This window comes from Lactuca serriola, chromosome 7, assembly GCF_051521515.1.
Source record: "Lactuca serriola cultivar US96UC23 chromosome 7, Lser_US96UC23_V15, whole genome shotgun sequence".
Classification (NCBI taxonomy): Eukaryota; Viridiplantae; Streptophyta; class Magnoliopsida; order Asterales; family Asteraceae; genus Lactuca; species Lactuca serriola.
The window spans coordinates 38,541,221-38,606,917 of record NC_136414.1 but is presented as its reverse complement, the minus strand read 5'-3'; the positions used below and the strand labels follow the sequence as shown (position 1 = coordinate 38,606,917).

At 34.9% G+C, this 65,697-nt stretch overlaps 3 protein-coding genes across 4 annotated transcripts in view; 2 read left to right on the top strand and 1 right to left on the bottom strand.

Annotated features, from left to right (window-relative positions):
• Positions 1-11,846: 11,846 nt before the first annotated feature.
• Positions 11,847-15,602, top strand: LOC145062480 (Remorin family protein). 2 transcript variants are annotated; one of them, XM_079010080.1, is made up of 6 exons: positions 11,847-12,049; positions 12,513-12,681; positions 13,194-13,766; positions 14,549-14,981; positions 15,072-15,153; positions 15,249-15,602. In XM_079010080.1, exons 1-6 carry the CDS (start codon positions 12,020-12,022, stop codon positions 15,453-15,455), a joined length of 1,494 nt encoding a protein of 497 aa, XP_078866206.1. In that variant the 5' UTR covers positions 11,847-12,019; the 3' UTR covers positions 15,456-15,602. The 2 variants fall into 2 exon arrangements, with proteins under 2 accessions (XP_078866206.1, XP_078866207.1); XM_079010081.1 differs by lacking the exon at positions 11,847-12,049 and adding an exon at positions 12,267-12,403.
• Positions 15,603-18,761: 3,159 nt separating this feature from the next.
• On the bottom strand, positions 18,762-24,328 carry ARF6 (auxin response factor 6). Its single transcript, XM_079010405.1, has 13 exons — positions 23,443-24,328; positions 22,939-23,051; positions 22,748-22,846; positions 22,220-22,276; positions 21,968-22,123; positions 21,804-21,888; positions 21,538-21,628; positions 21,228-21,392; positions 21,023-21,145; positions 20,715-20,938; positions 19,700-20,616; positions 19,403-19,593; positions 18,762-19,283 (listed from the first exon to the last, which is right to left on the bottom strand). Exons 1-13 carry the CDS (start codon positions 23,483-23,485, stop codon positions 19,112-19,114), a joined length of 2,436 nt encoding a protein of 811 aa, XP_078866531.1. The 5' UTR covers positions 23,486-24,328; the 3' UTR covers positions 18,762-19,111.
• A 40,160-nt stretch (positions 24,329-64,488) lies between these two features.
• MNS3 (alpha-mannosidase 3) overlaps positions 64,489-65,697 on the top strand; it is a 3,566-nt gene continuing 2,357 nt past the window's right edge. The window contains exons 1-2 of the mRNA XM_079010085.1: positions 64,489-64,743; positions 65,495-65,697. The exon at positions 65,495-65,697 is cut by the window's right edge and continues 756 nt beyond it. Of these exons, the coding sequence (XP_078866211.1) occupies positions 64,663-64,743; positions 65,495-65,697 (284 nt within the window). The 5' untranslated portion in view covers positions 64,489-64,662. The remainder of the gene's footprint in view (positions 64,744-65,494) is intronic.

The window sequence follows — 65,697 nt, the reverse complement described above, 5'->3', positions numbered from 1 at the left end:
TAAGAAAGTATAGTATAAAAAAGAAAATAAACAAAAGAGAAGCAAAATAAAATTTCAAACCATTCAAGTACATGGAAAAAAAATGCATGTTTTAAATCTTTATTTTTTTTTTCAAATATTGTCCAATCTTGGCAAACCGACAGTCGGTATTTATGTGGCAAATATTGCCAAGTCATATTGTCAATTTATTTTGTATTTTTTTTTGTACAATGAATTTTATTAAAACTAACCAAAAACTATCAACTTAAATAATATATCATTTGTTTTAGGGTAAATTACACCATTCATCTCTCGTGCATATGTCGAAAAACGCGTTTAGTCTTTATTTTCAAAAATTAACTCGAATCGTCTATCGTTTGGTTAAAAGTTGCACACCTCATCCCTCCATATATAAAAAGACGATTTTGCCCTTAATTATTTTTTAATTTTTATTTATTATTTTCAAATTAAAAAAGAAAAGAAAATAAATATACACCGACCCACCGTTCCCCATCCTTTTCCCCGATTTCCTTCGTTCTGTCTCACTCACTCTCGACAACCACCTAAACAACTCCATCTCGTCCTCTTTTTTTTCCGGCGACACCAAACACATCTACTCTTTCTCTTAATTTCTTTTCGATCGCCTGAGAATAACATCAAAATCTGGTGACTCGGTTACTCAACATGTTCGATTTTTCGGTGAAGTAACTAGGCTACCATCGCAACCCACCAAGCTTTGGTTGTGATGCAATGACTGGATGAGGAAGGTGTGGAGATCGGGACGAGAGAAGATTGATTTGAGAAAATCCAGGGTTTTGTCACTGTTGGCAGACCAGAAGCCACCGATGAGGCCATCAGTTTACACCTTAAGCCCTCGTTGGAGTCGTCACCGCTGCCAGAAACCTGCAGCTCCTCCAGCACCACCACATATCAGTGTCAGCATCAACTGCTCTGGCACAACCACCTGTCACCGCAAGCACATTCCCCTTCCCTTTCCCCAATTTTCTTCTACTCTCCTCTCCTTCTTCTCACCTATTACCGACAACCATCCAAAACCCCAAACCGGTGAACCAAAATCAGACCCCAAACCACCATCGTGTATCTTCATTCTCCCCATCCGTCTTAAGAATACCAACAACCATCGAGGCTACCAATTTCAATATATCACGAGCTCACGACATCTCACTGTAAACGAAATCAGGTCCAAGACGAATCCATCGAAATAAAATCAAACCTAACATGAAAACTCAAAATCAAAATCCAAACCTTCATGAGTTTCAATTTCTGGATTTGAGAAGGACAAAGAAGGAGGGAACTATCATTTTCATCGACTTTGTCTCTTCATCGGAGGTGGTTGTGGTATTTTGCAGTGTAACTGAGAGAGATAGAGATTATAGGGAGTTGTTTTTTTAAGTTATAAATAATAATAAATAATATTAGATTAATTTTAAAAATGAATATCCAAGGGCACTATAGTCATTTCAAATGGGGCGTGGACTACATTTGCAACAGAAACACATTTAAGGGACGAAACGTGTATGATTTAAGCAATCGAGAGACGGTCCGAATTAATTTTTGAAAATAGAGACTAAACGTGCTTTTCGGCATATGCACGAGAACGATTTATGTAATTTACCCTTTGTTTTAACGAACACACCGACAAAATCCACTACGGCCGCAATATGTTTAAAGAAACATTGTTTTTGTGGTTGAATTAAGAAAAAACTCTCTAGATTATATATATTAATTATCAAAAACGGTTTGTGAGACAAAACTATTGTTTATTTCTTTTGTTATTTTAAGAGAAAAATATTTAAATTAACAAATTACTGTCATGCGTAATATAATATAACATGTAAAATAAATATTTATTTGAAAATAAAGATTTTGTCTCTGACTATAACAGATTCTCATATTTATTTATCTTTTATATTTATCTTTTTTCATTGATATGATCTAACATTTTCCATTCTTAATAATTTTAAAGTTAATTTATTGATATTTTTTATTTATGGTTTAAACCTATTATAATTTTTTTAAAGTTACATGTTTGGTTTCTTACATAATTTTTTTTATAGTTTTCATTTTTCTTAATTAATTCCCTTCTGATATATTTTCAAGTCTTAATTTCGTCTCTCTCTTCCATACATAATTTTTTTGTTCGAAATTTTATTTTTGTACTTTTATGGTCCATTTAATATGATCTAATCGAAGTTATATAGATTGTGATATTTGTAAATCACATTTGTATAGGAATTGCAAATGAATTAACCCCACATTAAACTTACGTTTTGGTCCATTAAACAATTTCTTTTTATGGTTTTGTTTTTATTAATTGCAAACGCATTTTTCGCCACAAACATGTGAGGTGACTTAAATAATTGTTTATTTAAACTAAAAAAGTGGCAAGCTACATTACTTTCTAAAATTTTTGGCGCATATATATATATATATATATATATATATATATATATATATATATATATATATGTGTGTGTGTGTGTGAAATATAAATGAGAGAATTTTGTCTATATAATTTTAAAATTTAATAATCATGCTTATATCCTTGTAAAACATCAAATTACATGTATACTTTTATAAACCTAAACTTACATATATACAAAAAAAAATTAATATAATGATAATTAATCTATCAAACATTTAAAAACAATATTCTAATAAATTACTAAAACACGCATTTGTAATTGTTCTCATAATCGATATTCTTATTCACAAACATATTCTTTGTCGCTTCATATTCTACATACTCAATTAGCAAAACTTGGTAATTACATATTCCTAATCGATTGTAACGGCAAAACATGGTGATTGCATAATTGAAGTGCATATTTGATTAGTAAAACCTAGTAATTTCATACTCCAAATTGATTAGCAAATACATTATCCGGTCGTGAATAGCCAAATTGTGAATAAACCAAATTGTGAATAAGCAGATCGATTATGTTGTAAATGTGTATTTAGTAATTTAATTATAATCTAATTTTTTTAATTAGTAAATGAATTAATTATCATTAAATTAAGTATTTTGGTATATATGTGAGTTTATAGTTTTATAAAGGAATACATGTAATTTGAAGTTTTACAAAGATAGAAAAATAATTATGAAAGTTTATATGGATATAAATGAAGTTCTTTTTATAAATTATGTCCGAATATCATCGTGAACATAAATACAAAATCAGATTTACCTAATAGATTTGGTATATGAAGCCTAGAAAAATTGAAATAGGTTTTATAATATTTTCAATCTTTATCAAGTTTTTGTTTTGCACAAGCTTACTAATCACATGCTATACAATGCAAACAATTGGGAACATATACGAAGTATAAGGAGAAAAGATGATAAAAAATATTAATCTATTGGTCATCAAAACCAAAAATATCAACTATAAACTCATATAAAAAAAAAATCCTAAATCAACTTTTTCACCAACATATGTAATTAAATATAAAATAAAACATATGATATGATATACAATTATACATTCACAAAAACAAAAGAAACAAGAAAGCGAAAGAAATACAAACAAAAGGAGACAAAATCATTCTTACTTTGGGAAGATTCATATAAAGGTTGAGGGACCTTTTCTCATGAACAAAATAGCTATGATCATTCTGCATGATTAATTAGCATTTATGAAATTCCTCGTAAGTAAAATTTCGTACCAATTTTTACCCCTAGCCCATGAATATCGATCTATAGATATCCGTGAACCTTGTACGTTTATAATTTTGTATTTTAACTACCTTATTAAATTTATATTGGATAGAAAATATATGATATAATAGAAAGTGTATATAAAATTGTAAATGAACTGTTTATAAAAATAAAACAATTAAATATAATAAAAAGTCAATGAAACTCAAATAAGATTAATATAGAAAATTTATTTTCTGGTTAATAATATTTTAATTTAAGAGCTTACATAAGATTAATATAAATTAGTTTCTTTTATTTTACTGTAAGATATAACATAAAATAATATTTGTTTAATAGTGAATACTTTACTATGAAACAAATTGATACAAAGTGGAATCTCAAACATTTATACTTTTATGTGACTCGCCACTTTAAAAATAAAATAAATAAATAAATAAATAAAAGCGATTTCCTTCGATAATGACCGATTATAATAATACATCAAACAAAACAAACAAATATTTTATTTTTCATTCCAATTAAACACATCATTATCTTTCTTTACTGTTTGATGATTTTAGTATTCCAAATCGTTTTAATGTAATGAAATTTGTAAATTTGTCAATGTGGTTTACATTTAGATTTTTTACAAGTTGGAAGGTGAACATTTTTCTAAGACTAATTTGTTTTCGGTACGATCAAAATAGTGGGGTTAAACCGTTAAAGGGGTCACCCCCTTGCAAGTTCCAAATATAGGCAATCCATTTATTTTCCATATCCGCGATCATTAACAATTACATTTGAGTGAGAACTAAGAAGATCCATAGAAAAATGCAATTTACCTACAAAAATCATCTATGAAAAAAATGTCGGAGGTAATCACTTACAAAATAGCTACAAATCAACCACAAATTTTTTTTTCTTATATTACCTACAAAATAGCTATGAATTAGCGACCAAGATATTTTCTATATGTAATCCATTAGTAATTACCTACACATTACTTACATAATATAATTTTTTACTTTAGATTAATAATCCGTATGTATTCTATAGGAAATTACCTACAGAGTAGCAGCAAAAATTTGGAGAAACCATTTTTTTATTACAATTTAATAATCCGTAGGTATTTCATAGAAAATTACATATAGATTTCCTAGGAGATTTTTTAATTTTCGTAGGTTGTGGGAAATTGGTTTTTATTTCCCTCTCCTTTATTAATGTTAGTTACATTTTATTATTATTACTTATTAATTATTGATTCTTTTAATATTTTATTATTATTGTTATTTATTATTATTGTTATTAGTAGTAGTAGTGTGAGTGTTCCATAAGCAATTGTTTTTATTTCCTTTTATTTTTTTTATTATTATTACTATACCTAATTAGTATTATTTATTATTTATTTTAGACAAATTTTCATAATTAGTCCATATGGTTTGTAAATATCTCACCTTGAGGACTTTCAAGGAAAACGTTACACCAATGGTCCCTGTGGTCTGCAAAATTACAAGAAAGATCATCCTGCCGTTAAATATAACTTTTCAATTGATAGATTTTAATGAAAAATACTATTTTACAATTCTACCAAATTTGCAATATACTATAAACCTCAAGTACCATTTGTGTAATTTGGTAAATTTGAAATTTTGTGTGTGTGAGTATTTCAATGGATAACTTTTTTTTAATCTTTTTGACAATTTGTTTTCTATTTTATTTTATAATTCTCATGGTTTTTTTCAATTTTTTTATTTTGATTCAAGTAATAAACTTAAATTCGATAAATCATGTCGAAACCGTTTTTTCTTTATTTTTTCTTATTTGTGAATTGAAGTGTTAATGTTTTTTTTTTTTTAATTTTATGCCATTACAGTTAATGTTTTTTTTACTTGGATGTTTCATAGTTAATATAGTTAACAAATTTATGTTTGCATTTATCATTATCATTATTTCACCTTTTGTAAAAAAACTAAAATAAAAACAATAGAAGAATAACAAACAACTAAATTTAAAAAAAAAAAAATAGAAAACAGAAGGTGAAATAATGATAATGATAAATACAAATATAAAGTTGGTTACAATATTAACTACGAAGCATCCAAGTAAAAAACATTACCCATAATGACATATTTTTTTTAAAAAAAAAAACATTAACACTTAAATTTACAAATAAGAAAAATTAAAGAAAAAACAGGTTCAACATGGTTTATCGAATTTAAGTTTACTACTTGAATCAAAATAAATAAAACATTAAAAAATAAAAAATGATAAATAACTAATAATAAAAAAATAAAAAATAAAAAAATGTCAAAAACATAAAACTAAAAAAAAAGTTATATATACAAAATTATAAATTTACAAAATTACACAAAGGGTCCACGATGTTTGTAGTATATTGCAATTTTAGTACAAGGGTAACATAATCTTTTTCATTAAAATCTAATAGTTGAAAAGTTAGACTTAAAGACAGTATGACCTTTCATGTAATTGTTCAATGTTTTTATATTTTTTCACTTACATTTTATATTATTCATTTGACATTTTTAGTATATTGTTTAATGTTGTTTACATTTTGTTCGTTTATATTTTTTTGGATAATTTTTTCTAGGTTTTTTACGTGTTGTTTGAATACATATTTTTTTCTTGACATTTTGTTTGTTTATATTTTTTAAAATTTTTTTTGTAAAAATGTAAAAAAAAAAGTTCGTTAAATGTGAATAATATTAACATAGAGTAAGTATAAAATTAGTTTTTTAATAGCCTTAATAGATAGGGCTAACGAAAATTCGAAAATGTGTTTCAAGTTATTTAATGGTTAAATGGAAACTATATAACTCGAAAACGAACAAAATTTGTAAAAATAAAAAAATAAACTCGAAAACAATTACAAATGTGTTTGAATTATAGGAATTCTGATTAGCATTTGTCATTCAGAAGATAATATAAAAAAAATTTAAAACTAAAAAAATTAAACTCAAAACCATTGACACTTGTTTCGAATTCTTGTTAGTATATACAATAACCTTGTTAAAATAAATAGTTTTATACCTAGTATTTGTTAATCGTATTCATATTTAACCAACTTTATAAAAAATATTTATAAATTGCTTTACAAAATATGAAAAAAAATTTAAACGTTATATATATATATATATATATATAAAAGAAAAAAACAAAAATATAAAAGTAAGGGTAAAATGGTTCTTTTAATGGACTAAGGTTGTGTAGTGTAATTTCTATAAACCACAATGATGCATCTTGTCAGATTTTCAAAGGTTGGGCTTAAAGTATGAATCTGACCAAACAACAATGACCAAAACTATAATTTACTTGTATGTATATGTGTACGAGTGTATGTATGTATATGTATATGTGTATGTACATGTATGTATGTGATTATATATATATATATATATATATATATATATATATATACACATGCATACATGTGTGTGTATGTGTATGTATATGTATTTGTACTTGTATATATATATATATATATATATATATATATATATGTGTGTGTGTGTGTGTGTGTGTACAAAAAAAATATTAAACTTTAAATAAGTAATGAGTTTTGATGGTGCACATGGATTTATGTATGTTTATATTATGTGTAACTTGGTGAAAACAAAGTAATCAATGTATACTAATGTTGTGAAGAAATGAAGCGAGAAATACGATCATAAAATGAAAAATACAAAAACTTCTAACATTATGGGGGTGGGGGAAGCTTCTTCATCCAATTTAGAGAATTTCTCGAACTTGAATATATAAAAATAAGATGGGATTTCCTGAATTTAGGGTTTTAAATTTAAATACTATGAGCTTATGGAACGAAATCATAGTTGAGAGGAGTGAAATCACATATGGTGTGCCTCACATGCGATTTTGATGGCTATTTTGAAAAGTGGTTAATTTTTTGCTAAAACTTAAAACATCATTAAGAAAAATGGAAAATTTTGAATTTTTCTCTAATATATACAAGGATGTCTAACAAACTTTTTAAAATAAGGGCTAAGAAATCAAATTAATGTAACTATTAAATACCGAAAAAAAATTTCATTCACTCCCCTTATGTTGGATCATAGAGATCATGAATGCCTAACTTTTCAAGTAAGAAACGAACATGTTATGTTCCTATGGATTAGTGACCATATTCGCCACATGAATATTAGTTTCAATACATAGTGGTTGGATTTGTATGCTACTCGCTCAAGGGAGATATAACAACCCATTTTAGTGTGTTTAGTTAGATCATGGAAAACCGAATTAATGGCATTATGACAGACATCTTGGTGAACGTAGTAAACTGGAGTAATTCCAATAGAAGTTGCTTCAAGATCATGAAGTATTCAATGTATACACAAGGATTCGTTGGTTGTACTCGTAATAACTTTGTATTTGAAGAAAGGATAAAAGACCGACAACTTCTTTGTTTTCAATGACATTGGTGCACCTCCTGAAGGGATCATATATTGTGATCTTCAATGTGAAAGCACGCCCCAAGTAATCAACATCACAATATGTGACAGGATCTAAACCACCATCTTTTAGGAAGAATATTGTAATGACCTGAAATGTTTGAGTATTTGGCTATACTATTTACGGGGTGTAGAACTGAATTTTTGTTTGAATTTCAAAATAGGTATTTAGTCTGAGAATGAAAAGTTACTTTGTAAATAGGAGGAACTCTACACATTCGGGTAACCGGTAATCCGTATGGAATGTGGAACGTCAAGTATAGATCGACAATATTGATTTATACAAGTAGACTTCCCTCCAACGGTTGCTAGCTACTACTATCATCTGATGGGTCGAATTTTAGACGTTGAAGTTTCTATAGTACTTACTCCACGATGTTGGAAAAGCAATGATGTGGAATTTCAGCACGCACCTTTATAGTGTCGGTGCAGAGGCGTCGTGTTGCAGTTCAGTTATGAGCTCATTATAGACCCCATATTTGTTTCATTACCGTATAGAATTGAAATAAGATTTATATCAAGTTGTGTTCACTTATATTAGTTGAAAGAGACTGTATGTAATGGGATAGTTTGTGACTCAAATTGATAAGTGTTATTACCAAAAATTAAGTTATATAACACTTAATTAATAACATGATACAACTAGTCAAGGTTTATAAACTTATAAACAAATAAGCTATTTTCATAAACCTTTAGTTGTTGTACGAAAGCATTTTTGGTGAAACTAATTCTCTTATACAAAAAAAGTGTAAGACGCTACTTAAGAGTTATTGTGACACAAAAATACAATGTTTATGTAGGAGGATTTTTCCCTACTTAATAGGTGTCGGTTCCCAAATGAAGTAAGATAACACTTAATAAATACCATGGCACATGTATGTAAAGTTTATAAACTCAGAACTTATGAATTATACATTAAATGGTACAACCGCTTGAACAAAATTACAAGAGTAAAGTTGGTTATTTTATACTTTTAGAAGGTGTGATATGCCTTTATTTTATATAACTTGATATTCAAAATCTTTATATAAAATGCATTTAGGTCATAGAAACGGTAAAATTTGAAATAAGTTTGAATTACTTATATATCCGTCAAATTTTCTACTTTGGATTTGAACAAGAAATATTTCTACATGAGTCCAAAAACATTTTTATAACTCATATGTTTTATACTTTCGATAGAAAAGTACGAATTTGCAAAACCTGGCCAACCAAATAAAGTTTTATATAACACCTTTTGTAACACCATGTTTTGAGTCGTTTCTGAATTCAGGGTCGTGACCCGAAGATCAATTGTTATAAGGCTCCGAGCCTTGGGGAAAGAGCGGTTTAGACCCATTTGGATGTGGGTAATGTAGATTTTGTGATCCAAGAGTTCGGTTTGTGCTTTGGAGCACAAGGGTATATTGGTAAAGTAATGGTTCAGAAATTTTATTGAATTTAAGGATTTTAGTTCGATGTGTTTTAAGTCAAAAGTAAATAGATAGGGTTGTAAAGCTTCTCAACAACTTTATGTGGATATAAGTATCGTTGAAAACGGAGTTCGAACGAAGAAGTTATGCCCGTTTGAAGTTATGAGGATTTTGGGTTAAGCCGGGAATGCTAGGCGTACAAGGAATGTACGTTGGGCGTTCATGGCTGGGTGATCGCGAAGGTTCCTTTAGGAACGTTGGGTATTCCTGACCCAAACTCAAACCCTATTGTGGGGTCTTGGACCCTATTTAAAAATCATAACTCATTTCCCAACCTCCTTACCGTCATCCTCCACCCTCTTAAGTTGTTTCCTCGAAACCCTAGCCTCATATGGAAGATTGTTGAGCTTTTGAGTGATTTTGGTGGGTTTTTGGTGCATTTGGAAGAAGAAGAACTCATTGGATAAGAGTTGGATTTCTTAGAGCTTCTAGATCCTATCTTAGTTTTCCTTGATCTATCTTCTGAATGTAAAAAGTCTCAAACTTGATGGTTCATTTTTTAGATCTTGCTTGTGAGTGGGTTTTTGTGCTTTTTGGTCCCATGAGTTGATTCTTGAGAGTATATGCTACTCCATAAGTTTTGGGGTGCTTATTTTGATGTTTTAAAGGTCCTTGTTCATAAAGTTTGTATCTTGATTGTTGTGGACCAACCATGCATGGGTTGTTAATTTCTTGGTCAAGCTAGTAGACTAGATTTGGGTTTTGGGTTTCTTGGAGTTATGCAAAGGCATCAAATTGATGACTTTATTGATTAAGACACACATTAGAATTAGATTTGAGCCTTGGGTGTAAAGTCTTAAAGTATTAAACACTTTTAAGAAAGTCCTTGGTCATTTTGTTATATTAAGAAGCCTTAGGTTTGGTGTTGGCCTCTATTAAGTCATGCTAGATCATAAAGTCAGGAACTTCATGACTCTAGACATTCATTAGGCTTGAACTTGAGGATTTGATCTTTTGGTCTTAAAGAAATAAGACCTAATATATATATATATATATATATATATATATATATATATATATATATATAGGGAAAAGTGAATATATGGCTGTCATGTATATAACATTGGATATAGAACTTTTAATACTACGTCGTTTCGGCTCTAAACTACGCAGTTTTAATACAAACCGTAAACTTAACCAAAAAAAATTGTTTCCTAGTTTCGTTATAACCACATCATTTCCTAATTTTCCTTTTAGAAAAAAACTAGTTTCCTAATACTTCATTCTTCCTTGGCGTTTATTTTGTCCACGTAAATGGATAATTTCATAAAAGGTTTTACAAACACAAATAAAAATATTAATCTAAAACGAAAAAATAGAGTCTTCAATTGATGTTGGGTTATGGTCGTACATACGAAAATACATTATATTTTTAAAAATGATAAAGATCAGATTAATTGTGATATGAATTTGAGTTTTGAATGTGTGTATTGTATTTTATCGAATTAATTGTAGTTTTGAATATGTGTATTTTATATTATTTTTAACATTTGTTGTTTGTTTTACATCACTGAAACATAAGAAAACACAAGATGGAAATGTAATTTAATTTATTTGATTTAAAGCTATACAATTTTGGTAGTTTAGATTTATTTTTGATGGTTCTATACCTAATATTGGGTACATAACAGCCATATATATATATATATATATATATATATATATATATATATATATATATATATATATATATATATATATATATATATTATGCATAGTATTATGTATGTTTTAATTTGTCAGTAATCTCGAAATCGATTTGTAATCTTCAATCACTTGAAATTATTACTATTTCGGTATCAATTCTATCACTGTTCGAAGCTTTTTGTCATTGTAAATAAAGAATTTGTGTGATGTTGTAGGAATAAAAATAATTATTGTAGGACCACAATCCAAAAAACCTCTTTCCAACTAAAACAGATAAGAGGATAAGACGGGGAATTATGTCTCATGCTAACATTGTTTGTAATAGTTTACACTTCATTTAAAAAACGAAAAATTTGTAAATCTAACATTAATATATCCTTCAAGCACTAAAAGTTGATAAAACAAATTAAAATATTTTAACATAAAACATAGAACTTAACTTCCGATATATTTAGTAAAAACTTAAAATTTTATTTGTTGAACTTTTTCAATAATAATAATAATAATAATAATAATAATAAATCTTGTTTCTTTATTATTGTAGAAAGAGCATTGAAAAAATGGGTCAATAAAAGATGGGCGACGTCACAAGAGTTTAATTATTGGTGATTCGTGTCAGCCTTTTCGACTAAAAAACGAACACTCGTCTCCTCTCCACCACCGGCTCCAAGTTTCAGAATCCCTGTTGCTGCTGTGCTGTTTCTCTTCCAATTTTCTGTTTCTCTCTCTCTCTCTCTCTCTCTCTCTGTAGGTTACTGTTGATTATAGAGGATCTAATGGAGTACGAGAGGATTCACAAGCTTCAGGTAAAACTTCTCCTGTTCTTCTCGCTAATTTACTATGCTGCAAATGTAGTCAATGAAATCAGTAGCAGCTCCCTCTGTTCATTTTGACCTACACGCAACCTCCGTACCAACAGACTGATTGAGTCAAGAAAGATATCTTCATTCAATCGTCATTATTTTGGTGCGAAATATCGTACTTGTTTAGTTTTATATTCCAATGCGTTTCTGGTTTCTGTTCATCACTCGGATTCCTCTTTCGAATCTTCTGTTTTTTGTGGAATCAGTTCGTCTTCCCGTTTAATCCACATTTGTGGGGGTCCTTTTTTGTTGTAAGGTTTTCGTAAATTAGTCTATAAAATTTGTCAGTTTCTTCAGGTATTGATCAATAACGAGAGCTAAATTAATGTGTCTTCGTCTGTCTTCTGTTGTTTTAATCGATCAATCGAAGATCCGTGATGAGTTTTTGTTTATTCAATCCATTTAGGTTGGGATAATATCTCCAAGTAAACTGAGGATGAAGCTGATGGGGCAGAGGAAAAAAGACGGAGGATCAAAAAGCAATTCAGCAAGAACTTCTCCTTCTAAACTTGAAGATACAGAGTTTGTGAAGAACAGTTTGTTAGCTTCAAATTCTGGAGTTTCTGATGAGGAAGGTGTGTGTTTCGAGCATTTCTCTAAACTATTCCAGTAATCATTTACTTATCGAATGTGTTTTTCCATGGCTTCTTCATAAAAAAAAACCCCTAAAACCTTGCTGCTAAAAATGGTGTTGTTGATGCTATTAAGGATGTGTTTGGATGCACTTTTAAACTGATTATTATACCTTAATTAATTACGTATTATGTGATTTCAAATCTTTGAGTCAGAATAATCACTTTAATTCATTGATTTGTTTATTATACTTTGACATACAAAGTAATTTTCACTGCTTTAATTAGCTAGATTCTTCAAAATATCAAATAAAAATTAGAAGTATGAGGCTATATAATAGGGGAATGAAAGCAGGATTAAAAAAAATACATTGCTATTTCTTCTGTTTATCCTTTTTGATGTTGAACTATCTTAATCTTTAGCTTTTGAGTAAAGTACTTTAAGCCAAAGTTTTGCTTTTTGCGACTGTAAATTCATACACTTTTTATGTTCAAAATGGTCCTCAAATTTGCAGGTTCTGCCATGGCAATTTCTTCACTGACATTTGACAGCACAGAAATCGGTCAGGGTCCCGGGCAGCCAAAAGAAAGTCGGGCAAAACCCCATCAATTTCAAAAAGCAGATAGCAGTAATTCGAGTTCAGTTCACCCTTTAAGATCATTAGAAGATGAAAATCTTGATTATGATAGTAATGCAAGTTCTTCAAGCTTTGAGTTTCATAAAGGCGAACAAAGATCCACCCATAATGCAATTTCAAGATCCCTTTTGAGACCCATGTCTTCTAAATGGAATGATGCTGAAAAATGGATAATTAATAGGCAAAATTTGCATAATCATAATGCAAAAAACACCCTTCAAAACCGGGCAAATCGGGCAGCTGTTAGTTCCATCAAACGGGTTGATTTTTGTCAACAAATGGTGCCCGACAAGTTTTCTTTTACACCTTCCGAGTCACAAGATGAGCTCGTTTCTGGTCAGGCGAGTGGACTCAGTGAGTCAATCGATCCGTGTCCTGAAAGTAAAGACTTGAAAGAGGTTGACAACAGAGAGCCATCATGTGGACCGAGTTCAAATGAGGATAAAACAGGTATTTCATCGTCATTTTTTCCCTTTTAATCTTTCATGTCACAGTTTGACCGATGGTAAAATGGTCTTTTATTGTATACCATGTGAAATATAAAACATAGGTTATATAATTTACATGGGTGGACCTATGTGAATGCCAGCATATCAAAAAAAGAAATTTTATAGTGTAATTATTCTAATTTTTAAGGTTTCCTCCCTGGTGTATTTGTGAAAAAGACGAGGGCAAAATGGTCATTTTACATTTACTTAACAACCGAGTCAGGGATGAAAAACCTACAAAAGGTTAGTTTTAGGGACGAGAAAGGCAAATCAATGAAATTTATGTACCATGTCCATTAAAATTTAAAAGTACTATAGTACAAGGCCAAATTTTATAATTACTAATATATTTTGTTTTGTTATAATAGTGAATACCCTTATCAAAAATATTGGAAATGGAAGTATTGTACTAGGTCCATAAAAAGTAACATAGTACATGAACGAAAATTGTAACAAGTAAAATATTTTGTACAATAGGCAAAAAAAAAATGAAACTTATTTACCATCTCCATAAAAAGAAATCCCACATAAGAGCCAAATTGTAATCCACTCATATTCTTTTCACTTTTAAGAGTAAATTTCAATATTGGTCCCCTCGTGATAGCATATTTTTTCAATCTTGGTCCTTATTGAAGTTTTTATAATGTTTTTGGTCCCTGATCCACATAAAATGTCTATATTTTTATAGGGACCAAAAATGTAATTTTACTGATTAATTGATTATTGAAAAATGATGGAATGTAGGTTGTCATGAAGTAAGATCGGTTTCAATGAGAGACATGGGAACGGAAATGACTCCGATTCCAAGTCAAGAGCCTTCAATGACTTCCACACCCGTGGGGGCCACAACGCCCCTTCGGAGTCCAAATTCTTCAATTCCATCAACACCTCGAAGAGGAAGAGGAGTACCCAATTCCACTCCCGTGGAGCATGACGAGTCACGGAATCCAAAAGAGTTGACCGAGCAAGAAGTCAAACTTAGAACAAGGAAGGAAATTTTACAGCTAGGGGTACAACTTGGGAAGATGAACATTGCGGCTTGGGCAAGTAAAGAGGACACAGAAAAGAATGTGGTGGAGGGCGAAACGGACATTTTGGCCGAAGAGGCGTTGCGGGTTGAGTTTGAGAAACGCGCGGTTGCGTGGGAAGATGCCGAGAAATCCAAACATAATGCAAGGTATGTGTTTTTAAACGCAAGGGTAAAATGGTCATTTAGTCTTTTTCGTAAATGTTTTTTTTATAAACATTATTTATGATGTATGTTTAGATTTATACGCGAAGAGATAAAAATTCAAGCATGGGAGAGTCAACAAAAAGCAAAACTTGAAGCAGAAATGAGAAGAATAGAGGTAAATTTGATTGCATTTTATATTAATGTTCAAATTTACCATAATAATTTAATTATAAATTTTTTAAAATTAAATAAATTTGTGATTTTTTTTAGGTTGAAGTGGAAGAAAAGAGGGCACATGCACAAGCAAAAATGTTGAAAAAGATAGCAATTTCAAGGCAGAAATCAGAAGCGAAAAGGGCGGCAGCGGAAGCCCAAAAGAGCCGGCGGGCGGCACGGGCGGCGGCACAGGCGGAATACATCCGGCAAACTGGCCGGATTCCGCCGTCATCACCTCACAGTTGCTGTGGTTGGTCATAAAAAAATTAGAGTGTGGTTTTTGATTAATGGAATTGACTTGTGTTTGATGTATAATTTGTTGTTTGGGTTTCAAGATCCGGCAAAAACCACAAGTGAAAGGGTGATTTACTTAACTGATTTGAATTGAAGTGGAGTGAGTTAATGGCAGTTGTTGGTGGCGCCCCAATTATTTTTATTATTATTATTTTTAATTAAATATTTAAATAATTAAATGATTAAATAAAATGGTCCCTTTCGGAATGGTCAAAGTAGGAAGCATGTGGGTGGGTGGGTTGTACTTTCTAGGAAAAATTCTTTTTTGACCGCCTACTTTGCACTTTGACTACTCTTCATGTTTTTAGAATAAAATTTCATTTTTCTAATTTCTTCCTTTATGCTTTTTTCAAAAATTTATTACGTTTATTAAATGTATTTTAGCTTTTCATAAATAATAGAATATTGGATTACTTAGTTAATATTATAAAAAACTTAACATATCGTATTATTTTATATTAAACCTCAAGTTATTAATTTTCTGAAAATGACCTATTTTTATATTTATTTTGATTTAGCATTTTAAAAAGAGGTGCTACTAAATTGACACCCTTAGGCATAGAAATATTTTTATTAAAAGTTAAACTATTTATAATTTATATTTTCAGAAAACAACACAAATTCAATCAATAAAAATATTTTAAAAACCAAATAAAATGTTTGTATGAAAAAATTGGACGTCTTTTAGCGACCCCTAAAACAATTATATAAAAAGATGAGACTTTGGATGATAGAGTCTGAAAATTCCGGCGGAATTAAATTGTATGAATTTGAGAAAAATAATATTAATATACGAGGATTATTGAATGGAATTTCAAATTCTCATGAAGGGAATAAATAGTTTTTTAAATGTTACTTGATTATCGTGACGACGTTATATATAACGCCACAACGGGGATCTCTATACGCCTCCCTCCGTGTGTCATTTTGTTTATTGAAACTCGTACGTATTATGAGCATAAAAACGGATGAATGAGCCTAAATTTTGTAAAGCTTCAAGTTAAAATTACATTTACATGGATGGAAATATCTTCTTTTTTTATAGTATTTAATCATATAGTTACTTCTTATAAGAATATGTTAAAAGTAGTAAATACACACATCAAAACAATTCGACTCTGAAGTATAATATAAATTAGATGCTTTTGTATCGAAATAATATAATATTATTTTTTAGGCTTTCATATATCGGCGTCCAATGTTTAGCACTTGAATTGAATGAAACAAAGGCTAGTGAGCTACCACTATATAAGCTAGGCTAGGCCGGTGGGTGTGTAATAATGCATGGCTTTTGTGGTTCACTCATTTACAATCATTGTTTATCAAATAAAATACAATATTTATAAGCCAGATAACAGACAAAACAATATAATTTTTTTTATAACAATGGTGAATTATATACGAACAAATTTGTGATTTTGGGATAATTTCAACACTAGGCCCAACCAATACATTGAAAATCATATGAACTAGCTAGGCAAACAATTTTCAAATGTAGGCAGAAGATAGTTCAAGAGTTCAAGTTTATAGTCCTATTTTATAATCGTAACAAAACTAAATCTCAAGGAATAAAATACTTACACCTTACTTTAACGATTTTTTATTAACTTTTAGAGATGTTTTTTTTTCATATTTTTTTAAATAATAAAATCATTAGTAATGACACTATATAATCTCTACAAATCTACAATCACTATTCAATTTAGCGATAATTCACAAAATGACCGTATGATATTTTAGGACATCTCTCATTGGGACTTTATGGTGATTTATCATAAAGTCTGCTTGCATAATATATTAGGAATCTCGTCATAAAATGCTAAAAGGTAGGTGTATGTTTTATTTTCATATATGTACTTGTACTTACCCAACATGTCTTTGAGAATACCAATGTTAAATAATGCCACATAAAATCTTAACTGAACGTTATTATTATTATACTCCCTCCGTTCCAATATTATTGTTTACAGACAAAAAACACACAGATTAAAAAAAACATTAATTACCATCAACTTTATTTAACAAAATTATAAAATGACAATGTTATCCTTACTTTGCATTTAATGTTCCATTAAATGCTTAGTTGGTTAAGTAATAATGAATGTGTATTTTGGTAAAAATATTATTTATTTTTAGAAGTGGTTTATTATTTTGGGACAAACCAAAAATGAAAGATGGAATATAATTTTGGGACGGAGAGAGTAGTTTGTTCATTTGTTGACAACGTGTACATGTCATTGACAATGTTATAAGTCATTGGATTACAACGTAAGCTAGGGAAGAACTTTATTTACCCATTTATAATGACCAATATTGTCAATATGTTTGAGTTGACTCAAAACTATGCGTTAAAGTCTAGCCAACCCCTTTTCGAAATCAGATATATGATTTGCAAGTCATGTGGATGAACTCATTTTTAGTTGGAGATAAACTATATTCGTAGTAACGATAAGTATGTCCAAACCTTAACAAACACATGCAGGAAAAAAGTTCCACTCTAAAATGGGTGTCCGACATATGAGTCCAAAATATGATTCAGAAACTGAAATATCAGTACAAAACATTTTAAGTCCAATCTATGTCAGAAAAAGCAAATGTATTATCTAAATAGTTGGTCTAAAATGTTTTGAACATTTTAAGTCACATCTTATAGAAACTGTCAAACTAAACTAGCTCCCATATATGGTTATGGTTATTCTCGCAAACGGCTTAAACTTTGGCCATTTTCCCTTTATTCTACAATCTCATGTGGTACTTTTGTGAATGTCCCCTCTATTTAAAATAAATATACAGCTTTAATTGTTTTTAGATTACTAAAATGATAAATATCTAAAAGAAAACCTAAAAAGACCAACATTCAGAAATAAAGGGAGTATTCTGTATTTAAAATAATCATATTATAATATAAATTTGGATCTAGTAATTTGCTTTCAACTCATTTGAAGCCTTCTTTAGTTCTTTATATGTCGGAACAGTGTCATCTCATCAGTTCACTGTGCACTATTAAATTGCGGGATATAGTTGAAACTTGAAAGTTGAAAATGACCAAACTTGTAAGGATTTAGGAGACAAAACTATTTGTACATTTTGTCATTTTTCATAAAATGTCAATAATTTTATTATTACTTTAAAATTAATCCATACTAAAAAATATTCATTTGCCATTTATTAAAATATCAAGTTTATCATAATAGTAGGTACTTATAAAAAAAAAACTTATGAAATATCTTTATTAATTATAGGTGATTTCGATCTCATTGATTCATTCCCCACTTTGGTACTACAAAGTACAAAACCCATAACTATTTCCATAAATATACATTATCCTTCTAGTTTCATAATATAATAACCTACTAACGAACCCAATCCATATTTGGAACTTAAACTTCCACAAGAGCTACTAAGACTCAAACCCGTAACTTCCTAATTGAAACATAATACAAAGTCTTGCATGTTGTCCAAACACATCGATAGATCGATCATATTAATTACAATTTCGGTTTTCATAAGTACCTAAACCTTAAAATCAAACAATTCCCTCGTGTGTCATGACGAGAATTGCCACTAAAGTTACACAAACTATGAATCCAACATCCAACATCACTTGGCGTTGCATCAGCTCGCTAGTATTCTAGCGAACTGACTGATGCAACGCCAGTGCTCAGATTCATAGACTCTTGTCGTGATGGAGTCCGTATCGGAACCGAGTTAAGAAGCTCGAGACCTTGTTTCCCCATTTGTTGCACCTCTTGCGGCGATAGTATCTTGATACACCATACACTGCTCACAAACTCCCTGTTTATTTGCATAATTCGTGTCAGTTGCATAAATTATATATATATATATATATATATATATATATATATATATATATATATATATATATATATATATCATAAAAAATGGGAACTTACGGCCAAGGGTCGTCACCGAGGAGAAGAACGTCATTCTCTCGGTCAACAAATACAAGCTGCCAGCCTGATCTCAAAGGGTCCTCCAATTGGCCTTCAAGGCCAAACATTTGTGCGAGTTCACTTCGTAGCTCATGGTAACTACTAAATTTTGCTATATCGAGTGACCTCCCAAAACACCCCGATTTATAAACCTATAAAAAGATATAAAAAACCAAATATCAAACAACAGCAAAACCCTAAACCCTAAACCATAAACTGGTCATCACTCATCACTACCAACATGTTGAAAAAGTTCACCTTAACGAAGGTTCGGGTGGGTGGATTTGTTTGACCCGTGTTTTCTTGAGACTGTATAAAACCCGACCCGTCGATACAACTCGAAGGTGTCAACATCGGATTCATGGAAAAATCATTGGAAGAAGCAAACGGATTCGATAACCCTAAAAGATTTGAGTTATCGATGTTGACTCCAAACAAGATATTATTATGACTTTGCGGGTCGTTATTATTCGGTTCTTGATCGATGGAGCACTCTCGACCCGGAAACGGAGGTAAAGAAACCGCGGTTTGTGAAAGGTTTGTGTTTTGGGCGAGACCCGTATTTGGTGGGCCGAGTTGCTCGACTTGGTGAAGAAGAGATTGTGAAGCTCCAGATACAAGTAACGGGTCAACCGCGACCCGTTTCGCGGGCCAACCCGTGGAAGTCAACAAGGAAGCAGAGCGAGGGATGTTAAGAAGTTGTGAAGTTTCATCGTGTGAAAACGGGCCTAAAAGGTTTCCGTTTGAATCCGAGAAGTTTGACTGAGAAGTTGACCCGAATTGACCCATTGTGAATGGGTTTTGGGGTTGAAGTTGGGGGAGAAGTGACACGTGTTGGTTTTCAGGAATGAAAGCGGGTTGACTCATTGACCCGGTTGGAATCGGTTGGTGTTGGAATTGTAGAAGTGATGGGTTTGACTGTTTGACCGAATCAATACTCCTCATTTCTTGGAGGGCGGCCGCCGCCATGGCTTGGTAGATATCCGTGGTGGTTTGCATACCGAGCATGCCAATGCCACCACCACCGCCGCCATCAAACCGTGGCTGCAACCACGGCGAACCCCCGAGTCCTTGAAAGTTGAGAGATTGACCAAGATCACCGCCACCACCACCGCCACCACCACCACGAAGCCACATTATCGGTGAGTTCATTCCTAAATCTTCTTCTTTCATCCCTACACTCATAATACCAAAATATGTAAATTTGCTTATGAATAATAGCAATGAAGAAATGTTAAGTAAGTTGATATTATTGGTAGAAAAATATAAGTACCATTATAAGCGGGTAGTCCGGGTGGCCAAGGGCGTTTTAGTCGAAGCGGAAACTGGGAGGGGTACATTGGGAAAGTTGTGAGGGGTTCAATTTCCCAAAGGGAAACTCTCGGTTGTCTCTCTCCAGCTGTAGATTCATCCCAACCGACCTTAACGGATCTCCAGTGCGAGTTCAACCATCGATTTGGATCCAAATCACAGATACCCGTTATAGTTCCCATATACCTGAAATATAAGAAAACCAAAATCATAAAAGACAAAACTATACAACGAGAAAAAAATAAGATTTACTCATGGATTTGAATATACCTGCGAACGCTTGATTCTTCTGTTTCAAACAACATCCGAAACCGCATGCCAACAGAAACGCGCGTATGATAAACCGCTTTAACATATTTAGCGAGCGGAATCACAAATTCCGATGGACTTGCCCTGAGAATAATTAGGATTTAGAGAAGTTTTAATTGAATAAGATAAAGAGTGTCGATTAATTTTAAAATTAATAAATAAATACCTCGGATTATAGAAAATGGTGAAGCGGCTATTAGTTGCGGCCGCATGGGCGGCGGCAGCAAGGAGGCCGAGGTGCATGCTGTCACTGGATAGAACGGAAGATGGCATGACAGTTTGAGGTCGATTGGCTCGCCGGATTCCTAACAGCAACTGGTTTTTCTCATTCCTGTGAAGATGATATTTGGAAAAAATCATAAAACCGAACAAGAAAGTAATCTTAATGTTCGGAATTCAGGAGGGTAAATTGGTCATTTACTAATTCATTCAATCCGAAAAAGAAACAGACTTTGTGTATACAACACACTGCTTACCATATGAATAAGACTGAATCACCTGCAACAAGTCTTTTAGCACTTACAAAAACACTCCAACCTGTTGTGAGAAGATGCCTTTTCGGCTGTCCTGGAATAGTGTAAAAAAAATAGATCATCGCTATGGGCAAGGGCAAATTTGTAAATTTGTAAAACAATTAGGACTTAATGGGGAAAGCCTCCTTTCTTCCTTAACGTACTTTATAAGTTCATTAAGTAAAAAATGTCTTAAAATGTTTATGAAACAAAAGAATTTGAAAGTATACCACGGAATATATGTCTAAATTTCCATTCATTGTCGTGTAAATCCCTCGCGATTAATTCTTGAGCAGGAGGTTGTTGTGAAAAGTCCTACAAATTTCCACAAAGATAGTTAAATTAGTCAAAATTAAACCTCAATGAAACACAATCTGTTGAGCAATTAGGTTACCAATGGAGGAAACACTTTCTCAGCTGCACGACGAGGAACGGAAAATCCACCATGAGTGCTTGTGTCACTTGCTGTCAAAGTTTTACAAAAGTAATTTGTCGGTTGTTTGCTAGGGGCACCCAAATCCGCAGGAAGAAATGCTTCTTTTTGTTCATCCTATATATAAATCACAAAAGAAACTTTAAGCATACAATTTGGGAAAATAATAATGTTTAAAATGTCTGAAAAGTGAGAAAAGTCGAGACAACATACGGAGTTCAATGGTTGCAGTGTCATCTGAGCGTAAACCTCATCGGTCTCCACATCTGCCTGATGAAAAATATCGAGTCAACAAAACCACAAAAATGTGCATATGTATCTAGCACAATGTGCGTGATATATAAAAGTATATATATCATGCACATTATGCCTGATAGGCACATTATGCATGATATTACATACAAGTATGCGTATCAGGCACATTGTGCGTAATACATGTATGTATGTATCATGCACAATACATACAAATATGCATCATATGTATCAAACACATTGTGTCTTGCTTGATATATATACAAGTATGTATTACGCACAATGTGCCTGATACACATACTTGTATGTAATATCATGCATAATGTGTCTATCAGGCATAATTTGCATGATATATATAATTATATGTATCACGCACATTGTGCTTGATACATATGATATAATGTGTCTGATAGCATCAGACACATTTACAAATTTGTTCCAAGAGGAACAAGAATGAAAGAAAAGGAAAGCATCTGTATGGGTGCTTACATGCATAGTCACATTGTGAAGTTGACAAACAAGCTGTGGAGGCAAGCTCGGGTAGTTGGGAGTATGAGCATCTACTTCTTTGTTTGTTGATGCAGCAACCTACATTAATGGTTTTCAAAATGAAATTAAAATGCGTACAATTTCTTTTTCTTTTTTTTTTATTGTGGATTATACCAAATATTAGAACTAACCTGTTCGCTGTGACCCTGTGGGAAGTAGACCACACGACTTCCAACCGTAGGCAGGGAAACAAGAGGGCCCGCACAAGCATGCCAAAGTTCAGAATTTAAACATCTTTTCTCCCCTGAAAACAAAATCACAAATCATAAATTAACTTTTAAGTGTCTTGTTTGTGATATTTCAACAAAGAATCTTTTATTTATACAAATGATAAGTTATTAGAATTGAGTGCAAAAATAGCAACATACTTTTGCTAATTTGTATATTACAGCATTGTACTTTAAAAAATCTACTCAATTATAGCAATGTCATCCGGAAACAAATCAATTCGTATTGCTATAATTGAGTAGATTTTTCAAAGTATAATTTCCTAATAAGAGAAAAAAAAACATACAACACAAATACATAAACTAACACTAATCAACAAACATAATTCACAAAGCCAAAAGAGCCATGGTGCATATTTTAAACAAAAAACATAATTACATGTATGATCAAACTGAAAAAGAACAGACCTTCAGGCAATTGCTGACCAAAACCAACAGCAGAAAGCTTCATTTTCAGAGCTTCAAACAACAAAACTACTATAAACAATCAAGAATCTCAACAGTTAACCAGAAAAGGGACCACTTTTTTTTTCCTGATTCTTGCTTCTTTTTTCAACAATCCATACATATAAACCCCACTATTCCACTGAGATTTTCAACCGAAACCGGTCGTACTACAAAACAAAAACGATTTCCACTTCATTCGATCTTGATCTTCCTAACCCAAAACCCCAAATAACTCCACGAATCAACCAAAAACAACTTCATCTATGAAAAATCGTCTTTTTCTTGTTTCTTTGTAACAAACCCACCACCAAAATTAGCCGATAATCACAAACAAAAAGCTCATTCAGCTTCAAGAACCACTCCAGATCTCACCCAAAGAAAAAAAAACCCTTAATCTTGCGAGCTTCTTGTAATCTTGAAACAGAAACCCTAAACAAAACCCAGATCTCTTTCACTAAGCTTGATCGATTCGAGTCAAAAAGTAAGCTTCTTGAAAGCTGAAAAACACTTAGGGAAACAGTGAGTTTCTTCAACAGAAAAGCGAGATTTGTAGATGGAGGTTCCTGTGTAGCATATCTGCTTACTATTGTTTTCTGTGTGTATTTTGTGGTAAAGGTTGAATGAGATCAAAGCTGAACCTTTTAGGGTTCTTCAACAGTTTTCCAGTAATGGAAATGGCTCACCTCTTTTGCTGCTATTTTGCTACTACTTTACTGTTACTAATACAAGTAGTCACTCGCCCCCATATTATTGTTATTTATTATTATTAAATCTTTTTTTTTTCTTTTTCTTCTCTCCCCCAATCAATCATCAAATAGAGCCATGAAACTTTTTCTTGGCCCAACACCTAACACATTCACAAAAAAAAATAAAAAGTGAATTAGAAAATAAAACGTATACTGTCTTGGATTGGATTGGATTGGATACCTCATGAAACATAAATTCTTGATTCGACTTTTTCCGAACATTATCAATCTCTTTGAGAAAAGTCATCTAGAAAGATTGTATTGCGTGAATCTAATAAAAACTATTTTGATTGATTAAATGTATCAAATGTTATGTAAAAGGTTTAATCTTTTTGGTGGGTAGTGTGGAGAGTGGAGAGACAAAGAGGACGTATACGTGTTTGTATTACGGAGTCGGATTTTTTCGGGCCAGAATCTCAATCTAGAGTTAGATTGGAATTGGATGTGGTCCTAAATTTTAATGTGGTACCAATACTATTCATCTTCATTTATCACAAGTCGCCAAAAAGTCATCTAAGATCTTTTTATTTGTAGCTTTAAAGAAGCACTTTTCTTTATTATTGTTAGTTATTTTAACACTATCAAATTGTGGAAATATAATCGTTTTTCATTTGCATAACTAAAGATATCTAAGCAAGCTTTAATTGGCATGAGAGTATTGGAACGATTGGATTGATATCTTAATTTATAACTATCTAAAAGAAATCATACGGATTTAGTTATCAAACTCTGTTATCCAAAATTTTCGGATATTATTGTATTTAAAATTATGTATATTTTAAAGTAAATATCAATGTTATAAAAATCGATTTATACGGAGTCTAGACACTTGGCAGACTCTTATTATTTACGATTAATGTTAATCGATCCAATTAACTGGAGTCGGTCATTGGCTTGGTGGTCGTCGACAGTCTAGATGGTCAAAGTCTGTAAAAAATTAAAATGATCAGAATTTTCAAAATAAGTCTCTAATCAATCAAATTATGATAATTAGTTACTAAATTATAATGATCGGTGACTAAAATGTCAAAAATGTTCTTGATTAGTCTAAAATTTATAATGTTTGATGATTTAAATATATATAAACACTTGAATGTCAATTTTTATGTTTAATTACTAATTTTGTTAGGATATAGATAATTATTACTATTATTTAAATAATTTTTCTTATAATTAAGAGTTTCCACCTAGACGGATTAGTCTATTGACCCAATCATAACCCGACTACTGCCTAACAACTTTTACAATTTTAGTAAATAGTACATAAAATTGTATAAAAATAATGACATTTTTATTCAACCTGTCATTATTATACATATTAATTTTTGACATAGCTTATGAACAGTGGCCGATATTGAACCGGCTTCAATATTGCCCTGTTTTAACCCATAATTGACCTCCATCATCTTTCGATCGGTGAATTGGGATCGCTCTTCTTTGGTCTCATTTATACTTTTTTTATATATCTACTAAGTATAAAATTGGTGACGAGAAGGTAAAAAAAAAAAGTAGAAAATACAATAAAAGACAAAAAAACAAAAAAGAACAAAAAAAATCAAATCTAATTAGGTGTAATAAGTAATAAAAAACACAATAAGTAAAATTAAATATATAAAATTAAAAATTAAAAACAAAAAACATTGGTTTGATGGAGCCCTAAGGCTATGGGGAGTGGGAGGTATTAAACCTTGCTACCTCCCTCGATATGCTGCCAAACACCCTTGACTCTCGCCAAGGGGTCGCCAAGAACCCTTCGTCAAGTGGCTAGCGAGAAGAGACATGTCATACCGCCGGTCGTCGGCGTGAACGTTGGGATGTGTGGTTTATTAATGGATCACAATTATTGAGCATATGTTGAACAATATAAAAATAACAACATAAAAATACATGCCTCTGTTAATACCAAATAGAAATTACATTGTTTCGTTACATTAGTATATCGTTACATAATAATCAAAAGTGTGATACATGCATTAAGAGATAGGTAATAAGTACATAAAGTGCAAAACTGTGATTGATAACAAAAACGCTCATAAATAATCCTTTTTGTGTGACATTCCAGCTTCTTATATTCATGAGAATACACGTGTTTTGAAAATACGTTAAAATAAAATTGGTGAGTTCACAGGTGTTGACTGTGTGCTTTTGTAACAAAAGTATGTTTATAAAATATATATCTTCTTTATCGACTTATATAAAAGTGTACTTTTTACGACCAAAAAGTATATGTTTATATTGTATAAGTGTTTACCTGAATTACGTGTATTTGAACTTGTAAACCGTACAAGTATATGTGTTGTATATGAGTATTAACTTACTTATGTTCATTCGTTCAAGGAAATTGTACAATGATTTGTGCTATGTATAAGCATTCTACTTATATAAAATTATAAGTTTTATAAAATCAAGAGTTGCGAAATTAATATATAAGTGTTTATTAACACTTAATAAAATACAAATACTTGTAAACAGGAAAGTATGCGTTCAAACTACATATAAGTATTATTTGTACTTATACGAGTGCTTTTAGAGTGTATTCGATGCTACCATTAGACTATAATTGAACCATATGACTAGATCAAGCCTCTGTCAGGTGTCATAGTGAATGCACCACAATGCCTTTAGTGAATACATTGCAACAAGTTCTCCACAACGCTTCATCGACATCGAAACACAAAATGGATAGTTATCGCCCATTATGACACTTCGGGCAAAAGCTAGCAACCACAGGTGGGGGTGTCAATCTGTATAGATTTATACACAACTTCCTCGCTCGCTCAAGATTAATGGTTATAGGCAGAGGACTTTTACTAAGTTTTTGATCTTAGTTGATGAACAAATATTGTAACGTCCTAAAAATTATGAGGTAAAATTTCATTTTTAATTCAAACAAAACATTAATTATCTTTAAAACCAAAAATTCATTATCCTTTTCTACATATTCGAAACTACTTTATAGGAAAAGCAGTTATCAGATTACAATCATGAAATCATCATAATGCGGAAACATGGGTGGATGTGTTGCGATCAAGCCAGTCCCTTTCCTTTCAAACTGGAAGAACCTGAAACATAAAGTGAAAACTGTAAACACGAAGCTTAGTGAGTTCCCCAAAATACCACATACTAAACAAACATATTGCTAAGCATATCTGGGTGTTGGCCTACCCATTCGGTCTATTTCAACGGGATATTGCCAAGCATATCTAGGTGTTGGCCCACCCCTTCGGTCTATTCAACCGGATGCTACCAAGCATATCTGGGTGTTGGCCTACCCTTTCGGTCTATTTCAACTGGATACTGCCAAGCATATATGGGTGTTGGCCTACCTCTTCGGTCTATTTCAACCAGATATCGGGTCTATTTCAACCCCTACTACTACCACATAATATCATAACAACAATCACAAAGTCATCAAGCAAATACAAGCATAAATGACAATTATCACAAAGACAATCATCACATTATAACATAAACTCGTGGTCGGCCTTGGTGCCTTCGACCCACGACTATTACAAATGAAGACTAACCTCAAACCGCTGATAATCAACTAACTGCTCGGGTCGTTGAACCAGATAACCTTGCACCAACTAACAATACATACAACCTTAATTAATAATTAACCCATTAAATCAAAATTCGAGGCCCAAACCATAATCCAACTTCCTAAAGGGTAAAAGACCATTTTACCCTTTTGTGGTAATTCATTATGTGTATATGGGTTGGACAAGATAGTATTGGGGCTTGGTTTGAATTATGCACATGGTTTTTGGGGTGATAGCCTTTAAATTGGATCAAGGATGCAACCGTTATCCTGTTCTCGGGTCGTGGGCGACCATGATTTCGTTGGGCTCTACATTAGTAGCAGCTAGTTCTGTGAAAGGAATTGGGCGTGGTATAGTTATGGCTTTGTTGTGCGGTTAGCATCGAGAAGGACGTTTTTTAGGTCCCTGCAAGGCGGTGGAAAGAGGTTGAGAGTCTTTTTGCTCGTGGTGTGGTTTACGAGTTCCAGGCGAAAGATGTGATGTCGACAAGATCGACGTAATAGCGGGAGCATTCCATACATAGGTTGCGGGCCTAGTGATCATGATTGTTGATTTCTTCTAATTATGGTACTTTTGGTATTAGTGAATTGATGGAAGCCAATAGGCACACAAATTAGCTGGTTTGGATAAAGGGAACAGTTAAAGGTTGTTGAGAGTAGGATTCGTATATCATAAAGTATCTGCAGAATGTTTGCATTATAATCCTGTTTGCTCGTAAGCGGTTTTGAGGGAGTTGATTATCAAGGTTGGGAACTGGGTATGAAGTCTCAAAACAAAAGTTCTTCATTGTTGTTTTGGGTGTTTTTCCAGACGGGGATACACCCGAGTTGTTAAGGATTGGATGTAATGTGGAGTTCTTGGAAATCTCATCCTTGCTTGTGGGAGCAGTGGTTGGAATGGCATGTCAGGGAGTCACGGGTTAAAGGTTTTTGATGTATCTTATGGATTTGGGGATTAGTGTAAATTTCTCAATTTATGTGTTTGGGTGCTTTTCTGCATGGTTGGTAGTGATCATACTCTCAGGCAAGGGACAGATTTAATGAATGGGTAAATGTTAGTCCTGAATTATGTGTTCCAGTCTCGGGAATCATATTAATAGATTTGATTTGGTATTGTAGCCTTGAGATTCCCCGAGTTTTATGGATCTCTCTCTATAGACATTCGGTCTTAGCCAGGAGGTTGTGAAATATGTTGGCATTATTTGTGCCTCTCTGCAGTGGTTATCTAGTTGGGGCTCGTATTTGGAGTCGCCTGTTTTCGAATTGAGGGTTAATCAGCAGGGAATTGTTAGGAGTCCTGAACCTCTAGTGGATTTAGCAAGGTAAGTCAGGGTCGAAAGGGTTCCTTATCATTCAGATTGTGAGGGATATCATATCATATGCGTTCCGAGATGGTGCTTACTTTAGAATTAGTTGAAGTAGTGGATGTTCGGATTTTGAGAAGGTGGTGACGGTCTCTCTAATGATGAAATTTAGCAAGTCAAAGATGGTATGGGTAGGCAGCCGCCTGAATGAATCGACTTTTATTTCGGATCGGAGTCCTGGGGGAGGACCGTCTAAGTGACCCAATGTGGAAATATGGAAACACTACCCTGGGATAGTTATTGCAGCAGACTTCGAGGACGGAGTCTAATTCAAGTGAGGGAGAATTATAACATCTGGTTTTAAAGTACATCCATTGTTGATCCTTATATGGAGATGTATTGCATTTTTGGTCCCTACGCTGTGAAAGAATGGAAAGGGGGGGGGGGGGGTTGATGGCATTAATTTCTCATCACTTACCATACATAGGATTATAATACTTATAATCCTATTCTTTTTTATCCACTCTCAAGGGTATTACTTATAATGCCCTTGTTCTTTCTCTATACATCTTTACATACTTTGGTTATACATACATGCTCAGATACATGATCTTAAGTGTATAAAAATAAGTACATAATCTTACATAGGATTATAGCACATATAATCCTCTTATTTCCTTATCTTTTTTTATGCTCAGATACACGACACTCACATACAAACATATATATATATATATATATATATGTGTGTGTGTGTGTGTGTGCGTGTGTGTGTGTGTCTGTGTATGTGTGTGTATCTATGTATAACAACATAGAGAGAGAGAGTGTGTGTGTGTGTGTGTGTGTGTGAGTGAGTGAGTGAGAGTTGTAACTCACTTTGTTAATTAGTGATGATTAACTACTACTTGGTACCAAATCTTTTATTGATGCATCTTGTCTCATCCTCTTGCTCAAGGCCTATTCATACAACATTTCAAGTTCCTTAAAACATGTTTTAGCCTTAAGACCTCATTTACTTCATAATGTTAAAATGATCACTTAATTGATCATAATTCTAACATTTCATTTTCTACTTCTAAATTTAATCCAAACAAAGAACTAGGCGTCCCATGCTACCTAATTCATTACACTCTAATCTCTAATGCATCGATTCAACATTACCACTAGTTAGGGTTTCTAACCCTAACTCTCACTGGATTGATTCCACTATGGAAATCACATATAGAGCTTGTTCAAAGCTCATAAACACTCTTAATAACATCAATAAAAAGTTAGCTAAGAGTAATATTTCATATCTATCTCAATTCCATAAATCACCATTACAATTTACAACCCTACTAGCTTAAAAAATGGAGAAGATGGTTACGTTAAGAGCTTTTGATGTTCAATCCTTGCCTCTAACACATTTGATCGCCACTTGATCCTTTTCCTTCTTCAAAATTTTCGGAGCTCCTTTCTCTAATAAATGGGGAGAGTTTATCGAGAATGAGGTCTTAACAGCCTTTAGTCTGTCTCGTAACTGCGTCGTGGTCATGTCTTTACCATGGCCAGTCTTTCACCGAGCCACGATGCCTTTCTATAACAGCATCCTACTTTGGCCACAGTGGCATGACACCAATTTACCACACCATAGGGCAAAGTATATTGCCCTTTACTTACGACAATGGACTTCGTCTGAATCCCCTTCATCCATCATCGCGCCGCTGTAACTGCTTGACAACAATTCTTTAGCTGATTCCATTCCAACTTTGGAACATTTTCTTCCAATTTTCTTACGCACATAACTTCTTTGTTTCTAACTCGTTTTCTATGATCTTTATATCCACACGAAGGTGAGAACATACTTTACAACTTGGTTAAATCATTTCTCATGACTTAATACATGTCTTCATCTATTAAGTCACAAAGTTAGCCTAAAAAACATAACATTTCCCATTTTACATTTTTTGACCAAAATGCATCTTCTCATGCAATTTTTTTCTTGAACTAATCATATTATCTCACATAAGTGACTTAAACTTGTATTGGACATTTTCATGAAGTCACAACTTCATAAATTTATCAAAATTCCTCTAAATGACCAATTTTCCCTTTTGGTCAATATTTGACTTAAAGTTAAATCTCTCTAATTTTTGTGTTCTTATAATTAGGGACAATGAATTCCCTTCCAAATCTATATCCATTAGAGGTTGCTTCAATTGGTTCCTTCCATAACTACAAATATACAAGCAACACTCTAAATTACAAGAGATTGGATTTCAATAATTGATTTCATAAGTTAATCATCTAAAAATTTATTAATTCCATAACTGACTCCAAATCAATGAATAGAGGTTAGAGTACAACTCAAATTTGAATCTAGAGTTTGAATAATCCATTTTCACCATTAATTGATGGATTTAAATATTTGAAGGATGATTTAATAATCTCATGGTGTTCTATACGATAACCCAACACTCCACATGTAACGTCCCAAAAACACAGTCTGAAAATTTCGTTTAATTTAATAATAAAAACCATAGTCGGTAAACCTCATATAAAAATCATAAGCAGTGTATCTCGAAATATTATAACAACTGTCAAGTATATCAAAGTATAAGCATCCCAGGCTGAACAAATGGTGTATGTACTGCAATTTTCCCGAGCTCCTCTTTTGAAAACTGAGTACCTGAAACCAAAACTAAAAATTGTAAACACAAAGCTTAGTGAGCTCCCCCAAACTACCACATATAGGGGTGCAAACGAGCCGAGCAGAGCCCGAGCCTGGTCAGGCTCGGCTCGAGCTCGTTTAAGTTATACTCGACTCGAGCTCGAGCTCGGATCGATTCGAGTTTCTTGTATTAAGCTCGGCTCGAGCTCGTAAATAGTTATACAAGCTCGACTCGGGCTCCGGCTCGGCTCGTTTTTTGTCTGACGTGCCTAAATAAGCTTAAGCTCGGCTCGAGCTCGTTAAGAAGCTCGTTTACTAATACCCTAAATCCCTAATCCCCAAATATGTTTTTATTTTAATATATAAAAATAATAATAAATTATTTTATATAAAGGCTCGTTTAGGCTCGCGAGCCTAATCGAGCTTAGTGACATAGGCTCAAGCTTGAGCTCGTTTAATAAACGAGCTTAATATTAAGATCGAGCTCGGTTTGGGCTCGTTTAAAATCGGTTTCGATTCGAGCTTTTAACGATCCGATCTCGAGTAGCTCGCGAGTAGCTTGGCTCGTTTGCACCCCTAACCACATACCATACAATAACATATAAACACTTATTGGGCCACGCCCATTGCATCGGGCCCCACCTGGCATCAGATCGAAGTCTGGAATAACTTGGGCCCCGCCTACTGCATCGAGCCCCGCCCGACATCAGACCAAAGTCCGGAATAACTTGGGCCCCGCCTACTGCATCGGGCCCCACCCGACATCAGATCGAAGTCCGGAATAACTTGGGCCCTGCCCACTGCATCGGGCCCCGCCCGGCATCAGACCAAAGTCCGGAATAACTTGGGCCCCGCCCGACATCAGACCGAAGTCCGGAATAAACTGGATATAACATATCATGAACATATAGCATAATTACATACCATATCGGGCTTGCCCGACATACTACACATAACAAAACATGCATGAATCACGAAGACATCAAGCATACATACTACTGCATCGGACCAAGGTCCGAAACTACTGCTAACTAAAATGGCCAGCATTGTGGCCGTAGACCTGTTCCTACTGGAAGGAAACTCACCTCACACTGCAGAAGTCTCGCATGCTCAATCCCACACTGCTGAAGTCCCACAGACTCGACCCCAGCTGCTAGATGACAGATTCCCGATCTGTGAACATCAAAATAACACCCAATTAATAATTGGGTTCCACTACATAACTATAATTACATACTTTGGATAATTACTACATTACCCCAAGCTTGGCTTACCCAAGCCCAAGGTCCAATCCATAGGCCCAAAGTCAACTAGGGATCAAAGCCCAACATATGGCCTAATTTTCCAAATTGTGCCCAATCCTTCATTAGGGCCTTACCCTAAAGCCCAACTAAATATTCTAGTCCATAATCATTCTTGGATGGCCCATTATTGGCCCAATTACCAATTACCCAAATGAAAAGCCCAACTCAAGGCCCATGTGACATTAGGGTTTCACATAAAATGACAATTAGGGTTAAGTGTTTCTCAATTAACCCATTAAGGGCTTAACCCACTAAGGACTTAATCCATTAAGGACTTAATCCATTAAGTCCATTATTGCTTAGATTACTTCATGCCAATGATTATTATTTAATATTTCACTTATTAAATAATTCTCGTATGTGTCCTGATAATTTCTCAAATATTAGGATTTTCTCAATTAGCCCATTAAGGACTTAGTCCGTTAAGTCCTTTACTCTACTAGATAAATGGCATGGAATAGTTTGGGCTTAATTCACAATCCAATCCCAATGGCCCAAAAGTGGGCCTAATAAGTCTAAGGCCCAAATACTCACAATTAGGGTTTTCCACCCAAACATGGACCAATAGGCCCAAAACTAATCCATAAGCCCATTAGGGTTTTGGCTAGGTCCATTAGGGTTGTTAGCGGGGCACCACCCACTACCACCTCGGGTAGTGGTGGTCAAAGACGGCTCACGGCGGCGGCCACCACCTCATGGTGGTGGTTTGGTTCATTTTCATTATTCCAAATTCAAATTACATTTTACAAGGCTAAATCTCAACTAACCACACACACACACACTAAACTAATCACACACAACCACCATAGTGGTGGCCAACGGTGGCTCGTGGCGGCAGCCACCACCTCAAGGTGGTGGTTGTGGCTATTCTTCGAGAATTTCGGCTAAACAACACCTAAACACCAGTTAACTGCAATAAACACACACACACACGTTTTCTGTTGCAAATGAACCCCAACCACCTACTTGGTGGCGTACAGTGGCGATGGTGACACAAGAAGGCGGCAGCAGCAGCGCCAACGTCCGCAACAGCGGCGTTTCGTCTTCGTCGGTCGTTAGGCAGCTGCGGCGGTGTCATGATGGCTAGAAGATGGCGTTCGGGGGAGCCCACGACTGCGAGCAGCAAGAAACAGTGATGGTAGCTCCGTCTTCAACCTCCAACTTCCCTAACGGACGCGACACCCACATAATAACCACATTGTCGGCTGAAGAAATACGAAAGTGGTGGTGGCGCTCCGGTCGCGAAGCGGCAACAACAACAACGGTGGGATTCACAGCAGCAACACCTGACACAGTGGCGGGTTATTCCGACTCCAATGGCGGCTAGGCGGCTAGCGGATTCACCGGCAGTTGGCAGCAGGCGACGTCTAACAGAAGAGGAGAAGAAGAATTGGCAGTGACATCGACTAGAGACGTCACTTGATCGGAGCTTCCACTGGTTGGAGGACAAGAGGAAGTCCGGTGATGGCGGCTGAAAGGTTCTACCCGACGGCTGAGACTAGGTTTAGGGTTTTAACATGGTAACGGGTTTATATACCAGGTCTTCATTAAACTTTGATCAATTTATTCAACTTCAGCCCCTCCATCCTAATTTGTTTTCAAACTAATTCCAAAACATACCAAATAGACCCTGCCCTCATAAATATTTACAAACTGAATCCAAAACTTACTTTTTAAACCCTGATCCCATAAATTTCTTTTATAAAAGATCCCTAAATCACCAATAAACCCTTAAGCCTTCAAATCTTTTCAATTTAAGTCCTGAACGTACACTTTTAACCCTCAACTTTCAAAATTCTTCTTAAATTAGTCCGGGACTTACATTTATTAATTTATTTAAATAAACGGGGCGTTACAACTCTCCCCTACTTAAATTAGATTTTGTCCTCAAAATCAATCCTTACTATATCTTACACGCCCAACCACTCTAGTAAAATGGTCACCATCCTGTGCACACCCTAGCCCTCCTAGGGTAGCCATGACCAACCTTGCAAAGCCTTAAATTCCTCTGGTGAATGGATTCCTCACAACAGTCTACATCTACTATGTCTGATATCTACTGTCCTGAAATGGTCTGATTCCCGGACAAACCTCTCATACTAAATCATTATTGATGAATTTCGCGCGCGGGGGGGGGGGTGATGAAGAATTACTCAGCAATCTCTTACGCTTATCATACATGAAATCATCAAATACTATTACCGTTGGAGACCCAAAACTGTCTGAATCCCTGATCTGCCTGAAAACACTGAACTGCATGAAACACTGACTGTCTGAAACACTGAACTGTCTGAACACTGAATTACCTGAACACTGAACTGCCTGAACACTGAACTACCCAAAACACTGAACTTCCTGAAACTGTATGCTGCCACATGGCTGTTTCCCAAAATCTATCTAGGCCTTCCTGGTCTTAATTGGTTCATCAGTCATCTGAAATATCGGGTTCCGGCCCGGCTGCGGAGCCAAAGGTCTCCCACTTAGTCGCCTCACACGACTTCTTAACAAATTCCTTCTCTAGAACTAGTTGCCACTAGTTACCATGCCACTGAGGCTCTAATAACTTTCTGATCTAACTGATCGAGTCTATACGTCGAATCCTGACGTCACCAAACCCAAGGCTAAAGTGATTGCTACATGACCATTGGTAGCCTTATGTCATAAATGACCTTAAGCAGCCCACCACTTCCTCACTCTCATCTCTGTAGTGGCGCTTCTACAGTCCTATCAGTGGCTTAACCAGGTCTAATCCGTCAGGGAAATTCCGAAATCCAATCCGTGGATTTCCATATCCTGACTGCTACACCCGAACTGGTGGTACTACTGTTCTTTTCGCGTCCTAACAATGCACTCACACTATCTACCAACCTAGTGAATGTTGCGGCTACACCCACAGACTTACATCAGTCTAGCACTATCTGCTAATCTTGTGAATGCTACGGCTACTCCCGCAGACTTACAACACTCTATCACTATCTGGCTGCTAGTGAATGCTACGACTATACCCGCAGACTTACAACACTCTAACACTATCTCATTCGATGGTTACTGATCCAAACACATCCAACGTCGAGCATACACACGACCTAACATCCAAAACTAAACCCATGTCCTGACCGAAATCCCCCACCTGATTCCCTAAGGCTTGTTGGCATTCATTCCGAGAACGCGATCTCATCGTGAGCAAGTTTTTCAGAACTTCCATTTCATACTACCCTCAAACTATACAGCCACTTGGGTTGTCTTCCTTCCTGACAAAGATGCGAAGCTTATCCCAGTGTCAAAACTGCTCCTACTTATGAATCCCTAGACGATTCTCCCCCACTTAGCTTCAACTAACATTCCACAACACGTAATACCGGAAGGATACTCAATCCTTCTTACCACCCATGACCAATCTGCTAGAAACCACGCTTACCATTGCTAGTGTTTCAACACCAGCTAATCCAAAAGATCACACAACTACTAAAAAAATCCGAATAAATCTCCGGTAATAATCCACTAGACCCAGGAAGCTCCGAATCTCAATTGGAGACCTCGGAATCTCCCACTGCATCACGACCTCTATCTTGGCCGGATCGACTAGAACATCCTTCTAATTGACAAAGTGCCCAAGAAATTGCACCCCGCGCAACCAGGACTCACAATTGGAGAACCTTATGAAAATTGTCTTCCTCCTCAAAGTCTCTATCACCTCCCTCAGGTACTTCTTGATATGCATTTGGCATATGACATCTCTTGAAAATATAATTCAGACACAAAACGAGGATAACTCAGGGTTACACTTACTCAAACCTCTGGAACGGAAGGCTCCCTTGTGCAGTTTCCCGCAAGTGCTGCACCGAATCTGGTCCTTCTGGTCTCTCGAAAGCTAATCTAAAATCTACGGTCTCCTACCGAGACCCCTCACTATAAGGAACTGATCTGGTTCCCTCTTCCCACTGTGCTCTAAGTCCATATCCCGTTCTCAAGCTCCAGAAGTCATACCATTCAGGCTCTTGCACCCCAAGACACTCACGGTCTCCCTGTTATCATTCTACAGTATGTTCTGATGTCTTACCTTACTCATTTCCTCTCCTGCTTTGCGGTACCATATAAGCTCTTTCTCGAGACTTGGTAGTGATCTCTACCATAGTCTCAGTCGTCTGGTGGAGATCTAACAACTCTTATGCCAACTGCTGCGCCTCAATCGCCTGGGCACACTCTGCCCATAATCTAGTCTAAAAGTCATCCCATGACATAGCATCAACCGCATCATCACCTAACTCACTACCAACCTTTTCCTATCAATCTCGTGCTCTATCCCTCAAGAGACAGGAAGTAAGTCAGATCTTGTCTCCTTTCAAGACAACGTTTGGTACGAAAAGTGTTGGTGACAATTGCCAACCATCTGCTACTAACAATGGGGTCCCTAACCCCCATGACAATCTGAAGCCTCACAAACTCTGAATTCCCGAAACATCAACATACGAGTCTTTATCATGACTGCTGTCTCAGTGCATAATGCACTCAACCTCTCATCATAAATCTCTATAATGCCCTCCTTGATCACAATGAGGATCACATGAGTCTGGTTAACGATACTGCGCGTAATTCTCAGATGGAATGAACTCCCTCATCTGATCATCAATCTGCCCGGCTCCAGAGTCCGAGCCTGATCCCTCGTCGACACCAGAACTGCCATCTGGTCCGTCATGCAACGTCACTATACTCGACAACATACCATCATTAATATCATAATACTCATCAAAACTCTAGGAATCTCACACACTACAAGTTACCTGGTCTTATCTCAGCCCTCCTTGATTCGAGTACGGATCCTCTGCTTTCAGTAGTACGGGCCCATACTACCTTCCACATCTATCCGTACTTTCCTCAAGTACTGCCTCGACTCCACCAAGTCCCTTCTACTACTACTACTACTACTACTACTGATCTCTTTCTAATCTCATCCTAGGCTTGCCCTAGGGTAATCACCAGCCCACTCTCCGCTATCAGCTGCATAAGAAGTCCCTGCTATCTTCCCCTAACTAGCTCGTGAATACTATTACATATTACTAATACTAGATAATTCTTCGAATGAGAGATCCTACCCTACCACGGTTGTATTGGATTAGTGTCTAAGTCCATAATTATTTTGGTATGTACTTGACCCGATGGTGCATGGTCCTTTTGGGTTGCCTTCACCAAAGCAACTTGATAGGATGAATTATGGAGAGAAAGGATTGAATATGATTTATTAATATATTATGAGAATAATATATTAAAGGAGAAATCATATTGTTTAATTAATATTAGTCAATAATTAATAAGAATTAAGTTTGTGGCTAAAAGAGATTAATTAAACTTAAGGGACTGGAATTGTAATTATAAGATAATTACAATTGGGCTATAGATTACCTTATAATATAAGGTTGGACGAATTCTATGGGGAAACCCATTAGAAATCATCCAAGGCTTATTAAAAAGGGGTTCATGGGTTGCTTAGGGCTTAAGCATCCAAATTAGGGTTTCCTTGTTAGATAACCCTAATAGCCTCTCTATTTAAAGAACCCTTATGGCTCAAAAATGTAGTGAACTAATTAGTTAGGGCTTCCACACGTTTTGGGCAGTCTCTTTCTCTTCTCTTCTTCATCCTCTTGCTCTTGGTGTTTGTGAGCCATTAGAGGAGTGACATTTGTGACTCTAAGCTTTCTAAAGTCATCACAAGAAGGTTTTGGGATTGTTATTGCTACATAACAATCAAGGTATGATCTAAACCCTAATTCATATGTTATATTGATTGTCATATACTAGATCTAGGGTTTATAGTCTTGGATGAATTGCATGTACAATAGAGAAACCTAGATCCAAGCATTAGGGTTTGTATGAGCACATAGGATGTTCTTATGGCTAAAACCCATACGTGGTATCATATACTTGATTGGTTTATATTGTATTGATGCCTTGTATGTTTGTTCAAGTTGAAAAATCGAGTTTTGAGCTCCCTGGCTGATGAACTCGGTGAGTACCACAGTGTACTCGGCGAGTTCGAGCGTCAGATGGAGCTATTTTCGGGATTTCTTGCTGTTTTACTCATGGATACTTGCCTTATCTGTTCTAAGTCATTAAAATCCGATTTTATTCATATTTGTGAGTATATCCTTGATTAAACAAATGATAATTACCAATTGATTAGATAATAACTTCCTTATATGATAAAGTTTGATTATTTGTATTAGTTGGATAACTTATTCTGCAAGAAATTGAAATTAGGTCAAATATAGATAATGATAAAATAAATTGTTTAATTTATATTATTTGTTATTTGATCCTTGTGTTATGAAAAGTTTCAATTTTTCCCCTTTAGGTTTTATAGTTTAAATTTGAACTCAAAAGTTTTGTTTTGAAATTTAAATAGTTGAAACCCTAATGTTTTGAAAAAGGTTTCAAAACTTGCCCTCAAGTTTTGGAATTTAAATTTTGATTAAAAGGTTTGATTTTGAAATATTTAAATTCTAAACCCTGATGTTTTGAAATGTTTCAAAACTTGCCCTCAAGTTTTGGAATTTAAAAGTTGATTAAAAGTTTAATTTAGGAATGTTAAATTCTAAAACCCTAGTATTGTTTTGAAAAGTTCAAATCACACCCTTATGGTTTTATTAATTAATTAAAGTGTATAATTAAAAGAGATTTAGTAAATCCATAAAGTTTTGGTGTACAATTTAATTAAAAGTATAATTATTAAATTAGAGCACCTAGTATTTTAAAAGTGTAAAATACACCCTATACTATAGATAACATTAAAAGTCTAACATTATATATATGTATAAGTAAAAGTCAGTCTTACCGTTAGTAGGCCTCATTCACGAAGCTGGTCTATAAGAGGTGTTTAAGGAAATTGCCTATAAAATGACGATTGAATGAGTATCCACTCTTACCCACCGCACTCTTGACTAGTGGAGGGTCATTAGCCGAACGGGTAGGATAGGACAGAAACATTCCATTATAAGTATAATGAAGTATAAAAGTAACTAAATGCTTTCATAAAATTCCCAATCTTAGTTACTTTAGGCAAAAGTAAATTGATGCAATTCCATGAAATTACACTTTGTACCCTTGTGAAGACGTTAGTGGAGCGTGTGTGGTTAACCGACACACTAAATGGTTCTAAGAAAAGGTAGCAAAGGGTAACTCAATGTTTTTCATAGTTCGGTGGAGCGTGTGTGGTTACTGGCACATCGAATAGGTGACTGTAACATGTGAGGGCACCATGTAGATTTGCATGGTTATTCACACCCGCTTTGTGATCCTCGGCATCCTAGTCACAAACTAGAGGGGCATATCAAGATTTAAACATGCCATTGAAATGTTCAATGAATCTCTAATGATCTAGGAGTTTTCATAGATTTAAAACTTAAATTTCTTTTTCGTTTTTAATGATGGAAATTAGTGAATCGTCATTCACTTACCTTCAAATATTCTGCAACTAGATTACGGCATCCCTTTTCTAGGTTGTAGCGTATTGTGTTGGGTCCTAGCCTTAATATCTCATTTGGGTGATTTATTAAGGACTCAATCGATCAACTAACTTGAATTTGTTTTCTCCCGTTTTGTAGATGTCAAAGTACGACAACTATGGTCTTCCCAAATCCCATGGAACAAGCATTACACATGAAGATGATATTATTCGATTGAGGAACAAGAAATCATACTTCACTTCCTCCTCCTCCTCCCATTGTTCTCCCTAACCCACAAGATTGAAGAATTGAAAGGTTCAATGTCACTAAAGCCCTATTAGAAATGAAACATAAAGATGGTAAACCTTTGTGTGCCCACGTTTTGGGAATGAAATCACACATCGATAGGTTGATAATGTTGGGTGCGTCATTCCCTGATAAGTTGGTTGTGAACTGGGTTCTGCAGTAACTTCCTGAATCATATAATGAGTTCAAAAGAAAGTATTATATGATGGACCATGACGAAAACATCATTGACCTAACTTACATGCTCATTGCTGCTGAATCAAAAATGATTTGGCAAAGCAATGGAGCGTATTTGTTGGGAAAGTCAACCAACCATGCTTCCGAGGACGTTCTAGGAGAACCGACCTGCGTTTGCTGCCAAGAGAAAGGGCGTTGGATACAAGTTTGACCTAAGAGCCTGAAGAGTCCAAAAGATGGGAGAGTCAAAGATTATGGTTGTGCTTTAGGTAAAATCCACTATCTAACTCCATTAAGTTCCTATTCGTTGATTCTTAATACATGATGCGATAAGATTGCATTTGCATGTTTTGGAGGATCAGTGAAAATGTAACGCCCGCGTTTCCAGGCTAGGCATTTTCGTTGATGTAATAGTCTAGGTTAACCCTTGTAACTCTTTTTGAAGTATTAATGATGAAATATTTGAGTATTATGTGAATTATGTGTAATTGTGTGCTTATTACTTAATTATAAAGATATAATTGATAAATGATAAAACTAAGCATCAAAATTGAAGTGTGAGACAAGCATGATATCTTTACATAAAGTTGAAGTGGTCGAAACAAGGATTTCGGAGATATAAGGAATGCCAAAATCCAAGTTATAACGAAGAAGTTATGACCTGTCGAAGTTTCGCGACAGAACCGGCACGACGCCGAATGACGTAAAATATGAATTTAAGATAGAGTGATATCTAGCCTTAGTGATCTAAACGAAAGTCGTAGAGTTCGTTAAACCGAGAGCGTGCATAAAAAGAACGCCCAAATCTGACTTCGTATGAGGAAGTTATGATTTTCTGAAGTTTCGACTTAGCGGTATGCAGCCCGAATACTCGATTTGAGATCGAGTGGTTTTTAGCCGAAACAATCTAAACGAGAATCGAAGATCTCGTTGTTAGTAGCGAAACGATGAAAGGTTAGGCGAGAACGGACGTCGGACGAATAAGTTATGAATTTATAACGAAGTTTTCCTGTCCGGGCCTACTAAAAATAAATAATAAAAATAAATCAAAATTAGCCGACAGAGTCTAAACGAAAGTTGTAGAGCGTAGTCTCGCCTACGCGTGGATATAAAGAACGTCGAAAACGGAGTTCGTATGAAGAAGATATGAATTTCCGAAGTTTATTAAATAATTAATATTTAAATTTAATCTTTAATTCGGATGTATATCCGAAGGGGTCACCGATCTGATCCGAAGTACGCCCAGCGTACAGCGAAGCATGACACGCCTCGCACTCGAGTTCTTCGGATGACGCATGCAGTGACGAATTCGGACGCGTACGCCCCGCGTACGGCTGTACGCCCAACGTACTGCGAGGCTTCAGCCTTCTATAAATAGGATGCAAGGGTTCCGGGCATAATTGCTCAATTCTTCTATTTTTCGTGCCGAAGCTCTGCGTGTAAACCCCCGAAGCCATCCCGACACCCCGGATCTCATATCCAAGTTAAGAAGGAAGTTTTACGCTCCCGAGATCCCGAGAAGTGCGATCCCCGAGTCGAAGCTCTGCCCGCGAGAAGTTCGATTTTTGTGGAGATCTTCCAGATCTGCCGAAGTATACTACTTCTGCAAGTCGTAGTGCTGTACGATCATCTTCTGATCAAGTGAGTGTGTAGTTACTTTCTTCTAACGCATAATTATGAAGTATTTTATACGAAATACGTGTTATGTGTATATTTTGTTGTTATGTGTGTGAATGTATATTCACTTTCTTCTATCTTATAGATCTGATTATTTCTCTATGAAATACGTGTTATGTGTGTGTGCCTCATCTGTTATGTGGAAAATGTATTGATTGAGCATGCTATACAGGTTTTAAAACTATGTATAAAAATGTATATTTTATCTACTAATATGTTGGGTAGAACATGGGTAGATAGTTGGTGTGTAATAAACAGATGAGAGGCCTCGATGTTGTTTTGAGGCATTACCCGACTCATGATTTGGAGTTGGCAACGGTAGTTTTTGCTCTGAAAATATGGAGGCATTACCTCTATGGCACGAAGTGTAAACTTTTCACTGATCATAAGAGTCTCCAATATCTCTTTAATTAGAAAGAGTTAAATATGAGGCAACGACGCTGACTAGAGTTACTCAGGGACTACGACTGTGAGATACTTTAACATCCTGTTAAAGCTAATGTTGTTGTTGATGCTCTCAGTCGGAAAGCCAATCTTGAAAGGAAGAGGCCAAGAGCGTTGAGAATAGAAGTTGTCTCAACAATTGTGGAGAGTATAAAGAAAGCTCAAGAAGAAGCTTTAGAGAAGAATGACCGAAAGGCAGAACGTTTGGGTAAAACATTAGTGTTCGGTATAAACAGTCACGGACTGAAGGTGTTCCAAGATCGGATTTGGGTACCTAAGTCCGGAGGAATTAAAGATCTTCTGATGGAAGAAGCTCACAAGACCATGTACTCGATTCATTTGGGTAGCACTAAAATGTATAGGGACCTGAAACCCTACTACTGGTGGCCGACGATGAAGCTTGATGTTGCAAAGTATGTGGCTGAGTGTGTGACTTGTGCGAGAGTCAAGACACAACATCAGAAACCATTTGGGAGTTTAGAGCCTTTACCTGTGCCTATGGGTAAATGGGAAGACATTGCGATGGATTTTGTCACTAAACTGCCCAGAACAAAAAGTGGTCACACCATGATTTGGGTGGTCGTTGATCGATTCACTAAGAGTGCGCATTTCATAGCAGTCAATGAGAAATGGTCTATGGAAAAGCTTGCAAGTTCTTACATGAAGGAAATTGTGAGGCTTCACGGTGTTCTGTTAACGATTGTGTCGGATCGTGACGGCCGTTTCACCTCACGATTTTGGAAAAGTCTACAAGAGGAAATGGATACCAAGTTGTGTTTAAGTACAGCTTACCATCCGCAGACTGATGGCCAGAGTGAAAGATCAATACAAACACTTGAAGATATGCTGAGATCATGTACCCTGGAATTCCTAGGTAACTGGGATGAACATTTACCTATGGTAGAATTTTCCTACAATAATAGTTTACACTCGAGCATAAAGATGGCACCTTATCAAGCTTTGTACGGACAGAAGTGTCGTACGCCGTCTTGTTGGCTTGAGGCTGGAGAAAAGCAGTTTATGGGTCCCGAGATGGTCCATCAAACCGCTGAAAAGTTGAAAGTAATTAGAGAAAGAATGTTAGCAGCTCAAGATCGTCAAAAGAGCTATGCTGACAAGAAGCGAAGACCGATGACTTTCGAAGTTGGAGATTCGGTTTTGCTTAAAGTCTCGCCATGGAAGGGACTTATAAGATTTGGTAAAAGCGGAAAGTTGAGTCCAAGGTTTATTGGACCGTTTAAAGTTCTTCAGAGGATTGGGAACCAAGCTTACAAGCTTGAACTACCAGAGGAACTGAATGGAATTCACAATACTTTTCATGTGTGTTACTTGAGGAAGTTCACGGGAGAAGTTCTCGATATAATTCTAATTTCTGAATTGAGAATTGATGAAAACAAGAGGTTAATTGAAGAACCTGAGGCAATTGTTGACCGAAAGACTAAGAAGCTTCGACGCAAGATGGTCGAATTAGTGCTTGTTCGTTGGAAACATTCGAATGGGCCAAATCTCAGGTGGGAAACGGAGAGTGACATGTTGATTCGCTATCCGCATTTGTTTGTTGATGTGTGATTCCGGGGACGGAATCATCCTAAGGGGGAGAGAATTGTAACGCCCGCGTTTCCAGGCTAGGCATTTTCGTTGATGTAATAGTCTAGGTTAACCCTTGTAACTCTTTTTGAAGTATTAATGATGAAATATTTGAGTATTTTATGTGAATTATGTGTAATTGTGTGCTTATTACTTAATTATAAAGATATAATTAATAAATGATAAAACTAAGCGTCAAAATTGAAGTGTGAGATAAGCCCGATATCTTTACATAAAGTTGAAGTGGTCGAAACAAGGATTCCGGAGATATAAGGAATGCCAAAATCCGAGTTATAACGAAGAAGTTATGACCTGTCGAAGTTTCGCGACAGAACCGGCACGACGCCGAATGACGTAAAATATGAATTTAAGATGGAGTGATATCTAGCCTTAGTGATCTAAACGAAAGTCGTAGATTTCGTTAAACCGAGAGCGTGCATAAAAAGAACGCCCAAATCTGACTTCGTATGAGGAAGTTATGATTTTCTGAAGTTTCGACTTAGCGGTATGCAGCCCGAATACTCGATTTGAGATCGAGCGGTTTTTAGCCGAAACAATCTAAACGAGAATCGAAGATTAAGAAAGTTCAGTCCATATGAGTTTGAATTTGTCATAAACTTTAGTTTTAACAAATTCACATGGATAGAAACACATACACCATTAAAATCTAAGTGTCATAAGATTCCCTCCTTCATGAAAATGATTGTGAGGAAATGCTTTCACTAATAAAGATCTTAAGAAGATAGTGATTGTGAAATTGTATTCTCGAATTCGATTATGGTTACGGTATCCCTTTCCATGATTCGAATTGTGAGATTTGGAAATTAGTCTTAATTGTTTAGACACACTTATGAGCTATCTAAAGGAAAGGTGTATAAGCTTAGATAAAGGATTATCAAAGCATTAGGTATTAGAAACATGAACTTAAGAAATTCAATAGGTATTGTTTTTCTGAAAGTTAAACTGTTTCTGAATACATGTCAAAGCTAGCAAAAGTGTTATGTTTATAATAATCATTGTGATAGTGGGAGCATGAATGTTATGTTTGTATGATTATTAAGGCAAGTATTGCAAGTTAGCAATATTAATTATAGAAAACAAGAGTCATACTTTGCAAAGTCGTAAGGGTTGAATAGTTGTTTTGCTATAATTAAGGGAGAGAATATTATGCTTCATTTCAAATTATGACATCCCCAATTTCACGGCCAGAAAAGACCGATTTGTTTATGCTTTGTTTTTAAAATCAGAGTAATTTTTTAAAGAAAACAGTTGCGGAATTTATTCCCAAAACAAAATATGATAAGAATTTATCAAAGCATTCCTTTAAAGAAATGTATTTTCATTATATAACAAAATCTCAGGATGTCATGTTCCGATACAGACACATAAGCATAAACAGAACTTACATTTATTTACACTAATGATTTATATCTCCTTTAAATCTCTATGTGAAATATGTCTTCGTATCGATACCTGTGATACAAAGAAAATTGAGTGGGTCAGGCTTGGGAGCCTGGTGAGCATATAGGGTTTTCATCCCACAATGTTATATCATATATTTATAAATATAGAACATTCAAACTTGTACATTTTCACCATATAAAGGCAACTCTTATCCCACCCCATCGATCCTCACAACGACACGATCTAAACTCTCGTATCTAAAATTTTCCTCTTTACCTGATCCCTACTCACGGATCTAAAACTAACCTTTTCACCCGATCCATACTCACGAATCTAAAACTAACATTTTCCTCTGATCCATATTCACGGATCTAAAACTACCTTTTCACCTCATCCATACTTACGGATCTAAAACTACCTGATCCATACTCACGGATCTAAAACTACTTGATCCATACTCACGGATCTAAAACTAATCTCCTGATCTGATCCCTACTACCGAATCAATAATTGTACCCATTCCATACTCTCGGAATAGGGACAATTAACTATACCCTAATCCTGATATAATCCATACTCCCGGATCTATAACTGTGCCCAATCTATACTCCCAGACTAGGGACAATTAACTTAGTCTTAATCCATATCTGATCCATACTCCCGGATCTATAACTGTGTCCAATCCATACTCCCGGACTAGGGACAATTAACTTAGTCTTAATCCATACTCCCGGACTAATACCAAGTTTATCTCTTTACTTGATCCATACTCTCGGATCTAAAACTAACCTCTTGGTCTAATCCATACTCACGGATCTAAACTAATCTCTTGATCTGATCCATACTCACGGATCTCATCTACCCATGTCCTACCCAACATATTTGTAGTTACAAAATACATATACAGTTTAACTCATTAAAACCTATATAGTTTATCCATTCCACCAACATCTCAAATAAACAACAATATATAAACACATAGCACGTATTTCATAGCAAATACTTAATATATATATATATATATATATATATATATATATATATATATATATATATATATATGTTAAAGAAAGTGACCACACACTCACACATATAAACAACAATATATATACACATAACACGTATTTTATAAAATACTTCATATCTATATGTAAGATGAAAGTGACTATACACTCACTTGATCAGAAGATGATCGGACAACACTACGGCTTGTAGAAGTAGTATTCTTCGGTGAAACCGGGATCTCTTCACACACCGGGTTTCTCGCGGGCAGAGCTTCGGCTCGGAAACTCTTTTATTCTCGGGATCTTCGGTGCTTCGGGTCTCGGGGTTGATACCGGGGCTTCGGGGGGTTAAAATAGGGCTTAGAGAGTGTATCGGGAGTGGGAGAGAAGGGATGGAGCAACCATAGTCGGCTGGCCCTTCAAATCTATTTATAGGGCAAATTTGGCCCTTGCCACGTCGTGGGATCCTTTTTCCACGTCGTGGGCTTGGTCATTGCATACGTCATTACAAGTTGCATCTGGGGGACTCCCGGAGGTGTCAGGAGACTTGCCACGTCGTGGCACTGCTTGCCACGTCGTGGCACTGCTTGCCACGTCGTGGTCTCTGACAGTTTTGGGGTTTCGCGCCCCGAACTTCAGAAATTCGTAATTTTCGCATACGAACTCCGTTTTCGACGTTCTTTATATCGTCGCGAAGGTGAGATTATGCTCTACAACTATCGTTTATACTCCATTGGATAATTTTGACTTTATTTTTAATATATTATAAATATATTACTTATATATTATCTTTAGTAGGCCGGGACAGGAAAACTCCGTTCGAAATTCATAACTCCTTCATCTGAACTTCGTTTTCATTCGTCTTTCCGTCGTTGCACTACTATCGATGAGATCTTCAATTCTCATTTAGATCACTAAGGATATATATATATATATATATATATATATATATATATATATATATATATCTTAAATTCACTATTTACGTTGCGCTGGGTCGTGCCGGTTCTGTCGCGAAACTTTGACAGGTCATAACTTCTTCGTTATAACTCGGATTTTGGCGTTCTTTATATGCACAGAAACCTTGTGACATATACTACAACTTGGTTAAGATTAATCCTTCTAAATAATCTTCCATCAAAAAGTCATTTTGATGCTTATCGTCTCTAAATTAACTAGCCCGGGTCTACGGGCGTTACACAAATCTAAAAGCTTAGGTTGTGGAATGTTAATAATATTAGTCAAGGATACATAGTGTGTTCTTAAATTTCGATTATGATTATGGCATTCCTCTTCATATTTCGAATTGTGAGAACGTAGCACGTAAAATATTATGGCAGAAGATTAATAAAGTATTAAATCTTCATGTAAGACATTATGCATCGTGTCGCTTACACTTCGGGTATAGGATCGATTGCAAGTGCTATAATACTTTAGCATTCTAAAATTTTCCAAATGTCCACCACATTTAGAGGGAAAAGGACAAGAATCGTTTTTGACTAAGATAATTAAACAACTATCAAAGGACAATCCAGGGTTCGCCGAGGATTGGTCGCTTGTGAGAAGTTGGAAGTATGATATTGGATGGACCATATCGAATTTATTATGAATAGATAAGATTCTATTAAGAATGAGTTGTCATATGGAAAATATGGAAATGTTCCCATATTGGGAGTTGGATATTGAGAATCAATGTCTAGATTAGAAACTTTTATGCAAAAGGATGTTCAAAGGAATGTACTTTGAGTGAAAGACATCACATGGAATTGTCTTGTAACAATCTCCGATAGAGGACTTTGTAATTTCGTTGGCAATAGTCATTGTGACTTTTGTGCTATGACATTACGAAAGGATCATTGCATAAAATGTTAGAATCTAGCATATTCTATAAGTGGCAAGAATTTGATATTCTTTCACTTGTGGAAAGGATTAGGAGTTATGAAATGAGTATGATTGGAAATGTGTTCATTTGATCTATTTCACAAAGCAAGAACCGTATGTAAATATTGTATGCATGCTAAGAGCATGGGACAAGTGTGGTAAGTAATTCAAGTAAGAAGTTGATTACCCGAAACGACAAATAATGAGTAATCGATATGGTGATAAATAAAAGGTGTTTTATTTATACTCAAAGGTTTGAGGCCATATGGGATTAGTATTATTCTTGTGTTTCACTTTGCATGTTTTGACTTCCTGAATAATTTAATTGGTTAAGAACAGTCAAATTATTCAAATGGGCCACAGTCGTTCATATGTTGGAAGTAGATATGAAAGAAGACTGTCGTGAATTGGTGTGTGGATTGTTTAAAGAGTATTAGACATAAGCAAATGTTTGTTGCAACGTTCATGAGTGTTTATGAATATGATTTGAGCATTAATATCTTATATTCTTGAAACCGAGATGTGTAAGTTGTATCTTGCGAGTCGGTTGCATATTGATAATATGTAAACGCACCAGTAACTCGATGTTATAAAACATATTTTTGTGTGTGATTCGGTGATTGAGTGCAAGCGAGCATTGAGTCAAAGTTTATCCGCTCCTTTTATCCAAAGTAGGGTGAAAGTGATATCCGTGGGCCCCTCGATGATTTAGTGATGGCACCTAAGCGCTTGGCCAAGCCGGGACTAAATTGATGTGTTCAATTGTAGTCTGTTGTCAGTCGTCATAAATCTGAATTCGGGAAACAACACATAGACAGAGAGAATGATTTAGATCCATGTCTCAATCTATACGATATCTAGAATGGAGGAATACATGATCCCTTATCTGAAGGACACGCATATCTGATAAGATCAGAGTTGACAGCGGCTTTAGAAAGCTACGATTGCAGATCAGGATCTGAAGTCATACGCATAATAGTTATTAGACTTATCCAAGTGGGAGACTATTGGATTAGTGTCTAAGTCCATAACTATTTTGGTATGTACTTGACCCGATGGTGCATGGTCCTTTTGGGTTGCCTTCACCAAAGCAACTTGATAGGATGAATTATGGAGAGAAAGGATTAAATATGATTTATTAATATATTATGAGAATAATATATTAAAGGAGAAATCATATTGTTTAATTAATATTAGTCAAGAATTAATAAGAATTAAGTTTGTGGCTAAAAGAGATTAATTAAACTTAAGGGACTGAAATTGTAATTATAAGATAATTACAATTGGGCTATGGATTACCTTATAATATAAGGTTGGACAAATTCTATGGGGAAACCCATTAGAAATCGTCCAAGGCTTATTAAAAAGGGGTTCATGGGTTGCTTAGGGCTTAAGCATCCAAATTAGGGTTTCCTTGTTAGATAACCCTAATATCCTCTCTATTTAAAAATGTGGTGAACTAATTAGTTAGGGTTTCCACACATTTTGGGCAGCCTCATTCTCTTCTCTTCTTCATCCTCTTGCTCTTGGTGTTTGTGAGCCATTAGAGGAGTGACATTTGTGACTCTAAGCTTTCTAAAGTCATCACAAGAAGGATTTGGGATTGTTATTGCTACATAACAATCAAGGTATGATCTAAACCCTAATTCATATATTATATTGATTGTCATATACTAGATCTAGGGTTTATAGTCTTGGATGAATTGCATGTACAATAGAGAAACCTAGATCCAAGTATTAGGGTTTGTATGAGCACATAGGATGTTCTTATGGCTAAAACCCATCAGGTTGGACTCAAACAAGAGCTGCGCAATTGAGCTAGACCTAACCTTCCGAAATTATTTAATCCTCGCAATATGTAACATAACATATTCACTTACTAGATAGTAAAGATAACTAGAACTCCTAAAAGCACAAAGCAAGCAGCATTCGGGCATCGAGTACATAATCAAGCATATACCACTCGGGCTATCATACTGACTAATCTGCACTAGCATATAATGATAAGCTCATACTATCAAGCATAACCTAACCAGGCTATCCTACTGCTGTCTACTCAATACTAGCATGCAATTCTCATAAAGCTGAAACACATATAGCAAACACATAAGGCATCCTCCTAGATCCTTAGTCCTATTCTAGCATGTTGTTCTAATGAAACTGAAACTGATAATCATAACATAAGCTTGTATGGGTAATTTGGGAGTACTTACTTGAGCTCGGATGATTACATGCACCACACCCTTTTCTCTTTTCAAAATTCTTTTCGCTTTTTCTAAAACTCTTTTCTTTATATTTTTCTAAATTTTTTTTCTTTTCTCAAAATCCTTTTGTAAACATGGTTTTTCTCTTGAAAACTTTATACCACTTCCTTAGTTTGAGTTCAGACACACCCGAAAGTGTGCCCGAATCCCTCAAACCAAGGCTCTGATACCAACTTGTAACGTCCCAAAAACACAGTCTGGAAATTTCGTTTAATTTAATAATAAAAACCATAGTCGGTAAACCTCATATAAAAATCACAAGCAATGTATATCGAAATATTATAACAACTGTCAAGTATATCGGAGTATAAACATCCCAGGCTGAACAAATGGTGTGTGCACTGCAATCTTCCCGAGCTCCTCTTTTGAAAACTGAGTACCTGAAACAAAAACTAAAAACTGTAAGCACCAAGCTTAGTGAGCTCCCCCAAACTACCACATATCATACAATAACATATAAACACATATTGGGCCACGCCCACTGCATCAGGCCCCGCCCGGCATCAGACCGAAGTCCGGAATAACTTGGGCCCCGCCCACTGCATCGGGCCCCGCCCGACATAACGCCGAAGTCCGGAATAACTTGGGCCCCACCCACTGCATCGGGCCCCGCCTGGCATCAGACCGAAGTCTAGAATAACTTGGGCCCTGCCCACTGCATCGGGCCCCGCCCAGCATCAGACCGAAGTCCGGAATAACTTGGGCCCCGCCCGACATCAGACCGAAGTCCAGAATAAACTGGATATAACATATCATGAACATATAGTATAATCACATATTGTATCGGGCTTGCCCGACATACTACACATAACAAAACATGCATGAATCACGAAGACATCAGGCATACATACTACTGCATCAGACCAAAGTCCGGAACTACTGCTAACTAAACGGGCCGACATTGTGGCCGTAGACTCGTTCCTACTGGAAGGAAACTCACCTCACACTGCTGAAGTCCCGCAGGCTCAATCCCACACTGCTGGAGTCCCGCAGACTCGACCCCAGCTGCTAGATGACAGATTCCCGATCTGTCAGCATCAAAATAACACCCAATTAATAATTGGGTTCCACTACATAACTATAATTACATACTTTGGATGGTTACTACATTACCCCAAGCTTGGCTTACCCGAGCCCAAGGTCCAAACCATAGGCCCAAAGTCAACTAGGGATCAAAGCCCAACATATGGCCCAATTTTCCAAATTGGGCCCAATCCTTCATTAGGGCCTTACCCTAAAGCCCAACTAAATAATCAAGTCCATAATCATTCTTGGATTGCCCATTATTGGCCCAATTACCAATTACCCAAATGAAAAGCCCAACTCAAGGCCCATGTGACATTAGGGTTTCACATAAAATGACAATTAGGGTTAAGTGTTTCTCACTTAACCCATTAAGGGCTTAACCCACTAAGGACTTAATCCATTAAGGACTTAATCCATTAAGGACTTAATCCATTAAGTCCATTATTGCTTAGATTACTTCATGCCAATGATTATTATTTAATGTTTCACTTATTAAATAATTCTCGTGTGTGTCCTGATAATTTCTCAAATATTAGGATTTTCTCAATTAGCCCATTAAGGACTTAGTCCATTAAGTCCTTTACTCTACTAGATAAATGGCATGGAATAGTTTGGGCTTAATTCACAATCCAATCCCAATGGCCCAAAAGCGGGCCTAATAAGTTTAAGGCCCAAATACTCACAATTAGGGTTTTCCACCCAAACATGGACCAATAGGCCCAAAACTAATCCATAAGCCCATTAGGGTTTTCGCTAGGTCCATTAGGGTTTGCTAGTGGGGCACCACCCACTACCACCTCGGGTAGTGGTGGTCAAAGACGGCTCACGGTGGTGGTTTGGTTCATTTTCATTATTCCAAATTCAAATTACATTTTACAAGGCTAAATCTCAACTAACCACACACACACACACACACTAAGCTAATCACACACAACCACCCTAATGGTGGCCGACGGTGGCTCGTGGCGGCAACCACCACCTCAAGGTGGTGGTTGTGGCTATTCTTCGAGAATTCTGGCTAAACAACACCCGAGCACCACTTAACTGCAATAAAGACACACACACATGTTTTCTGTTGCAAACGAACCCCAGCCACCTACTTGGTGGCATATAGTGGCGATGGTGACACGAGGAGGCGGTAGCAGCAACACCAACGTCCGCAGCGGTGACATTTCGTCTTCGTCGGCCGTTAGGCAGCGGCGGCGGTGTTATGATGGCTAGAAGATGGCGTTCGGGGGAGCCCACGACTACGAGCAACAAGAAACAGCGATGACAGCTCCGTCTTCAACCTACGGCTTCCCTAACGGACGCGACACCCACACAATAACCACATGTTCGGCTGAAGAAATACGGAAGTGGTGGTGGCGCTCCGGTCGCGAAGCGGCGGCAACACCAGCAGCAGGGTTCACATCAGCAAGACCCGACACAGTGGCGGGTTATTCCGACTCCAATGGCGGCTAGGCGGCTGACCGATTCACCAGCGGTTGGCAGCAGGCGACATCTAACAAAAGAGGAGAGGAAGAATTGGCGGCAGCGACATCGACTAGAGACATCACTTGATCGGAGCTTCCACCGGTTGGAGGACGAGAGGAAGTCCGGTGATGGCGGCTGAAAGGTTCTACCCGGCGGCTGAGACTAGGTTTAGGGTTTTAGCATAGTAACAGGTTTATATACCCGATCTTCATTAAATTTTGATCAATTTATTCAACTTCAGCCCCTCCATCCTAATTTGTTTTCAAACTAAGTCCAAAACATACCAAATAGACCCTGCCCTCAGAAATCTTTACAAACTGAATCCAAAACTTACTTTTTAAACCCTGATCCCATAAATTTCTTTCATAACAGATCCCTAAATCACCAATAAACCCTTAAGCCTTCAAATCTTTTCAATTTAAGTCCTGAACGTACACTTTTAACCCTCGACTTTCAAAATTCTTCACAAATTAGTCTGGGACTTACATTTATTAATTTATTTAAATAAACGGGGCGTTACACCACAACTCATTTGAACTAATAGATAAAGAATTCCCTCCATCAATGAAGTTTAAAGCTCAACATCTTAACCAAACCTCCATCAAAACCAAATTGGGATTGATTCAATGAAGGATGTGAGTTCTAACAATAAAACCTTACATGAATTTATATCTAATCATAATTAGAAGCACCATCATTGGATTTTGGGCCAAATCCCCAAACCATAGGTTCGATTTAAGAATATGAGAGTAAGAGATGATATCTTCAAATGTTAGATTGCATTCCTAGCTTTTAAATCCCTTAATGAATTGAAATTCAATTCTAGATCTTCATTCCACCATCAAGAATATATATGACATTACATCTACTTCATCTCGTGCCTCTACCTCAGTAATATGAAATGCTCAACCCTCTGGTCTTGGTGGTTCATCCTTCATACTTCCACTCCATTTTTGCTTGATTTGGGACAATTTGATGCAATGTGCCGAAAATTATTGTAGTTGTAATACTTTACTCCTTTAAGACAAGTGTTCGTGATGTGCCCATTGTCTCCACATTTGTAGCATTTATTCTCGTCCTTCACAAAGGGTTTGGATTAGCCATCCTAAATCTTGCTCCCTTATTCATACTTTTTCTTCTTAAAATCTTGATTGTTTCTTTCTCCTACACTTCTTTCATGTTTCCTCTTGTTACTTGCGGTTTCGATTCTATCCTTGTTTCGTTCTTCCAAAGTTTTCTCAACTTTCATGCCTTCGTCATTGCCATAACCGAAGTAGCCGACTCTCCAAAGTTCAACTTGTAGTTCCAAGGTAGATCATTGATGTATTAACCCATTTTGGTTGCCTCACCAAGAGCTAATCTCCACGCAAAACTCAACATAAGCAAATGAATAATATACAATACTTACAACACCGAAATACCAAAACCATAAAATATATAATATAATGGTGTTAAAAAGAGAGACCAAAATTGAAATCAAACCCTCTATAAAGAAACTATATTTACAGATTTAAAAAATTTTAAACTTCATTTAAAGAAAACAACAAACCTGGACTATTTTCCTATTTTTTTTAAATATATAATAAAAATTAAACTGATAGGTCTACGTTGATAAAAGAGTTCTTAAATCTCTTAAAGGAAAATAACACTAAAGTCACTAAGTTTACATCAAAATTCTAATTTGACACTGTGTTTTATTATGTCTTAAATTAATTTGACCATGTATTTTTTAATTTTTTAGAATTCTAACCACTTGACTGGTCAAATAGGTTGTCTACTGACACGACATGATGATATGTCCGTTTAGATGACGTGACATACTGACGTGTCAAAATTGATTTTTTTTTCACCAAAGATACTAAGTTTGCACTTTTTTTTTTTTCAATTTTGACACTAGGATTTTTTTTTTCAGTTTTGACACTCCATTTTTTGTTCCAAATCGAACATTATTTTTTTTTTTCAATTTTGTTCAATATTGATCATTTCCATTTGAAATCATATATATATATATATATATATATATATATATATATATATGTGTGTGTGTGTGTGTGTGTGTGTATGTGTGTGTATGTTAAATTTTAAAAACCATATTTTTATATAAATATAAGTTTTTTTTTAACATTTAAACCATAATGTTATGTATAAATATGTATTAGTTATATTATAATTGTATTTTACATTAAATATGCAACTTTAAAATGAGTTTGTAGATGTGGAGTGCACAATCACATAAGCTAATTTGCTCTTGAGAACATGAAGGTCTATGTTCGCTTTAATTACCAAAAGACCATCGTTGTATATATTCGTGATGTTTGGTTCTTGCTGATATTTTTTTTCTTCACTTAACATTACCATAGTGCATGAAACATACGATTAATATAATTAATACATATTTATATATTATGGTTTCAATATAAAAACCTTGCATTTATGCAAAATATTAATAACTTAATTTTAATAAGATCTCATTGGCTATAAACTAATTTATCCAAACACATTATTAATTCTTAACAGTTAGAAAAATTTCTACAAAATATACTTTTTTTTATAGATCCCATTATGAATATGTACAATCTTGAATTTCGGGTGCCTACTCGGCTACTCTTGTACCTTGCAAACGAGTTAATCGGATCATATATATGCACACGATGACTCTCTCTCTCTCTCTCTCTCTCTCTCTTTCTCTACACTCACACACAAACACCTACTAATAAAATTCAGCACAAAATCCCATTACAGATCCAGTGATTCAATATCTTACTCATGAATTTCAGTATGGTTTTCAGGAACGTCGTCTTTTTCCTCATTTTCTTAATGTTACTCCTCATCTCTTCCTCCTTCAAAATGGTCTCCTCCGCTGCACCACCACCACCACCACCAACGCGGGAATTCAAGAACAAGAAAACGTCGTCTATTTTCTTGACTTACAACAAACACCATAAAAGAAGACAGGTCTTGTTCGCTAACAAGAACAAAAAACGATCAGAAACGATGAAAAACAACAGGAACAAAGATGAAGTCGATCGGGATGATGATAGGGTTTTCTCCGTCATGTTTCCGAAGGGTATTGTGCCACCTTCTGGTTCATCTTCTTGCCACAATGACTACCCAAATTCCGTTGCTAGTCTCTGCGCACTCTCCAGCCGTAAACCTCAAAATATGGAAAACCCATGAATCATCATCAATCGATCTTGAAGCTTCTTTCTTCTTCTTCTTCTTCTTTTGAGTTCTTGTGTGGGCAATCTGTAGATATTAGATTTTTTTTTGGTCAAATGAGCAGATGACACACTTATATGATCTTGTTTTTGGTTTCGGTTAATGAATGTAATTCTTGTTGTGAGTAGAAGTATGATAAGATTAAAGAAATGAAAGGGATGAGTTTCATGTTATTTTGCAATTTAATAGCTTATAATTCATATTTTTTGGTGTGATAGAAAATTAACGGATTATTAGGAATTCAAATCATGGTAAATTTTCAGTGCTTTAATAAAAATCGATTTTAATTCTAATGTTTTTTAGCTCACAAATTATGATTATAGTCTCTATATCAAATCTACGTTTATAAACCAAATATATAAAATAATGCTTAAACCATGGACCTGTTTCAATTTTTCAATGTTTACAAGAGGGGGTTACGTTTTCTATGTACTTGTTATTAGTATATTGAAAACTAACTTATTTGTTTTCTATAGTCAATTAAATTTGACTTATTGTGAGATAAACTTGTTTATTAGAAAAGTTTATATAGTTTTCAGATTTGATTATAGATGATGAAAAATCTTTAACTAATACATCACAAAATGATAAAATTAAAACACTTAATTTTGTAATAAATGAATCAGTGCATATGTATAAAACAATCCATCTCATGTGGCATATATGGACCGTTCACACAGTTAAGGGAGTCCGGTGACTTAAAATCAAAGTCTAGGGGTGAAATGTAAATAAAGAGAAAGTTCAAAGTGTGGGTTTGTCTTTGACCAATACATAAAAAGTGTGTTTAGAGATCGGCTTTTCAGATTTGCTTCTACTTCTTTTTCTTCGTGATGTATACACATATGCAGATAATAAAATCTTTGTGATCATTATACAGAAGCAATTTCTTTGTTCGATTCATTCCACAAACAAGTGCAATCACGTTTGATGCATTACAAATTAGTATCAGAGCTCTAGCATGGGAGGATTTTCGTTTGAATTAATTAGAAGGATTTCATGTTGTTCTTGATCGCATGCATGTTCTCAACGAGTAACCGAAGGAGTAGATTTGGCCAAATTTAGTGCCAACGTTTTGGGGATTCACGTGGTCTGATTGATCAAGAAATATGCATTGAAAAAACAAAGTTATGGATTCAAGAAGCACAAAAACTCAAGGCAGTAGATTGAATATTTTCTCTAAAGGCAAGTCAAAACGACTAGCGTTTCTTTGATTTGTAGTATTTTTTGTTTGACTCATGAGTTGCTTACATATGTGAGCTAAGTTAGAAGGCATCGACAATGTTAAAAATTGTTAGCTTGTAGGGTTGAATGTTTGATAAGTTGAAGCGTGAAGCTTGGAAAAGGAATAGGTCCAGGAAGGAGGAAGGACATGATATGAGAGGAACGTCGAGGTGTCATGGCAGGGAACCCAACTCATGATATGATTATCGTATGTGTGGCGAGACTAGTCATTTTTACCTTGTTACCACAAAAGTATGCGATCAATAAATTCTTTCTCTTCTAATAAATAAATAAGTTTATTCTCCTTGTTACCACAAAAGTAATAATTTTTTTTTTCTATTCTAATAAATAAATAAATTTATTATCCTATTGACAAGTGTCATAATATTAGAAATCCTTATTAATATTATATGCCACATGTTAACCTATTAATTATCAATTTTAAATTTTCCACTCTAATTATATTAAATTAATATCTGATAGTTGATTCTTCATTTCAAATTTCAAAATTTAAATTTCACACTCTAATTACATTAGATTAATAACATTAGAATACAAAATAAAATAAAAATCAATATATATTATAAGGTGATATAATTTCATGTATTTATTTAAATAAACAATTATAATTTTATATAACTAAAAAAATATCTTTTAATTAATAATTTATTTAAAATAATTTATTTGAAATAATTGATTAATAATTTTAAGTTTTACTATGAAAGTTTAATTAATTTTATAACCATGGTTCTCACGGGTTATAAACTAGTAATATATATATATATATATATATATATATATATATATATATATATATATATATATATATATATATATAGGTTGTTATTAACTGTCTGTCCTTCCAAAAAAACTGCTAAACCCGAAAATAACTGTTAAAGCAGTTAAACCAAATCAACGGATTTAATTAATAAATAAAAAGTCAAAATCGAAATTAATATTTAAAAAATAATTTAATTAGTCAATGAGACCCCATAAATTCAAGTCATTCAAGACTAATTTGACTAGCCCAATCACCAAATCCAACCCAACCCCTTTAGCCTAAGCTTTTAATCATATTAGTAAAATACTAAAAATAAAACTTTATAAAGTAGAAAATGTTTATTTCTTCTTTCAATGTACCAAAAGACATTTTCCCATTAAAAAGTTTAAACATATATACCTAAACAATAAATGAAATTAATGGGCCAAATTCTAATGTTGCAAGTAAGGTCATTTGAAATGCATTGAACTCATATGAGTTTAATGGGTTGCCACATATACATTTAACTCACTATACAATTTTACTTATTAAACTCTACACTCCATTAAAATCCATATAATTTAATGGATTGTCATGTTATTTATGTGTGTGTGTGTGTGGAGAGAGATAGATAGAGAGAGAGAGAGAGAGTAGAGTTCAATGGGGGTTGAACTCCTCGTTCTATTGAGTGTCATGTCCTTAATCCACAATGTGTATTTTGAGTTTAATGAGATTAAACTCCTCACCATTGGAGATGACCTAAGTGTAAAATCCTAAAAATATGGATACACTAAGTTTTATCATTGTGTATATGTCAAGGAAGATGTGTATGTTAGTAAAGAAACTCTAAGTACGGAAATATGTATCAAGGTTTTGCACCTTGTGCACAAAAAAAGGGAAATTATATGTTGAGCCCTATGTATTAATCAAGTATGCATTTTTAGTGTTATGGAATGTGTATGGACTTATTTACATCATTTTTATGTGATTATGATTTATGCCATCATTTTGTCTAAGATTGAAAGCATGGCGATTTAATGTGAAATTTTTTGTAAAAAAAACTCGCAAGTCCCTGTGCATGTTTTTCCACTATTAGTAACAGGGCAGACACATAATTTCGTAGTAGGTGTTTTTGGTGACACCTTTTTTTACGTAGTGACACAATAGTAGAAAAAAATGAAAAATTCGAATATTTTTTACATTGCGTCCGAAAAAAACAAAGGTTGTTGGGCACTATAGTGGAACCACCCCTGATTAGTAACAATGCAATTTGGAATAATTCCTAAAAGAATAATGGAATTTGTATGACCTTATTTGACATATAATGTGCTTTTGAATACTATAAATGTTGGAATATGATGCATGTATTATAAGTAAGTAGTTACGATAGTATTACATGATGTAAGCCATCTGACAAAGTGTTAATTAAGATTTTATAAGTTTCTTAATTTGTGTTTTATTTGATCCTATTGTACAAGTCCAATTATAGTGAGACTTTAGGTGTTATATTTGTTGGTATGTGTACTAATGATAAAAAAGAGGAAGTGACTTAAAAATAATAAAGTGTTTTGGACTTTACATGAGAAAGTTATGTCTTAAACAAAAATACGTTTCCTTAACGGGTTTGGAAAACAAAATAGATACTTTTTTTACTAAAAATTTTAAAATCTAAGGACATAAAGGAACTTATGAAGGATTACATGAGGGTTTAGGAGAGTTATTCCAAATACCATAGACCTTAGATGATCACAATGACATCAACAACAACTGGAGTGGTCGATGGTGCTAGATGTAACCCTCCTATGGTGGGCATAATACTTGCCTTGCCTAATCGAAGACCTCCGATTTGGAGATCAAGCATTGTGCTCAAACTCTTTCTCTAAGCTTCCATTATGTTCTAATTCAATAAGGTTAATAGAACATAAGTCTTTGAATGATAAAAGAGCTTCATACATATCTTAAATGAGAATTAAAGCTTAAGATCGATGATTATTAGGAAAGAATTATCTATCGTCCTTTAGCAAGAAAAGGGAGTAAGAGCAACGATGAAACATGACTCGTCGTATGGATAAGGTGGATGCATAAATATGGTATCAAAATCCGATAAATATCAATAAAAAATCAAAACAACGCCAAAATAATATAGTAGAAGGTTAAAGATGTAACACCTTGTTTCGAATCGTTTCCTAATTCGTGGCCGTGACCCAACGATCAGTTATCATAAGGCTATGGGCCTTGGGGAAGGTGAGATTTAGACCCACATTGGATGTAGATAATATAGATTAGGTGATCCGAGACTTCGGTTTGTATTTTAGAGCCCAAGGGTATAACCGTAAAGTGATAGTTCTAAGCCAAAGGAGAATTGATCTAATTGTAGAGATTCTCATTACATTTCCGTGTATATAAAGAATTTTGAAATTAGACTTAGAACGAAGAAGTTATGGCCTTCGGAAAATTGGTGGTTTTGGTCCCTAGCCGAGTACACTGGGCATACTCTATGAGTATGCCTGGCGTACTTGCTCAATGGCTTGGATGCGGAGGCATCCACATACGATGGGCGTATGCTCAGCAGGGGTAAACCCTAAATTTTAGGGTTTGTGCCCTATTTAAACACCTTAAGTTGCTTTGGGAGTTTCTTATGGCTAGCCTCCACATCTCCAAACCCTAAGAACGAAACCCTAAGTGCCCTTTTTAGTGATTGAGCTTAGAAGTGAACCTTGAGTGTGTTTTTGGTGATTTTAAAGGAAGAGGAACTCTTGGAAGTTGCATTGGTGTGGCTAGATCTTATGGATCAAGAATCATCATCATCTTGGAAAGCTATTTGAGGTATAAAGCTCCTAACTTGATGGTTTATTTTGTTAGATCTAGTTAGGGCTAGTTTTTGTGCTTTTTATGGTCCTTTAAGTCATGCATGAGAATATAAGCTACTCCAAAAGATAAGGATGATAGATCTTGGCATTTTTGAGGTCCCTTGTTCATAAAAATGAAATCTTGATGAGTTATAGTGGACCATGCATGAGTTAGGGTTCTTATTATGGAATTTTATTGAGTGTTGGGCCCCATTAAGACATGCAAAGGAGTAAAGTTGCCAAATTTACGTGTTAAGACATCACTTAGGGCAAAATCTGAGAATTGGACATAGTGGCTTAACTGATTAAGCACTAAATGGCAAGTTGGTCTTGCTGCGGAGTAAGCAGGGCGTATCCAGCTCGTACGCCGCGCGTACTGGCTAAAGATGGCGTACGCTGGGCGTAAGTCTGAGTACATCGGGCGTACTCAACAACCTTAACTTTTGTTGACTTTTGCGATTTGGGCCATATTTAGACTATTAGGGTTTTGGGTCTTGTCGGACTAGTAGTCTTTCTGATTTTGGGCCCATAATGGGCTTTGGGCCTTATTTAGGAATTTAGGGCCATATGGGGCTTTTTGGAACCATTGTGTTGGGCCAACTGAGGAAAGGGTAAAAAGGTTTTTTCACCCTGAGAGTTAGACATATGAATGAGATTCCTAATTATGTTTTTCACCCTGAGAGTTAGACATATGAATGGGTCTTGTCGGGTATGTTTGATATGTATGTTATGGGGTATTTTGGGGAACTCACTAAGCTTCGTGCTACATTTTTCAGTTTATGTTTCAGGTACTTCCAGATCGAAGGGAAAGGGCTCAGGTTGATCGTGTCGCATACACCACGTTGTTCCGCATTTTGTTGATTTGATGTACTTGGATGATTATCGACATACTCTGATTTTCCTTTTTGGTTTTAAAAAACACATTTTGGATGATGGTTTTATTGTTAGTAAAATTAAATTTTTGGTCTTAAATTTTGGGACGTTTCAAACGATGAACTTATTAAAGCAATGACATGGATCTTATGTATTCCAAATATGCTAATATGAATAAAAAGACATGTTGAAGGGAAAGGGCTCAGGTTGATCGTGTCGCATACACCACGTTGTTCCGCATTTTGTTGATTTGATGTATTTGGATGATTATTGACATACTCTGATTTTCCTTTTTGGTTTTAAAAACACATTTTGGATGATGGTTTTATTGTTAATAAAATGAAATTTTTGGTCTTAAATTTTGGGACGTTTCAAACGATGAACCTATTAAAGCAATGACATGGATCTTATGTATTCCAAATATGCTAATATGAATAAGAAGACATGTTGAAGCCTAATATTGGTGGGAGATGACAAGTAAGACAATTGATGAAGATTTAGCTAAATCAATAACATAAAAGGAGTTCAAACTTTTGTTTTTGGATCAATATAGTTCCAAGAGTGTACTACAACAAAGCGAAGCTGAGTATATGGATCTACGACAAGGTACTAGGACGACCCAAAAGTACATCTCAGAGATTTAAATATAAGAGATCATCACATAATTTCTAATTTATACTTCAAAAACTTGAAAGTGGACTTTGACTTTTCCATTTATAACTTGGAATTAGGATGAATATACATAATTCGAAAGAATAATTAGACCTTATTAACACAATGCAATCAACATGTAACGGATTCAATAATGATATAATCAAATCTTAACCCAAAAACTTTATTAAACATCATAAACCCACAATTGACCTAATTAAAGGTTTCAACACTATCATTTGTACTTTTTACTTTGCATCATTAAACTTATATCCAAATGGACCAAACCATAACATTGAGTTAATTATATGCTTACAAATCAAATTATATTAGATTGATAATTTCATGAAGATAGAGTTTCAAAACCACCGATAAAGCTTAATGAACTCATTTTCAATCATGAAGATGAACTTATATTACTAGTTTAGTGATAAAATTCTACAGTAAACTCAATTTAATCGAACATTATACCACAAAATTCGGCTTTATGAGATTCACTTGTGTATTCGAAGCTTAAATGACAAATAGGTGATTAAATCACCTATCTTACAAGCTCTAGCTGAAGAATATGCAAAAAAAACAGCACTAAAAATTTAACTCAATTTCTAATCTTCTTTCTCATTGGAATTGGAACTAAATACGAGAAGAAAGGAAATTTAGGGCTTTAGATCTAGTATTTTTCTTGCTAACAATGGCCCGTCAACTTTCAATATCTAATTTAACTCTAATACGACTTCCTAATTAACATTCTTAGTCTTCAAATTTATGATTCAACCAAAAGATGTTAACATCTTACAAATTAAATCCAAAGCCTAATTAAATAAGTGAAGTAAAAAATCATACCTTATCTTCCATTTTTGGAAAGTCAACCCCGAACCTCTAAGCTTTGACTTAGAATTTCACCAAACAAATTAATGTTTTCTTATACTAATTGTAATCATTTATTTTAAATTAAATTTTAATTTACCTATAAACATGTATTACAAACAGTGCACAATTATTTTTATACGAAAGTTCATAAATATTTGTACACACAATCCTCTAACTAATATGAGTTTAATAGAATTTTTCGATATTAATCCGATCTTACAATCAATGTTTTGTGAATCAATAAAAAAACCAAAACAATCCAATCTTAATCCAATCAATTAATCAAACCGTTCTACTTTTGAATTTGTTTTGCGGATATAAGAAGCTTGATCTTTGCGTTGACTTGCGATCTTACATAACTTCAACACCAAACGTCCTCCCAAGTCTCTCTCTAGACTGGATTCCATCTCCTACTCCTGCTCCTACGTTAACACATAAATTATATTTATAGTAACACAGATCTGGAATCTAAAACCCTAGCTTTTCTCAATTCCCATTTAACATCGGGTTAATGTCGTCTAAAACATTGCCCTACTCTATCAAAGACATACAATACGATAACGCCAAGTTTCGTCGACGATCCTTGTTCCAGGTATGTTTGTTTGTAAGTTGGATCTATGACTTTGTCTACTGCTATTTCGCAGGCGGTTTGTTTTGTTTGGACCCAAATGAATTTTAATTTTAGATTTTGATCGAAATTGAGTATGTTATTGGCATTTTGTCATTGTTTTGATTGCGTTCGTATCTTTGCTGGAATTTAGCTGAATAACTATTTGAGCTTGATATATTGTTCTAAATGCGGTGGGGAAATTGATGTTTAAACTATAAGTTCCGTGAATTGACGCACGCCAGTGATCATGGATTTATGAGTAGAATCGAGGATCTGTTTGCTGTTTTCGTGAATGATTAATCCAAATTGAATTATGGATTTGCTTTAATTTTACTGGAACAGTTAAGTATTATGTGTACATATATAACACGAATTGAACCTTGTGATTGTGGATTCGTGAGTAAATCCAGGATCTCTGTACTATTTTCATGAATGATTAATACGAACCTAATAGCAGAATTTTGTATAATACACTTGATTAGCAGATACAAGGGCGTTTCACTTTCATCAATGCAATGAAAAATCAAGGTTTTATTTTGGAATTGAGTTTTGGGTCATTTACATCATAAATCAAATCAAATAGCATGATTTGAATCACCAAGCACCTTATGATTCTCACAACTCATGGATTCACTTTCCCTTTTCAACCTCCTATTGAGTTTTACTTATTAACTAACTGTCACTATTCAGTCACTTCCACTTCATGTTTAATGGTTATCCCTTATTTATGCAGGTCATTTCACAGACATTTTTGACCAATAAAATGAAGCGTGAATGTATGTCATGTAGCACAGGAAAGTTTCTAGCTGTATTAATGATCTTTGGTTTGACATATCTTGTGATCACTCATGCAAGTCCTATCCATTCTGTAACTAGTGGTGTAGCTAGAGCTATTGGGTCTAAACAAGGTGATAATTCCATCATGGATGGTGGTGG

Excerpts from the sequence above, each read along its gene's own strand:
- ARF6 (XM_079010405.1), bottom strand. The coding sequence starts at position 23,485 with ATGAAGCTTTCTGCTGTTGGTTTTGGTCAGCAATTGCCTGAAG. Across the intron at positions 23,052-23,442 it reads TGGTCAGCAATTGCCTGAAG|GGGAGAAAAGATGTTTAAAT; the intron begins GTCTGTTCTTTT and ends TTTTGTTTTCAG. Across the intron at positions 21,146-21,227 it reads ACCATTTTCTATAATCCGAG|GGCAAGTCCATCGGAATTTG; the intron begins GTATTTATTTAT and ends AATTATTCTCAG.
- LOC145062480 (XM_079010080.1), top strand. The coding sequence starts at position 12,020 with ATGGAGTACGAGAGGATTCACAAGCTTCAG. Across the intron at positions 12,682-13,193 it reads TGGAGTTTCTGATGAGGAAG|GTTCTGCCATGGCAATTTCT; the intron begins GTGTGTGTTTCG and ends TCAAATTTGCAG. Across the intron at positions 14,982-15,071 it reads AAATCCAAACATAATGCAAG|ATTTATACGCGAAGAGATAA; the intron begins GTATGTGTTTTT and ends ATGTATGTTTAG.